Raw genomic sequence first — 65,804 nt, 5'->3', positions numbered from 1 at the left:
ATGGCTTGTGGATGGGTATTCCAGCATGACAATGACCCTAAACACAGGACTAAGGCAACAAAGCAGTGGCTCAAGAAGAAGCACATTTATGTTTTGGAGAGGCTTAGCCAGTCTCCAGACCTTAATCCCATAGAAAATCTGTGGAGGGAGCTGAATGTTCGAGTTTCCAGTCAGCTTCGAAACCTTAATGACTTGGAGAGGATCTGCAAGAAGGAGTGGGACAAAATCCATCCTAAGATGCATGCAAACCTGGTGGCCAACTACAAGAAACCTTTGTAATTGCCAAAAAGGGTTTTGCTACCAAGTACTAAGTCATGTTTTGTGATACTTATTTTACTCATTAAAATGCAAATCAATTTATAACTTTTTTGAAATACATTTTTCTGGGTTTTTTCTTATTCTGTCTCTCGTTGTTCAAATAAACCCGCCATTGAAATTTTATACTGATCATTTCTTTGTCAATGGGCAAACAAAAAAATCAGCAGGGATCAAATAATTGTTTCCCTCAGTATACAACTATATATTACTATACAGCTGTTATCCTCCAGAAATTATAGAGGTATACACATACAGTAGGTCCCCATAACCATACAAGTATTTAAATATATATACTTAGCAGTTAAAATTCTCCTTCTAAAAAAATAAACATATAATAGCAATTATTTTTCAAATTTTTGTCTCCCATTCTTCCAAAGGAAGCTAAATGAGACAGAAAAAAAAGTTCATCATCAGGGGGTGCAATTGCGATGAAGGAAAATAATTTGACACTGAATACAACTTTTGTGGAACACTATAAAAATAAAAGCCATATTCAACATAATTAAATAAGTCAAATAAAATAAAACCAGTAAAGAAATAAACTCATGAATAAAACTAATTGAGAATTGAGGCATGCCCTAATCCTTCGACTTTATTTCAATATTCAGCTATATTTATAAGGGCTTCATTATGAATATTGATCATATCAGGATTTCTGCAAGGCCTTTATCACTAGCTGTTAACAATGCTATCCCTCATGCACATGAAGCCATATCCATGTGGCACGCTTTGTGCCACTCTGTGGCACTTTTTCACCATAGGTCAAAGGGTTGCCTTTTAGGGGAACTAAACCTTAGAGTAGGGTCTAAACCAGCAAAATAGAAACTACCAGTGACATAAGTGTACTGTATGTTGATTTAGTGCTGCACAATTATTAGATACAAAATTGTGATTTGGCTTGGATGTGTGTTGGTTTTGAATATCTGTTGTGTCTCATTTTTAAAGCTGTGCCCTCTGGAGGTCAAAATTGTCAGCTGCATGCACTACGTCATTAAGGAAGTCTCATTTAATAAAAGTTATCGGTAACACTTTACAATACGTGTGCACAAATAAGCATTAATTCATGTTTAATTAATGCACAGATAATCACAAGTTAATGAAGAACTAAGCAATTTATTAATGATTACTACATCAGCAACTAATGAACATTCTATATGATTCATAGATTAAGTAATCAATACATTGTTATTAGTTAATTGTGCCATAATGTATTAATTCCCTAATAACTTATTTTATCAACTAATAGTGCAAATTCATGTGTTAGTTACTACAGTGGTCAAAGCTATGTACTTCAACTTCCAGTTGTCTGCTTTAATTACTCATTAGCTAATGATTTGCAGAGATATCATTATGTTATGACTTTACTTATTGAGGCACAAAACTATTAGCTAATTGTTAAGTAATATGTCATTGTGGTTATGATATAGAATTAGTCAGTTATGCGCCTTAATGTGTTGAAGCCATGCATTTAAACTTCCAGTTGTCTGCTTTAATTAATCATTAGCTAATGATTTGCAAAGATATCATTATGTTATGACTTTACTTACTGGGGCACAAAAATATTAACTAATTGTTAAGTAATATAGTTATAGCTAATGATTAATTAAAGCAGACAACTGGAAGTTTAAATGCATGACTTGAACCCATTTTGCTAATTAACACATGAATTTACACTATTAGTTAATAAAATTGGTTATTAGGGAATTAATACATTATGACACACTTAATTAATAACAATTTATTTATTACTTAATCTATGAATCATATAGAATGTTCATTAGTTGCTGATGTAGTAATCATTAATAAATTGTTTAGTTCTTCATTAACTTGTGATTATCAGTGCATTAATTAAACATAAATTAATGCACATGTGTGCACACGTATTGTAAAGTGTTACCAAGTTATCATTATAAAAATGACTGTTAATCCTTGTAAGGCCTAATTACTGCAATTTCTTTCTTATTTGAAATGGTTGCTTTTTTGAAATTAGACAACCTCTACTACTTATGTGGTCATTGCAGCCTGTTTGATATTGTAGTCCTACCAAACAGTGTTGCTGGTACTGACTGATTCTGTTCAGAACCATTTGGAATAAAATGGAAAAGCACTTAATTCACATTAGATGAGTGTGAGTGTCTTTCTTGGCTTAAATCAGGGGTCACCACACTCAGTCCTGGAGGGCCGGTGTCCTACAGAATTTAGCTCCAACCCTGATCAAACACACCTGAACCAGCTTATCAAGGTCTTGATAGGTATACTTGAAACTTCTAGGCAGGTGTGTTGAGGCAAGTTGGAGCTAAACTCTGCAGGACTCCGGCCCTCCAGGATCAAGTTTGATGACCCCTGGCTTAAATCATGCGTTACAAGCTGATGTAACCAGGTACATCATCATTTGATCAACAATGATCATATTTAAGAGACGTTTTTATCAAGACCAAGTCAGTCTGACCAAAGCAAAAACTACATATACATTGACACTGGATGTAGTAGGATGAAAAGTAAAGGTGTATTACACCTTGTTAGTCTATCATGAAGAACCTTTAGCATTTTTCTTTAATAATCTCTTCACAAAAACCATTAGGTTGTGCATAGAATTGTCATTGTGATATTTAATGATTTATATGTAAAAGCAGTTGTAATGCATTGTATTGAATATTGTGTGCAGGGATTTCATACTGTAGCTGTTTATCATATTTGTATACTGCATTAATTTTGTTAAATGAAGAAGGTATCATTTATAGACTACTTTTAATGAATTTACTTCAATGAACCACATGCTTATTTGGTCTGTGACACATATAATGTAACACCTATGTGACATTTAAAACAGAATGGTAAGAATTAGTGACTGCACAAAATAAAGATAATACATATACACAATTGACAATTCATATAGGAACAGGAAAGGTTAATAATTATTCAGCTAATCATAATTAAAAAAATATATGTTATGATGAAAACAAATGTAATTCGAAAGATATACTGTTAACCTACAATAATTAAATAGAAAGGTGAATACTGCATTCAAAAATGACTAGTTCACTGAAATTGTTGTTTAAAAAAAAAAGTAAGGAATCACAAATCAGCTTTACTATTTTTGGCCCAAAGATTTTAAACATATTTGGCCTGTTTACAACACAATTTTTGTTACAACTACAAATAAAATCAAACTTGCTCACAGCCTATAAGAACTAATTATTATTTTTAAATGCTCCTGCTGTTTTTCACTCTTCTTTCTGTGGTTGTGTTCACCTTGCGTCGTTTGTACAGTTCTTTTATAGATTGCATGACGTCCTCTGTCTTTAGAGTGTATATGATGGGATTCAGCATAGGTGGTATTGTCTGTGTCAGGGAATTGTTAATTATCCGAGCATTTGGATGCAAGGGTGTTATTATCGATGCAATATTATTGCTTAAAATTGGTATATAAAAAATTGCCACCAACATGAGATGTGAGGAGCAGGTTTTTATGGCTTTGATCCGGTCAATACCATGGGGAATCTTAAACAGAACCACAGAAATGCAGAAATATGAAATGAAGATCAATATCAGTGGTGCAAAAATCAGGAGACTATAGCAAATTTTACCCAACAAAATATTTACAGAATTATCATTACAAGCTATTCTATAGATAGGGCCATAATCACAAAAATAACTATCGAGCACATTAGATCCACAAAAAGAAAGTCTATTCACAGAACATACAAGTATAGAAAAAAATGTCACAGAAAAAATCCATATCACCCCCATGATCATAAACATGGCTGGTTTGGTTACAATGGCATGATACCGTAGAGGAAGACAAATAGCAACCAGTCTGTCATAAGCCAAGACAATTAGTGTCAAAGATTGCATGTTCATGAAATGATATACAAAAAACATATATGTCAAACATGCTTCATATGAAATGTCCTGATGCTCGAATAAAAATGTTTCCATGACTTTTGGAATCAAAGCTGTGCTTCCACACAGATCAGAAAGGGCCAGATGAAAAACAGCAATGTATTTGGCTGTGTGAAGCCTGCGGGCTGAATAAATGACACACATGATAAAAGAATTCCCTAAAACAGTCACAACATACACCAAAGACAAGAACACATAGTAATATTTTGCATGTGGGACATTAAAAAAACCATTGATGAAAAATGTTGCAGGACGAACAAAGGTTGCATTTGCAGAGGAGTTTGACTGCATGGAGCTCATGATACCTGTTGTCCGATATTTTGTGTCACCTGTGATTAAAAAAAGTTAGAAAAAAGCATCTAATAACACAGAATATTCAAATTATTATTAAATTTTCAGTCACAGTGTGTTTATGGACAAACATGTTTGAATGTTCTTATAATGTTCTTATAATCTAATCTTACTGAACTAATAGTCAAACGAAAATCTTTTGATTAAAATCTTTAGAGAGAAACAGAGGAAACACATGGATTATACTCTACCTTCTCCAAACTAGAACCATCTCATTAATTTACCAGCCATCAGACAAATATATAGTTAGATTATTCTCTTGAGTTTTATTCTCAAGCATGGAAAAATCAGCAGTGCTACTGTCCACAGAGAATCTCTGTTAGCCATCAAACTAATGGTACCATGTTAATTATGGGTGAATTAAAGTAAGCCCATTTTAAGTTGTCACAACATATAATGGCAAAGGATAAATATGGACCCTATTAATTCATAAACTATACTTCGAACAGTTGATTGTTTTCTGTTTTTGCTATAATTGACACAAAAACATAAAATTCTTTTGTTGTTGTGTCATGGCGACATTATGTGGACAACATGTAAACATGACGTGTGATTGTTTAGAAATCATTGAGGCTGGAAGTGGGACATTTCAACTCAAATGTTCTCACATCCAAACTCATCTCGAATGCAGCAAAAACTGGACTTGGGTCGCTCCTTTGAGCCAGATACCTAAGCCATTACACAAAGCTGTGGACTTCATAATATATATCACGTGCTTGTGCCAAAAACAAATTAAGATCCTGTACCTATCAAATATTCTTACACAAGCATCTTTGGTAAACTTTGTAGCTCTTTTCTACCATTAGTTCAAACACTCAGCTTACTTATGTAACCTTGGTTCCCTGAGATAAGGGAACAAGCGTTGCATTAAGAGATGTTATAGGAACAAACAAATGGCGCTCCAGGTCGCCAAAAGGAGTGGGCCAACTGCTATATGGTCGTTGGCTAACATGCAGCCATTTACAGTGAGGAAAAAAAAATATCTGATCCCCTGCTGATTTTGTATCCACTGACAAAGAAATGATCAGTCTATAATTTCAATGGTAGGTTTATTTGAACAATGAGAGAGAGAATAACAACTAAAAATCCAATTGATTGGCATTTTAATGAGTGAAATAAGTATTTGATCCCCTATCAGTCAGCAAGATTTCTGGCTCCCATGTGTCTTTTATACAGGTAACAAACTGAGATTAGGAGCACTCTCTTAAAGGAAGTGCTTCTAATCTCAATTTGTTACCTGTATAATAGACACCTGTTCACAAAAGCAATCAACCAGATTCCAAACTCTCCACCATGGCCAAGACCAAAGTGCTGTCCAGGGATGTCAGAGACAAGATTGTAGACCTGCACAAGGCTGGAATGGGCTACAAGATCATCGCCAAGCAGCTTGGTGAGAAGGTGACAACAGTTGGTGTGATTATTCGCAAATGGAAAAAACACAACATAACTGTCAATCCAACTCGGTCTGGAGCTCGATGCAAGATCTCACCCCATGGATTTTCAATGATAATGAGAATGCAGCGCCCGCAAGGTCCCCCTTCTCAAGAAAGCACATGTACAGGCCCATCTGAAATTTGCCAGTGAACATCTGAATGATTCAGAGGAGAACTGGGTAAAAGTGTTGTGGTCAGATGAGACCAAACTCAACTTGCTGTGTTTAGAGGAGAAGGAATGCTGCCTATGACCCCAAGAACACCATCCCCACCGTCAAGCATGGAGGTGGAAACATTATGCTTTGGGAATGACAGGACAACTGCACCGCATCAAAGGGACAATAGACAGGGCCATGTACAATGGGTCGTGAATGAGTATTCCAGCATAACCATGACCCAAAACACACGGCCGAGGCAACAAAGGAGTGGCTCAAAAAGAAGCTCATTAAGGTCCTAAAGTGGCCTAGCCAGACCTCTCTAGATCTTAATCCCATAGAAAATCTTTGGAGGAAGCTTAAGTTGCAAATTGTCCAAACATCAGCCTCAAAACCTTAATGACTTGGAGAGGATCTGCAAAGAGGAGTAGGACAAAATCCCTACTGAGATATGTGCAAACCTGGTGGCCAACTACAAGAAATGTCTGACCTCTGTGATTGCCAATAAGGGTTTTGCCACCAAGTACTAAGTCATGTTTTGGGAAGGGGTCAAATACTTATTTCACTCATTAAAATGCAAATCAATTTATAATTTTTTTTTTTTTTTTTTTTGATATCCTGTCTCTCACTGTTCAAATAAACCTACCATTAAAATTATAGACTAAACATTTCTTTGTCAGTGGGTAAACGTACAAAATCAGCAGAGGATCAAATAATTGTTTTCTTCACTGTAGCACGGCAGTGTGCACAACACATGTCCCCTTATCTCAGGGAACACGCGGTTCCCCGGAGAATACCTTTGTCTCTCCCATTGCATCAATGGATGCTATGCTTTAAGAAAGTGCAGAATGAGTGCAGGTCTGAACAACTTCAGTCTTGGAGGGCCACTGTCCTGCAGAGTTTAGCTCCAACCTACCTGTTTGATTAGGATTTGAGCTAAACTCTGCAGGACAGTGGCCTTCCAGAACCAAAGTTGCCCAGTCCTGCCCTAGTGGAATGGGCTCTCACTCCAATATGACACTGTAAGCCAGAGCTAGAGTGTCAACTATCCAGTGAGTCTCTTCTTCGTGACTGGCAGTCCTTTAGAACAGCCTCTGAAGCATACAAAGAGCTGCTCTGAGTGCCGAAAGTGGCTAGAGCGCTTAACATACACTCCAAGAGCCCGAACTGGGCAGAGTGAATTGGGATCCTGCTCATCCCTTGGGTTAGAAAGAGCTAAAAGGGCGAGGAGAGCATTTTAGGCACATAGCCATGTCTTGGTTTGAGGACTGACTGACAGTGCTTGTAGATCACCCACTTGTTTGACCAAAAGTAGGTGATCTTAATCGACGGGCTGAAAGTTGGCTGATTGGAGCAGCTCAAAGAGAGTGTTTCATAGGGCACTAAGGACTGTGGATAAGTCCCAAGTCCCACAGTATGAGGACAAGGCAGGAACTTAACAACAAGGTTGTTTCATGATTTGCCACAATGGCTGCCATGTATAGGGCATAGAGGCATCTCGTAGACAGGGCTCTAGCCTAAGATGATGTTAGTCACTCTCGTGGGGAGCTGTAAAGGCTCTTGCTGAGGGGCTAAACATGAAGGCTACACATCTCTGGCCAGGGATGCTAATTCATGCCTCTCGCTTGAGAGAAGAGGTTCGTCCTTAATGGGACTGGCCAAAGAGCTGAATTAACTTGGGGAACCACATATGATTCTTCCAAAATGAGGCCACTAGGAGGGCCGAGCACCTACCTTCCCTGACCAGTCTGATGTCCTGTGGAAGCAGGGCAATACAGGTGAGACAGGCAAAGGCATACAGGCAAGCACTGGGCCATTCGAGAAATTAATTGGGCAGTGAAAGTTGTCTTTTTAAGGCAAAGAGGTCCACCTCTGTCCTCCTGAAGTGAGACCAAATCATTGGAACTGTTTGGGGGTGTAGTCTCCTTTCCCCTGGAGCTAGATTGCACCCGGACAGCATGTCCACTCCTTGGATTTTTCTGCGCAGCACATAAACTGCCCTCAATGGAAGTAGGTTGGAATGTGCCCATTGGAGGAGGCGTCTTGCCATCTTGTAAAGAGAGCACAACCTGACACCACCTTGGTGATTTATAAAGGCTACCAACATCATTGTAGGATGTGTTGCCCTACTAAGCCTGTCAGGAAGGTTTCTGAAGTCCCGAATCTGAATGATGCTGCTAACCGCTGAATTGTCAGAGAGCGTTCCAGTGTATCCTGAATATTCCTTGGCCGAATTCATTACTGCATGCAGGCCATGCAGGCGACCTGGGTTCGAGTCCCACTTGGAACAAAAACGAGGTGGGGAGGTTAGAACCCAGGATGGGAGTGAGGTTTAGGAGGGTGAGTGTAACAGAGGCCAGCTGTAGGTGCTGCGCAGGTAAATCTCACTCCCCTGATCTCAACAGGCAATTATGTGGGGCCGTTAGGACCCGTGGGGTAAACTAACACAAGCCAATTGTTGAGATAATTCATAATGCAGAGTCCCATCACTTTGTAAAGTGCATGGGGCCAGAGACAGTCTGAATGGCAATACTGTATATGATATGATATGATATGATATGATATGATATATGATATGATAAGCCACCCCCCTGAATGCAACTCTCAAGAACGGTCTGTGATGAGGGGTTATCTAGATGTGAAAGTAAGCGTCTTTTAAATCCACAGATAAAAACAAGGCCCTGGGGCATATCTGCGTGAAGATGTGTCAAGGTCAGCATCCTGAACAGGCAATTCATCAGCGCTCAGCTCAGATGCTTGAGATCAAGGATGGGCCTGAGCCTGTCATCTTTCTTGGAAATGAGAAAATAGCAGCTGTAAAATCCGCATAACCACATACACTGTAAACCCTAATGTTGTCTTTACTTAAACAATCAAGTAATGTTGACTAAACATTACTTACAATTTTGCATTTTGGTCCTGTCACTTAAAAATGTGAGTTAATTTAACTTATTTACCATCAAAATGCATAAACTTAAGATTTCAAGTGTTGTGAGCTCAAAATCATGATTAATCCTTAGAAGAAAAAAAAAACATTTTCAAAAGGTCATTTTCACAAATGTAGTGTTTTTGATTGTAAAATTCTAATACCATGTGCAAGGTCTTTTCTCTTTTTTAAATCAGAAAACAAATGGCTTCAGTTACAATTATTCACCATAATGGGAACACATTTGGGCTACTTATTTTTATTTATTTATTTTATTTTTTGTGACACTGGGTTGCACAGTTTGATTTTAATGCTTTTAAGCAAAGCTGAGGAGCTTCTACTCCCTTCGGAGAGGCGTGCAAATCATACGATGCCCCACATCCACATTCAGCTGTGGTGCGTGCATTATGGTAAAAATAAGTGTTTGCAAGAATTTTCTTTTTACGCTTGAAACCAAATATTAACAGCACAAAGTACGCCAATCTTTCTGTAATCCGTATAGTAAACTAGTTAAACTCTACAGTGAACGCAAAATCACATTACAACAACTAATAGCGAAAGTGCTTTATCGGAAATCTGACACATTATTATAGTTTGAAAATGGCCCGCGCTTACATGCACACACATCGCAGTTCTTTATTTAATGTGATTGGCCATGCAAGGAGTTCCGCCTAGCAACAAGAGAACTGATTGGTCCTTGACTAATTTTGCCGTCGTCTGTTTTGTTGCTGACACCAAGTTTGAAGGATGCTTTTCTTCTATGTCCGGTAAGTAAATTATGTAAATGTAAATATAAAGTGATGATTTTGTGTGAAATATGCTTATTTAAATCCTTGTGGTACGTTTCTATAATAAAAGACAACACAGCCATGGTCAAACTTTGACAGCGTAACGTTATCCATCAAGTAACGTTAACTTACATGGATTTGAGATGGTGTGATAACTGAGATATCAAATTAACGTTAGTCTTTATTTGATTTGTAATACTGAAACATGTTAGTTAATTCACTTAATCGTAGTGTAATCGTATATTTCTGTGGGAAAGAACATGGCAGCCACTTCTGAGATCAATTAACGTTTCCCCCACACCTTACCTTGCCATTAAGCAACAATACTTTCTTAATGATTTTGGGATGGTATGATTAAGGAAATTACAACTTATTTCTTATTTTACTAGAAGGGTGTACATATTTTATGAAGTCGCCTAATCGTTTTTCTTTGAGAGAAAGAACATGGCAGAGAACAGTTACTGCTTAAAGTTAGACCATGTGAGTTAACGTTAGTTTTTTTCCGGCCAATTTTGTCAGTGTTGCCATTAATTAACAATATATATTGTGCATAATGTTATCAAGGCATGAATGAAAAGTCGACAGTTTTGACTTGTACAGAGCATTTGTAAAGTATGCACATTTAGGTTTATTTTTGGATAATGCTGTAAGACTACAATCTTAATTATAGAGTAATTTTTTTTACTGACTTTGTTAAATTTATTACTTTCAACTTTTCTGTTACAGGTTACATTAGACAATGACATGTGGAAATGTAAGTATTGTGTTTTTTTTTACTCTGCAAGCATTTTTGTTCAGCATGTGTTTTACAACAATTTTCTTTCTTTTTTTTAGTGGTCTATTCCTTTAACATGATAAAGAACACCAATTCTTACCCTCTTCATTATTTACTAATTATTTATTAGCCTGTAAAGCATTTCTGTGTGGAAGCTAATGTGATTAGTGACCTGACCTTGTTTCCCCCCAGGTTTGCATACGTGGAGTTCAACAGTATTATAGGCAAAAATCTAAAGCAGGACTTCTAGAAAAACCTGGACAGACACAGTTCAGAGTTCATGGACCTTTGTAAAACCAAAAGGGGGTCTCCTGGTCAGCACTCGTTGAACTCTTTGCAGCAAATAAAGGTCAGTAATTATTTGTCTTATTTAACATAACTTGAAGGATGGAAACCAAAAACGGAAATCCTCTCATCATTTCCTCACCCGCAGTTGTTCCAAACCTGTATCAATTTCTTTGTTTTGCTGAAACCAAAGGAAGATATTTTGAAGGAATATTTGTAATCAAACTATTTTGGTGCAGCACTGACTTCCTTAGTATTTATTTTTAGTATGTACATGTAAGTGGTGCATCAAAACAGCTTGGTTTGAAACAAATTTAGGTTGAGTAAATGACAGAATTAATTTTTGGGGGAACTATCCCTTTAGAAGTATTTACTTTAACAATGTAATTTATTTATTTTCTCATATCAGTAATCTGTTATGTATGATAATCTAATATTTAATTTAAATCACATATTCTCATAACAATGCTTAAAATAGATTGATAGTGAGTTTGTTGGCTTTAATAGAATTTCATGTTTTAAAGTCAGCCCAGCCAACTGAGGTCCGAACCCTTGTTCTTCGGGGACTGCCTATCATGCTCGGAGATGATGATTCTTCTTTCTTCCAGTCATGTTTAGTAAGTAAATCTGTTCTTAAAAGGGATAGTTCACCCAAAAATTATTACCCCATGGTTTACTGACCCTCAAGCCATCCAATCAGAGTTATAATAAAATTTATCCTGGTTCTTCCAAGCTTTTTAATGACAGTGAATGGGGGATGAAATTTTGAATCTCAAAAAATTCCATCCATCCATCCATCATTAAACTGCCAAACAAGGCTCCAGGGGGTTTGTATCAGTTTGTTTAAGAAAATATCCATGTTGGATTAGAATTAGTGTTTTTAAAATAAAATAAAAATTTAGCAGGCATTCTGTTAAACATGCATTGATGATAAACCTTGGATTTCTGATCACAATACTATATTTATACCTCTTTTTTTCACTAGGTATCTGATCATCACAACACTATCCTTGATGTGCCAGTGGGGATCCTATTGGAGGACACTGATCTTCAGTCTTCCAACTCCTTGCATTTGACTTCTTCAATTGGAATAATTCTTGAAGGCCAAGTGGTGATGGACAAAGTGCAGGACCTCCCACAGGCAATCTGACTTCTCTTCGGTCTGATATACCTACTACACCTGAATTAACCAAGATCATTCACCAACAAGTTTGATTTCATCTGGCGTGTACTAATGTCAATGGGACAGAATGCTCTCAAGCCAAGAGTGCAGTCTCTGGCAAACCAACTTTTTGCTTAAGAAACGTCACTGTGATACTTTAACATTCTTTGTTTTGAGTCCCCCCCCCCCTTAATTTACTCCATTATCCATTTTATAAAGAATGTTAATTGTTAAATGCAGAGTTCTACAACTGATGTGTCGTAGTTAATTTGGGATATTGTTACACCTCTGTAGTGTGGTTGTGACAGTAATATTTCCACTACAGTATTGTTTTTGATGTAATTTTGGTGAAATACACAATATGCTGAGTATGTTTTATTTTAGTTTGCTATGTTTACACAAAGCTTAAATAGTCAAATGCAATGTTAACATTAAAATAAATACTTGATACTTGAGTGAAATATATATGTGACCTGGACCACAAAACCGTCGCTGGGGTATATTTGTAACAATAGCCAAAAAACATTGTATGGGTCAAAATTGTTGTTTTTTCTTTTATGCCAAAAATCATTAGGAATTTAAGTAAAGATCAAGTTCCATGAAGATTTTTTGTAAAATTCCTACTGTAAATATATCAAAATGTAATTTTTGATTAGTAATATGCATTGTTAAGAGCTTAATTTGGACAACTTTAAAGGTGCTTTTCTCAGTATTTTGATTTTTTTTGTACCCTCAGATTCCTGATTTTCAAATAGATGTATCTCGGCCAAGTATTGTCCTATCATAACAAACCATACATACATTAAATAACTTATTTATTGAGCTTTCATATGATGTACACATTTCAGTTTTGTAAAATTTAACCTTATTACTGGTTTTGTGGTCCAGGGTCACATGTGCATAGAGTTGTACAATTGATGTACTGCACTAGTTAAACATTTTATACTGTATTTTCATTAATATTTTGACATCTTGTCAATAAAAAAAATCAAAGATTAATTATGCTGTTCATTGTTTTATTTCAGTTCGGTGTGTGCACTAAGAATGCAGTCAAAAATAAGAAAATTGTTACTTTCCATGTTGAGTTAACTTAAATATATAAGTACATTTGAACATAATTGTTTAAGTACATTGAATAAGTACTAAGTTTATTGAACTGAACGATTTAAGTGTAGTCTACAAAACCGTAAAGTTAAATAAACTTAAATATGCAAGTTTTGGGAGACTCCATTACTCAATTAAATTGAGGCAACGAGTTTACTCAATCACTTTAGTCCAGTCAACTTATTAGGGTTTTCAGTGTAGGTGAGATAGGGAAGTCGAGGGATGCAACTTTGTCTGCGTCCTTGATCTCCTTCAAATCCAGCCAAAGGTGGTAAAGTACCATCAATTGCCTGCGCAATAGCCTTAGTAGTGCCAAGAGGCAGGTCAGTTGCTGTGCTCTTTAAAAACATCAATCCATGGAGGAGTTTGGCTTGAAACACCTGAAGCACCACCATTGTGTGAAGCACTGAGCCAGCCTGGCCAGCCATTGAATAAGCCCTGCCTGAGCTGAAATATTCCTACTGGGCCTGGGCTCCTCCAGATGTCCCTTTTCTTCAGCGCCATCAAGGTGAAAGCAGCTGAATTAGAAGAGTGGACGAACACCATGAAGAAGAGGAGGCATTCCACACCTTGGTAAGTTCAATGTGAACTTCCAGGAAAAACAGGTCTCTGGCGGAAGGTTCTTCGATGACGGCCCAGTGGGTATCATTTGTCTAAGTTGCTGCAGGCAGCTACTCAACTAAGATTTAACTCATTGGGGAATAGGGTGCCAGGGTCCTCTCTGGAGCATGCCCAATCCTCTGAATCTGACACTGTATGGAGTCATCAGTGAAAACATTCTCCTCCAATTCACCTAAAAAGATAAAACTGCTCTTTGAAGAAGAGGTGCACTGATCCTCATGTTTATTAAACACTGGCAGATCAAAGTGCTGTGGGGAGAGTGAAGCATGCGGGACACCATTTCTTCTTCCGAGGCAGCTAGGAGAGGAGAAACAGTAGAGCAAGAAGCAAACTGATCTGCGAGCAAAGCAGGGCAAGACTCATGCTCTCGCAGTGCGAGCTGTCTGTCTGTTAGCTTAAACTAAATGGTGAGACGTGAATTCTTCCATTGGTTACCAGGCAAACACAGTAATGTGTAAAACTACACATAAATCCACACTGCATGTAATAGGTTAAAGTTAATCAAGTTAATATTTTTAACAGTGTGTGGAGAACTTTGTGTTTTTGTTTAAAATTTTAAATATGGTTGTGCGTTAAAAATGCATCCTGCATTTTTGTCATTTAAATAATGTCTGGTATGTCAGTGTTATTTAATAGGATGGTTTATATGCAGAAGCTGTTGTATGGCATTGTACTGAGTGCTGTGTGCTGGTTTTATATAGCTTTTTGTCATATTTATATATTGAATTCATTTTGTTAAATAATCAAGGTCAGGCTTCAAGTGGCAAACATAAAACTATACTATGGGTGGCACAGCTTCGAACAGCTATGTTTTACTTCTCCACAGACCACCCATCCTGGGTTGATATTGAAAAAGAAGAATTGCTACTCCACTTACAATCATATATATACTCTGCGAAAGTTAAAATACTTAAAAAGTCCACCCTTAATCAATTTCTTAGAAATACCAGTAATATCAGTTTGGCATGAGGCCCATTCCTTTTTGGAGGAGACAATATCCCTTCCCCTCTTCTAACCAATATGGGGCAATAACTATTTTAATCCTGGAAGAAATTACAAGGGGTTTAAAAACTGGCAGATGAAAGGATTATGTATGGTAAAAAAAACTTATATGAAGGAGGTACACTCATGACCTTCCAGCAGCTAGTTATAAAATATAATCTTCCACAAAAAAATTTTTTTAAAATACCTTCAAATTAGAAGTTATATATATTTCAGAATTAAAACCTATTTGGAACCACAACTCTCTATATTAGAAAAAAATTACTTTAAATCATGGATGGAAATCAGGAATGGTATCCTTGTTTTATAAGACATTACTGGCTGGACTAAAGGAAGGCTCCCAATCATATCTTTCAGTATGGAAAATGGAAAAAAGACTTTTTCTTTTGGTACATTGTTTCATTGTATGTGGAAGTTTAGAGAGCTGCATTGTTTTTATTATTAATTATTATTATTATTATGTTCTGGAAGGAGGTTCTCGGTGTGGTCTGTGAAATGACTGGAGAAAATATTCATATGGAATCAAAGCTGTGTTTATTGCATATATATCCTGAAAATGTGTCAGTAAATGCAAGCAAAATGAAGCTCATAGATTTTAGTTTAATACAAGCTAAACATATGATTGCTTTAGTACGGAGTAGGGCTGTGTGATTAATTGAAATCGTATCAAAATCGCGATGTGAACATGCAGTAGCAGTATGCTATTTGAACCAATCACTACGCAGGGTGCCTAAACAGAGTGCGAGAACAGGAGACTGAGTTTAACGACAAATAGGCTGCAGAAACAGGGATGATGAGTTCAGCACAGGAGGACTTGGTGCTTAAAAAAAAGTCAACATCTGTGGTGTGGGATTACTTTGGATACAGGAAAGCTGATGTATCACAGAGCCAGGTAATTTGTCAGACCTGTCAGTCTGTCGTTGCAGCGAAACAGGCTAACACAACAAACCTATTTCAACACCTGAGGTCTATGGCTTATGCATGGCAAAAAAATCTGTGGACACGGAGAAAAGTACACCCAAACACGTTCGGAACCAGGTGATCAAAAATCAGTATTACAGATATTTTTGCGAGCTGCTCACCATATGAAAAAAGTTCAAAAAGGCACAAACAAATTACCGACACAGTCACATATAATTTATGCAAAGATATGATGCCCACAAATGTCGTCAGTAAAGCTAGCTCCCCAAAAAATTATACAGACTCTTGATATACCAACTGCCATCACAAAGTTAATTTTCAAGAGTCACCATCTCTGAAATGTATTCCAAATGCAAAGCCAGTGTCGAGTTGGAGTTAAAAGACATGAAATACTAAGATATGTGGTCAAGCAGAACATCTGAGCCTTACTTGAGTTTGACGGTGCACTTTATTAATGATGAATTTGAAATCAAAAGCCGATGCCTGCAAACAGCATATTTTACTTTTTTTTTTTTTTTTGGCCATAGATCTGTTCTACAGACATTTTGTTATACCAGGTGATTTATTTTCATTTTTTTCACCTTATGTCTGTTTTAGAGACATGTTACAGGTCTTTGATAAAGATCTATTTTTTTTCCTTTGGAAAAATGTCTCAGATACACACTGTAAAACAAGTCTGTGTGTGTCAAAATCGTGATTAAAATTAAAATATTGTGATGGGTTTCTTTTGTCCATATCGCACAGCCCTAGTACGGAGACCTGTTCTTTCACAGTGGATTAAAGAAATGTCTGATAAAATTTGCTCTTGAAAAATTAACATCTGCAACAAGAGGTAAAGCAGAGGTCTTTAAAAAGGTGTGGACCCCTTTTATGCAATTTGTAAATACAAAAAGTGGAATAGTATGTAATGATGACTGTAATTTGAATTATATTATAATACTAATATACACTATACACACACACACACACACACACACACACACACACACACATATATATATATATATATATATATATTTTTTTTTTTTTTGTAGAGGTGGGAAAGTCTACTTTGTAATGATTTAAAATTTGATATTCTGTGATGTTCATGGGAGTTTTGTAACAAAATGAATAAAAACAAAGTTTAAAAAAATAAATATAAATAATCAAGGTCAACTTTAAAGATTACTTTTATTGAGTTTAGTTTACAGAAGCACATGCCTGCTTTATATAGCCTAGAATCATGATATGATCCCATCGTATTACACAAACAAATACTTACTAATGTGTCATATAGCACAGAATGGTGAGAATTAACTGCATGAAACAAAGATATTACACATACACAATCCATGTTAACTGTCCAAGAGCACTGCAGTACTGACAAATACAACTAAAATTATTCAGAAATATTTACATTTGTTAAATTTAAACAAGTGTAATGCTAAAGTCTTTTTCTTTTAACATACTGTTAATATAAAATGATTAAATGCAAAGATGAGTACAGCATTCAACTTTGTCCAAAAAAAAGAAGCTGTACTAGGTTTCAGCCCAGAGGTTTTTAAACATGTTTGGCCTGATTACAACACAATATCTTTTACAACTACAAACAAAATCAAACTTGATCACAGCTGATAAACAATGGCATTAAACCTGTAATTATTTTGCATTGCTCCTTCTGCATTTCATTTTTCTTTCTATTATAGTGTTCACCTTGTGTCGTTTGTACATTTCTTTTATGGATTGCATAACCTCCTCTGTCTTTAAAGTGTATATGATGGGATTCAGCATAGGTGGTATTGTCTGTGTCAGGGAAGTGTTAATTATTCCGGTGTTCGAATCAGAATATATTGTTATAGATGCAATATTATTGCTTATAATTGGGAGATAACTGATTGCCACCAACATTAGATGTGAGGTGCAGGTTTTTATGGCTTTGATCCGGTCACCACCATGAGCAATCTTAAGCAGAGCCAGAGCAATGCAGAAATATGAGATGATGATCATTATGAGTGGTGTGCAAATCAGGAGACCAAAGCTAATTTTTCCCATCAAAATATTCATAGAATTATCATTACATGCTAGCCTATAGACAGGGCGATGATCACAAAAATAACTATTAAGCACATTAGATCCACAAAAGGAAAGTCTATTCACCAAGCCTACAATTACAGATAAATATGTCACAGAAAAAATCCACATCACTCCTATGATCAGAAACATGGCTGGTTTGGTTACAATGACATGATACCGTAGAGGAGAAGAAATAGCAACCAGCCTGTCATAAGCCAAGACAAGTAGTGTCAAAGACTGCAGATTCATGAAATGATATACAAAAAACATACTTGCCAAACAAGCTTCATATGAAACAACCTGGTGGTCAAATAAAAATGTGTCCATGACTTTTGGAATCAAAGCTGAGCTTCCACACAGATCAGAAATGGCCAGATGGAAAACAGCAATGTATTTGGCTGTGTGAAGCCTGCGGGCTGAATAAATAATACACATGATAAATGAATTCCCCAAAACAGTAACAACATATACAAAAGACAAGAACACATAGTAGTATTTTACATGAGGGATATTAAAAAAACCATTGAGGAAAAATGTTGCAGGACGAACAAATGTCGCATTTGCAGAAGAGTTTGACTGCATGGAGCTCATGATACCTGTTGTCTGGCTTTTTGCCTCACCTGTGATGAAAACTGTTATAGACATACATTAAAAAATACAGAATATTCAAATTATTTCATTTCCATTCACAGTGCATTTATGGATGAAAATTGGATGTTCTTTGAAATTACCTTACTGAACATAATAATATCCTTTAATAATAATAATAGCTTTATAATATATTTTCAGTGAATTCATTAGAGAGAAACTGAGAAAACACAAGGTTTATACTCTACCTTTTCCAAACTGGAATCATCCCATTAATTTACCAGCCATCAGCATATATACAGTTAGATTATTCTCTTGAGTTTGAGACCCTTTTCTCTATAGAATTGAGGATAAAGGGGCAGGAGTATCTATTCAAGCATGGAAAAATCAGCAGTGCTACTGTCCACAGAGCATTACTGTCTTTGATAACTTTTTTGCCAGAATGCTCGAAGTTCGAAAAAGTAGATTTTTCTAGCCTGGCTAACGGCAAACCACGTCATGACAACATCATGATTCGTTGTCTGGGAACCACATGTTCATTTTCTCGTATTTGAGGCGTGGTTTACGAATACCGAGAGCCGTTTATTGGGTGCTACGAATGTCTATCAAATGCGCCTGTGCGTAGCTCATAGCCAATCGTTTCAAGTATACCGGACGACGTACGTAAAGCGACAGAAATTCGACAAGGAAGAAGACAAAGAGTTTTGACTGAGGACAAAGTTATGCTTCATAAATAATTTATCAATCGTAATTCAACGCTGACTTTTTAGCATGCATTTGACCGAATTGTCTGCTTTTGTCTTTATTTCCGATTACATAAGTCTCTTTTACTTTATACTTATACTTTTATAATGGCTAATATTGTTCATTAAAACTGACATTTAACAAAAAAGGCAGAGTTGTGCTTGTCATGTTTCATTTTATTATACATAGAGTAAAGATTAATTATACACAGTGCACATATAGCTTAAATCACATATTAATATGTTTTATTATTTTTAAAATGAGTATGAAAAGAGAGTTGTGGTTTATATTTTGAGGAAAACAAAGAGGCAGTGGTGTTTGATATCACTTCCTTTTATTGTAATTGTTGTTTTGTAACGCGTTGCATGAACCACATTTTTGTCGCTATTAATATGTTTAACGTTAAATGAAATGGAAAAGAGGCAATGCTGTTTGATATAAAATATTTTGTTTCACTGTAATGTTGTACATTCCCTGAACTACGTTTTTGCAGCTATTAATATGTTTAAATGAAAACGAAAAGAGGCAGAGGTGGTTGATATCATATTTCGTCTTATTGTAAATACATACAGTGAAGCAGTGAAGATAACCGGAGTAGAAAAGGTGAGCTGACTGAAGTTATCAAGTACACTGCTGTTCCATTTGCAGAATTGCAGGACTTGCATCCTCACGTCCTCGGGAGTTCATACTCCCAAGTCAAACTTCCAAGTCCGAACTTTGCGTACTTAGTATTGAGAAACGGCCTTGTGTGTAACTATCTAAGGCTGCATCGAAAGATAACTTTGCACCTGCTGCCATGCTGGATCCATATTTATAAACAAACTGCTTCGGTGAGTCGCATAGAAGGTGTCATCGTCTTGCTGCTCCCTCCCCGTTCTGTGATTGGTTCCCTATCTGAGGTGAAAATTTGGTCCATGGTTTCCAGGCTGCCAAGCAGCGTGAATAAAATCGCGCTGCACGCAAGGCAGCATGGGGAAGCCCAGGCTAAGATTTTTCACAAAATTGCGAAAGATCGTGATCTGTAGAAATTTAATTTTGGTATATATTCGATTTGGCAAATTGTGCTTCTAGACCTTACTATTCAAAAGTTATTTGCAGAAATATGAGTGCAAATTTGTCCTATTGGTGGCACGAGAGTTTAAGATAGAGACTCCAGATTTGCTACGGTTAGTATTAAGACTGTCCTCTATCTGTGTGCTAAATTTCATCTTTCCCGCAAGTGATTCTATAAGATTCATTACAATATGCTAAAGCATTTGAAAAATACAGCATTTTACTACTGAATTCGAAATGGTCCACACTCAAAATGGCTGACATAGGAAAATTTGGCATGGTTTGATTTGGAATGTCGCTTTGAATCTAACTAAATTACTCTCATGATTTTTGGTCAAACTGGTCAGAAATTGTAAACAAAAACTTTCCTGCAAGCAATTCTATAAGATTCACAAGATTCATTACAATAAACAATATTCCCTTCTCTGTTGTTCACTTCGACTTGGCATGAAGCAGCGGTCTCTCCCTCTCAAACACAGCTAAGAGTTGTGAGAGTACCTTTGGGTGCTTCAACAGTGATCTTTGAAGAGCAAATTTCCTCCTAAAAGAACAATTTCTGACATGGATGGATTGTGCGTTTGCGAAATGCCTTTCCTTCCATGTCCTTCTGGTTCCTACCTCAAAACTAACAGTCTTCGCGATCGGCTATTCTTATGCTAAAGCAGCGTTTGTTGATGGTTCATGTTTTGCTTGTTCATCCCTGCTGAAAAAACCAGCATATGCTGGTTAGGTATGTTTTGGTGCTGGGATGCTGGTTTTAGCTGGTATATGCTGGTCCTTTGCTGGTTTATGCTGGTCCCTTGCTGGTTTTTGCTGGTTTATGCTGGTCATGTTGCTGGTTAATGCTGGTCCTTTGCTGGTTTATGCTGGTCCTTGACCAGCAACATGACCAGCATAAACCAGCAAAGGACCAGCATTAACCAGCTAAGGACCAGCATAAACCAGCAAGGGACCAGCATAAACCAGCAAAGGACCAGCATATACCAGCTAAAACCAGCATCCCAGCACCAAAACATACCTAACCAGCATATGCTGGTTTTTTCAGCAGGGATGACTTTGGGTACGCTCTGCTCACGAGTCGTGTTCTTTATCGAAGAAGCAGCGGCTCACCTCGACTGTTTCCCATTCCGGTCCTTCTACTTCTGGGAATGAGGCTGCAGCAATGTGCATCAATGGTGAGCGAAATAAATGAGTTTAGTTCTGCTGGGTGCGGGCCGAATCTCAGTTGCAGGCAGTCACTAAAAATGACGGCTGCGCTTGAAAAAAAAAATGAGTGGAAATGCATGAAGTGCTCATGAAATCATGGTAGGTTTTTTTTCGGCTAAAACATGGTATACCAGTTCCTCCTCCCTCATCTTCCTCGATTGGGGTCCAGCAAGGTGGTTTTTGCGGATTGCCCAGGTGGGTTGGCGCTTCACGGTGCATTTTGCCTGCGGAGCACCACCTTCCGGCGGGATCACCCTAGACTCTTGTCCAGGGCTTCTAAGTTGTTGGTGCTCATAAGACAGGCTTAAAAGGCTTCTGGACAAGCTGAGTTCGCTCTGCACACCTTAGCCATCACACAGGCTGCCAGGCTAAGGATTTATGAGATCTGCACGAGGACAATCTCGACTCAGAGTTGTTGCGGGAACTGGGTTCAATGACCGACTATGCTCTCTGAGTGGCGAAGGCCATGATGCGGGCTCTGGGAAGAGGGTTGGGCAGCCCTGTTCTATAAGATTTGTAAGATTCATTATATATATGCTACAGCATTTGAAAAATACAGCATATTACTCAAAATTCAATATGGTTCATGTTCAAAATGGCTGTCAAACTGGTCAGAAATTATAAACAAAAATGTCAAAATCTTTTAGCTGAAACTATTTATGTGCCCTTAGGTCATGCTTAGCATAATATGTACTAAGTTTGGTCTGAATCCGCTAAAACATTGCAAAGATATAGCCTCATGTCCATTTTTGAGCGGATTTCATTAATGCACTTTACAAAAACAATCTGGTATATCAAAAAGCTTTTCATAACATTTGGCCAGCATTGTATGAAGATTTTTTTAGCCAATTTTGGTGAAAATTGGACAAACCATGTAGGACGAGTTCGAAAAATAGATTTTTCACAAAATTCAAAATTGCAAAAAATCTTGAGCCGTAGAATTTTGGTATGCATTCGACTCAGCATGAGCCAAGTAAATTGTGCTTCTACACCTTATTTAAAAGTTATTAGCGGAAATATGAGTGCAAATTTGGCCTATTAGTGGTGCTAGAGACTCCAAATTTGCTATGGTTAATATTGAGACTGTCCTCAATTGGGAGATAATTGATTGCTACCAACATGAGATGTGAGGTGCAGGTTTTTATGGCTTTAATCCGGTCAGCACCATGAGCAATCTTAAGCAGAGCCAGAGCAATGCAGAAATACGTGATGATGATCAGTATTAGTGGTATGCAAATCAGAAGACCAAAGCTAAGTTTTCCCATCAAAACATTCATAGAATTATCATTAGGGGTGAGCGGGGCACAACCTAACGCGGGGTTAATTGTAACACACGTGGTTTAAATATTTCCACACATGCTAGCATAACCAAATTTACGGTATTTACTAGTTGCCATAGCAACACTATGCAGAGAAAAAAGAGTGCCAAAATTCAAAAGCCTTTTGAAGATATCGCTGAATATTTATTTTAACATAGTAAAAGTACATTTCTGGCTGAAGTAAACTTTTAATTTCAGTTTTTAGTATTCATTTAAAATTAGACAGTCACAAATCTGCTATTATTTTAATCTCCAATTTGTTATTTATCAGTTTAGATAGTTTATTAATGCTACGCAAACCAGCAGAAGACACTAACCAGTTTTAAACTCCGGTGGCACAGATGGGGAATGATGTAACACTGTGTTAAAATATGCCCCGCTGTTATTAAACTATGCTATTCTCTGACATTAGCGGTGCAGTTTACACTATTTACTACTAAGGATTTTGATAAGAAATCACAAAAAACAGGTGAATAAAGGCTGACAATCAATGTTTAATGTTCAGAAGTTATTATTTCAAGAAATGTAAAGCATTTTGGCTTGTTTATGTGTGTCATGTTCCATGAGAGCTGTGTGTGGAGGGAGAGGGGTGTTTCTCTGAATGTCTAAATGTGTTTCATCTATTTGTCCACATTGTTTTGAACTACTGTACAGCTGCGTGTTGCGATCAGGGCCGTTCAAAGCATTGTTGCGATGTGTTCATTGTCAAACTCCAAAATTAGATCATTTTTATTTAAAAAAAAAACGTCATTACTTCATTTTAAAAAGTTAACATGTATTTTACTGACAAAATATTTTATTTTGTTGTGTATATTTTTTTTTCATTCGATCAGATTGACATTTTAATCTGTCAAATGGTCGTTGTTATAATTCACACAGAACAACAGGGGGAGACAATGGGAAAAACCAAATGAACAGACAGAAATGTGACATTACGCCCCCCTCCGAATAGGTGTGTCCTCGCACCGTAGAAAAACAAAAACAGAACAGAAAAGAGGGGCGGAAAACCAGGAAAACAGAGTCCATGAGGGAGGGGGCTTCGGCGGAGGACGCACCCCAAGGAGGGGGACCAGAACAAAAGTCCAAGTGGCAAAAATGACAGTCCAAGGGGGCGACGACGGTGGGAGGAGCCAGGGAGGAAACAGGAGGGACCCGAAGCAGGAGAAACTGAGCAGGACCCTGATAGCAGCCATGACGACGGCCCATGGTGGAGCCGACGGAGGGAGGAGCCATGGTGGAGGAAGGACCGCCGACTCCAGGGGTCCGACCGACAGAGGCAGAGCAGCTGGTGAAGGAACCCGAGGCGGAGATGGAGAGCCGAAGATCCAGGGCGACACCTTGGAACCAGAGGGCCAAGGCGGAACTGGAGGCTCTGGCGGCCAAAGCGGAGGCGGAGTTCCAGAGGTCCGTGGCGGAGCCGGAGCGACAGAGGATGGAGGCTGTGCCGGAGGGAGGGAGGAGTCCGTAGGAGCCGGTGGGACGGCGTGACGAGGCACAGCCGGAGGAGCAGAGTCCTTAGGTGACGGAGGGACGACGACTGAACAGGGTGGAGCCGGAGAGACGATGGAGCTGGTGGACCGACGGGCGACGGTGGAGATGAGGGCGTTGAGAGCCGTGGTGGAGCCGCAGGGTCGGAGGGCCGAGGTGGAGATCTGGGCTCTGAGGCTGGAGGCGGAGCTGAGGGATCCTCCAGCCATGACACCGATGGTAACTGGCAGCCCTGCGGCGAGCCCACTGCACTGATGGTATGCTGTGGGTGAGCAGAGGGGCTGTCAGCGGTGGCCAGGCAGACGGAGACATGAGTAGCATGGGGGGGGGGGGATTTGGGACAGACAGGTTGGACATGACAGACAGATATTTGAATATTGAAGTCTGTTAAGTCACAAGAGTTATCTTCCAAGAAATCCGAGAAAAAATCTATTAAATCCACAGAGTCTTGTTCAATCTCACCCCCAGCGGTGTTGCAGTGGGCAGGGCTCTCCATTTCCCTCATTTGCTCCACGTCGCAATCCACCGTCGCGGTTCTAGAAGCCGGCTCACGCACCTGATCAGCCGTGGAGGACTCTGGCTCTGTCGCTCGCGGCTCAGGCTCCGCGGTGCGCTCGGGTTCAAACTCCGCTTGTTGGGGGGATGGTTGGCTGCTCTCTGGGTCTGGAGTGGGGCTGACGTCCTCCTCGACGATACCGAAAGTCCAGGACGATCCACAGGACGCCAGCACCCACTCGATGTAATCGGCGAGGCTCTCTCGAGGACCCTCCCCGGACAGCTGCGATTTGGCGGTGATGTTGAGTTCAGCCCGGTAGAATGTGCACAGGCAGCTGTCCGGGTAATGTGTAAATGGCGCGAGGAACACAAAGTCTCTTGTGTGGTCCTCGAGAGAGCGGTTCCCCTGCTTCAGGAGGATGATGAGGACGGCGGGATTATCCATGACAAAAAAAACAAACACTGATACAAAAACGGAAAAGAAACGCAGGGGGGAAACTCCGTGACTGTTTCGGTCGGTCCTTCTGTTATAATTCGTGCTGAACGAGATGAGACGATAGACAATATATTAATCTATATTAATATATATATTAATCTTCAAGAGGAACAAGGCAGGAACAGGCAGGAACAGAGATCTTCACACACATAACACAACATTAAGGACCGGCAGTAAACTGAACTCAAAGACAAACTTATAAAGGGTGACTAATCATTGAACACAGGTGACGGGGATAACGTTAACAAGGACTAAACCAATTCACACAACAACAGGGGAAGACAATGGGAAAAACCAAATGAACAGACAGAAATGTGACAGTCGTGTTACAACGTGCCCCTCAGATGTTACAATGTACCCCACCTACGGGGCATGTTGTCACGTTTCACTTCCTTTCTTTTGAGGTAAATAACGAAAAACGTATACACTGTAAATATGAAACAAAGCGATATATTTGTACTAGACAAGTGTGAAAATAACGTGGATAAAAATTGTACTCTGAACCCCAAGTGGATTTACATAAACCACGAAATTCAAAAAGTGTTAGGTTGTGCCCCGCTCTCCCCTACATGCTAATCTATAGACAGGGCGATGATCACAAAAATAACTTTTAAGCACATTAGATCCACAAAAGGAGAGTCTATTCACCAAACCTACAAATACAGAAAAATATGTCACAGAAAAAATCCATATCACCCCTATTATCAGAAACGTGACTGTTTGGTCACGATGACATGATACTGTAAAGGGAAACAAATAGCAACCAGTCTGTCATAAGCCAAGACAAGCAGTGTCAAAGACTGCAGATTCATGAAATGAAATACAGAAAACATATTTGCCAAACACGCTTCATATGAAACACCTGGTGCTCAAATAAAAATGTGTCCATGACTTTTGGAATCAAAGCTGAGCTTCCACACAGATCAGAAAGGGCCAGATGAAAAACACCAATGTATTTGGCTGTGTGAAGCCTGCGGGCTGAATAAATGATACACATGATAAATAAATTCCCCAAAAAAGTCACAACATACACCAAAGACAAAAACACATAGTAGTATTTCACATATGGAATATTAGAAAAGCCAGTGAGGAAAAATGTTGCAGGACGAACAAATGTCACATTTGCAGAGGAGTTTGACTGCATGGAGCTCATGATACCTGTTGTCTGGCTTTTTGTGACACCTGTTAGGAAGAGCTTGTTACAGAAATACACTCATATCAATACAGAATATTAAAAAAATTCTTACATTTCCAGTCACGGTGCATTTATGGATAAAAATGTATGGATATTATTCAATATAACCTTATTGAACTAATAATACATATATAGATAGATAGACAGAAAGCACAGTGTATACTCTACCTCAGGGGCGGCTGGCCCATGGTGGGCGATAGTGCATCGCCCTCCTTGAGCCACACGAAAAAAGAGAGGAGAAAAAGACTCTTATTTTGCTAGTCCTAGTCTGCATATTACGGTACAATCAACAGCCTGAATGTCACTTTCCAACCTAAAACCCCGCCCCCTTGGGGCGATCTCAGTCAGATTGAAAATCGCCCCAGCCGGTCTCATAGAGTTATATTGTGAGATTTTTTTTTTCAAATTTTGAACCCTACAATGCATTTCAATGGGCACCGGGAGGGCTCGCCCCAACGTGATTTCGTAATACGCACTGATGCGTGCTCGAAGATGTACAGCACGCACGCGTAGCGAGACGTCTGAATGCATCGGCCATGCTTTCAATGGAGAGGGAACTTGTCAGGAACATGCCTGATTTTAATGAGAGGGTAATTGATCACTTTGCCTGCTTAAAAGAGAAGCGAGCAAAATTTCAATACAAGTGATGTGTGTTATTAAATGGTGAATTGTTTATGTTATCACGGCCGTAGCCAGCTATGAGGTCACCGAGGTCCGGACCTCGGTCATTTTTTATATTCAAAAATAAAATGTCAAGCTCTTCGAATGATTATTTAGCCGTTTAAACCACCTCATATCACATGAGTGTTTGCTGCGAGAAGCTAGCGCAGTGAAAGGGGCTTGAGAACGCGTTGAGTGAGAGCGCGGGTGCAGCAGCCTCCGTTTGTTGCCAGATCCACCTATTATACGTGTTTTTTGACTCGTTTGTCCAATTTAGTGTGACACTTTGGGACGTTTATAAAGTGGAAAGTTGAACATTAGTTTTATGTCAGTGTCATTATTCTAACGTTATTTTTATAACTTGTTATAAAATAAAAATTCCCTCAGCTAAAAAAAACGAACTTTCCATGTAAAACATTATACTGAATAAAAAATCTTTCACAATCATCTACATGTCTGTCTATTTTGAAGTTTAGGCTATATGTAGTGCATTTGTGGGTGTTATTATAGCACAATTCTTAACACCTCACTAATTTTCAAACCCTGGTTATGGCCTTGTATGTTATATGTTGTATTCTCCAAATGTTGAATTTTAAATAGTTGTATTGATTGCATATTGGCAGCCAAATTTATACTGAATATGTTCTGGAAAGATTTGATTAATTACAGTTTTAATATGAGAAATAAAAAGTCTTTAATTGTAAAGCAGTATGGCTTTTTTTTTTTTTTACTCTTAGAGGGCAAACTAGTTGATGACAATGTGTCTCTTGATGGCCATGGTGGAAGTGTTTCAGTGTATTTGAGACCATTGCGATAAATTTAATATAGCTATTCAAAATACTGTACAGTTTGTACAATTCATGCCTGATGTTGCCATCTAGGAACAGGGAAACCAAATCAAACAATGCAATGTAATGCTGTAAAGTTGGCTATCTGAATTTTATCATAATTTTACCCATTAAAGCGGTTATCTTTGCCAAAATCGGAACAGTTGCCCCCCCAGAGATATTTGTCAGGAGCCGCCACTGCTCTACCTTCTCCAAGCTGGAACCATCTCATTAACTTACCAACTACGAGCAAATATATAGTTAGATTATTCTCTTGAGATTGGGAGTATCTATTCAAACATGGAAAAATCAGCAGTGCTGCCTTCCGCAGAGCATTACCCTTACCCATCAAACTAATGGTATGCTCAACATGGGTGACATGGAGTAAGCCATACCATTGTACCATGACACAATATGCTTTGGTATAGAATAAATGTAGAAAGTGGCAAAACATAGCAAGAGCATCATTGCTCATCCATCCATTGCTCATCATTGCAGATCCAGATCCAGTCTGTATCCAGATCAGATGGTCACTGCAGTCCCCCGGATCCAGTCCGTACCAAGAGCAGATGGTGGATCAACACCTACATCCGAATGTCAGCGGATACCGTGTCAACTAGATGAGCCCCAGAGACAGATCATCAGGAAAGAACTCCTACCCTAAACGGCCACTGGCACAAGGCCATGGGAACCAGATGAGTCCTCTCCAATTTGTCTTTGATGCAACATGGAACTTTTGCATCATTTTTGACAATTTATTGTCTTGTTTTAATACTGTAAGGTTGCTTTGATACAACTTGTATTGTAAAAAGCGCTGTATAAATAATCTTGACTGACTTTATTCATACCCCTGGCAAATTCTGACTTAAAGTTAGTTGGGGTTTTTTGAGCAAAAATGACACAGGCTTCTCCCAAAAGATAAGACAATGTACAAGAGGCATCACAGTGGAAAAAATAGTTCTCAACTTTTATTTACATTTGAACAAAAAGTGGCATGTCCAAAATTATTTAAGAACATCATCCCCCACTGTTAAACATGGTGGTGGGAACCTAATGTTTTTTGTTTTTTTTTGTTTGTTTGTTTTTAGCTGGCGGACAAAGGAACCTAATCACAGTAAACGGCACCATGAAAAAGGAGCAATACATCAAAATTGCAAAAGAGGTGAAGAAATGGTTAGCAGACAAAAACATTAACGTTTTGCAGTGGCCCAGCCAGAGTCCTGACTTAAATCCAATTGAGAATCTGTGGAGGGAGCTAAAGATCAGGGTAATAGCAAGGAGACCCTCTAACCTGAAAGAGTTGGAGCTCATTGCTAAAGATGAATGGTTAAAAATACCAGTGGAGACTTGCAAAAAGCTGGTCAGAAATTATAGGAAGCATCTGATTTCTGTAATAGCCAATAAAGGCTTTTCTATTGATTTATTGGTATGAATAATTTTGGACATGCCACTTTTTGTTCAAATATAAATAAAAGATAAGTAACCTGTATAAGTTTTTATTCTGTTGAACATAAATGAAAATATTTTGAAGAATGTGGGTAACCAGACAGCTGCTGGTGACTGTAAATCATGGAAAACTGTGTATTTGTTTAAAATACCTTTTTAAAGGATACAAGCCTATGTGTTGAATCCTGCATTTTTGGAATGTCACTGCGTTCTTTATTAGGGTGGTTTATATGTAAATCTGTTGTATGGTATTGTACTGAGTACTCAGTGTAGCTGTTTATCACACATTCATTTTGTTAAATAAACAAGGCCTAATTTAAGGATTACTTTTAATGAGTTTATTTTACTGAAGCACATGCCTGCATTACATGGATCATGATATGATGCAGTCTGTGGTTAACAAATACCTACTAATGTGTTACAGAACAGAATAGTGAGAATTAGTAACTGCATGAAACAATAACCATATTATATATACACAATCCATATAGAAACAAAAATGTGTCAACTGACCAAGAGCACTGCAGTACTGAAACACAACAAAATGATTCAGAAACATTTACATTTGTTACATTTAAAGCAAGAATGATGCAAAGTTTTTTTTACTTACGGTTTATCTAAAATTTATTACATATGAAGGTGAGTATACTACATTTAAAAAAATGTAATATTTAGACTTTTTTGAACAAAGGAAGGAATCACAAAGAAGCTTCACTAGATTTTAGCTCAGAGGTTTTAGACATATTTAGCCTGTTAACAACATAATATATGTTCTGACTACAAACAAAATCAAACTTGCTCACAGCTGATAAGCAGTGCGATTAAACCAGTAATTATTATTTTTAAATTCTCCTGCTGCATTTCAATATTCTTTCTCTGGTTGTGTTCACTTTGCTGCTTTTGTAGAGTACTTTTATGGATTGCATGACCTCCTCTGTCTTTAGAGTGTATATGATGGGATTCAGCATAGGTGGTATTATCTGTGTCAGGGAATTGTTAATTATCCGAATATTTGAAGGCAAAGGTGTCATTGTAGATGCAATATTATTGCTTAAAATTGGGAGATAAAAAACTGCTACCAACATGAGATGTGAGGAGCAGGTTTTTATGGCTTTGATCCGGTCACCACGAGGAATCTTTAGCAAAACCAGAGCAATGCAGAAATATGAAATGAAGATCAATATTACTGGTGTAACAATCAGGAGACTAAAGCAAATTTTAAACAACAAAAAATTTAGAGAAGTATCATTACAGGCTAGTCTATAGATTGGGCCATAATCACAAAAATAATTATCAACTACATTAGATCTACAAAAAGAAAGTCTATTCAAAGAACTTACATGTACAGAAAAAAATGTCACAGAAAAACTCCACAACACCCCTAAGACCAGAAACATGGCTGGTTTGGTTACAATAGCATGATACTGGAGAGGAAAACAAATCGCAACCAATCTGTCATAAGCCAAGACAATTAATGTCAAAGACTGCAGATTCATGAAATGAAGTAAATTAAACATATATACCAAACATGCTTCATATGAAATGTCCTGGTGCTCAAATAAAAATGTGTCAATGATTTTTGGAATCAAAACCGAGCTTTCACACAGGTCACAAAGCGCCAGATGAAAAACAGCAATGTATTTGGCTGTGTGAAGCCTGCGGGCCAAATAAATGATACACATGATAAATGAATTCCCTAAAACAGTAACAACATACACTAAAGACAAAAACACATAGTAGTATTTCACATGTGGAACATTAGAAAAGCCATTGATGAAAAATGTAGCAGGACGAACAAAGGTCACATTTCCAGAAGAGCTTGACTGCATGGAGCTCATGCTTTTTGTCACCTGTGATAAAGAACTGTTATAAAAATACACTCAAAAATACAAAATATTCAAATAATTATTTCATTTCCAGTCAAAGTGCATTTATAGCTAAAAAATGTTTGGATATTTTTTTAATATAACCTTATTGAACTAATAATATATACAGAGAGATTTTTTTCAGTAAAATCATTATCAGAAATAAACAGAGAAAACATATGGTTTATACTCTACCTTCTCCAAGCTGAAACCATCTCATTGATTTGCCAGCCATCAGCAAATATATAGTTAGATTATTCTCTTGAGTTTTGGACCCTTTTCTCTATAGACTTGAGGATGAAGGGACAGGAGTATCTTTTCAAACATGAAAAATTAGCAGTGCTTATGTCCACAGAGCATTACTCTTAGCCATCAAACTAATGGTATGCTAATCATTGTGGATTCTTATTTTAAAAATAAGACACACAGTGGTGTTTTGCTACTGAATTAATCAAAGTTATTGAACAAACAGGTTAAGTGAAGATGACTCTCACTCATTAGGACAACCACAAGTGTCCAATAAAGTCCTGTAATGGGGACTTGACGACAGCGTTGAAAGATCGAGCTTTATTAAACAGATCTTGGTCAAGACAGGCAGGGTTGAAATACCAGCAAACATAATCCAAAAATACAGGTGAGGGTCAAAATCTAAGAGGCCAGTCAAATGTAACAAAATAAACAAGGTATTGAAACAAGGTAAAACTATGGCAATGAAACAAGACAATGGCAATGACAACAATAGAAACGAGGCAATGGAAAAATAAGGAAAACGCTTGGTAGAGTCCGCAACAACAAAACAATACTTCGCCAGGGCCTGTTTGGCGTGGCCCTCTTTAAATGGCTTCCAAACAGTAAGAAACCATAGAGGAAGCAGAAGGAGCGATAACAGAACAGTACTGGGCAAGGGCGCCCTCTGCTGGCATGGCGTTACAGACCTGGGAGCGAAGTTCTCACTGGGATGTCTGCAGCCCGCACTGACATCAGAGGAGGGTCCATCACACTAGCAATCAAGACATGGCGTGGCTCTGACAGATCAGACGAGACTTGGTGAGGCGCTGGCGTGGTGGCATCTTGGCTGGGAACTCTGGCGTGGTGGCCATCTTGTGAACAGGCTTAGGGATGGCGGCCATCTTGTGAGCTGACTCTGGGTTGGCGGCCATCTTGTGAGCTGACTCTAGGATGGCGGCCATCATGTTAGCTCACTCTGAAAGGGTGGCCATGACGGGTGCAGGCCCTGGAGCGGCAGGCATGGTGTGAGCAGGCCCTGGAGTGGCAGGCATGACGTGAGGAGGCCCTGGAGCAGGTCGTGGAGCAGCAGACATGATGTGAGCAGGCTTTCGAGCAGTAGACATGATGTGAGGAGGCTGTGACTTGGTAGACGTGACATGAACATTCTTTGGCTTGGCAGACATGACTTAAGAGGGCTCTGGCTTGGTGGACATAACTTGAGCAAGCTCTGGCTTGGCAGGCATGACGTGAACAATTCTAGATGTGACGGATGGGATATGTAAATGCTCTGGAGGTGTGGGTACTGTGGGATTGTGGAATCCCTCATCCACCACCCCGACAGTAAAAGCAGAGCCACTTAAACGGACTGCAAAGTCAATAAAATGTTCTAGTGAACAATGTAGGGTATTGATTCATTAGAGACAACAATGTATTCAGGATTGTGCCGATTTCAGTTCATGATGATAATAAAAATGATGAAGTATATCCAAAAAAACTGTATATTCAAAGCAAAGGCATACTATCGCCAGAACAGGAGAAAGGCAGAATGGATTTCAAAACAGTAAAACTCAACTTATTAACTCGGGGGGAGTTGGAGAATGAGTCTATTTCCCAAAAAAAGTTGAGTGTTCCTTTAATAAGCAAAAATAGATGGATGTTCATTAATATAATCATTGCAATAATAAAATAAGTTACTGTGGTAAAAGGATTGGTGAGAAAGATAAGAAAGAGGGTTTATTCTCCACCTTTTCCAAACAAGCTCATCTCATCATTCTACCAGCCATCCGACAAATTTATATGATTCTCTTGAGCTTGGTTAATGGATCGACTCTTTTCCCTATAGACTTGAGGATAAAGGGGCAGTTTATTATTATTTATTTTTTTTATTTTTAACAACACTCACAAACAAACTCACTTTTATATATCTATACTATACATTTATAACTTAAGTATTTGATCACTGGAGTCAAATTTTTTTTTTATATTTGGCAGAAGCCTTTGTTAACAATTACAGAGGTCAAACGGTTCCTGTAGTTCTTCACCAGGTTTGCACACACTGCAGGAGGGATTTTGGCCCACTCCTCCTTACAGATCTTCTCTAGATCTGTCAGGTTTCGGGGCTGTCACTGCGCAACACGGAGTTTCAGCTCCCTCCAAAGATTTTCTATTGGATTTAGGTCTAAAGACTGGCTAGGCCACTCCACTCCAGAACCTTGATATGCTTCTTACGGAGCCACTCCTTGGTTTTCCTGGCTGTGTGCTTTGGGTCATTGTCATGTTGGAAGACCCAGCCACGACCAATCTTTAACCCTCTGGGGTCTGAGGGTGTTTTGGGGCCCTGAAGAAGTTTTGACATGCCTTGACATTTGTGCTTTTTTCAGTATCTTAAAAACATATTAATGGCTAAAGTCTGATTACATTGTAATCAGCACATATTGGGCTACAATAATATGCAAGCAACATGTGTTTTTGAGTAAACGCTTTGTGAAAACAGCTAAAATAATAGATAAATGCATACTCCGAAAGCGCTCCACAGCACGTGAGTATACCATCTTTATGTTTAAACTGAACAGGAGAATGCACGTTTTAAACAGCTTGTTGTAATTGTCATTCTAATCTAATGCACTGCTGCGTTGTAACGCACACACATAGGCTACATACAGTAGCTCGCTCGTACATCACGTGCAGATCGTGCGCACACAATCATTCAAAAGCGTGGTGGGGAAATGAATTGTCAACACTGTTCCATGATTTCTGGCTAATATAGCTTAGAAACTGAAAAATTCTAGCATATATTTCTTAGTAATTTAAACCCACAGCTTTATTATTAGGCTAGTAGAGAGACGCTGCCAGGTCTGCTGGGTTCCGCCTTTGCCTGTCACCAAGGGCAGATTTGTCATCAGGGTTTACTCCTCTAGCCACTGTACCCCTCCGGGTTTACCCATGTGGCGGTGGGGCTGCCTTCTTCAGACTTTGCCGCCATTATGGTGGTTCTCTCACACCCACCATTTTCCAGCGACTCCATCGTTGAGGCATTTGGGATCACTCTTGATCTGGCCTCTACCCTTTGACCTGTTCGGCATGGGTGGCCCTACCAGGAGTACAAGACTCCCGCCGACATAGCTCTAGGGGTCACGGAGACACACAAAGTGCCCCACCACGATAAGGTGGGGATCCTGTCGAGGCACATAAGAGAGCTCGCTCAAGTACTGAGGAGCTAAACCATTGAGGGCTTTATAAGTAATTAGCAAGATTTAAAATCTATACAATGCTTTATAGGGAGCCAATGCAGTGTTGACAGAACCGGGCTAATATGGTCATACTTTCTGGTTCTAGTAAGAACTCTTGCTGCTGCATTTTGGACCAGCTGGAGTTTGTTTATTAAGCGTGCAGAACAACCACCCAGTAAAGCATTATAATAATCTATCCTTGAGGTCATGAACGCATGAATTAACGTTTCGCCATTTGACATTGACAGCATAGGTCGTAATTTCGATATATTTTTAAGATGGAAAAGTTGCAGTTTTGCAAATGCTAGAAATGTGGCTTTCAAAGGAGAGATTGATATCGAATAGCACACCTAGGTTCCTAACTGATGACGACGAATTTACAGAGCAGCCATCTAGTATTAGACTGTGTTTTAGGTTATTACTTGTAGAGGTTTTAGGTCCAATAATTAACACCTCTGTTTTTTTCAGAATTGAACAGTAAGAAGTTACTCGCCATCCAGTTTTTAATATCAGCTATGCATTCTGTTAGTTTTTCAAATTGGTATGTTTCACCGGGCCGCAAAGAAATATAGAGCTGAGTATCATCAGCGTAACAATGAAAGCTAACACCATGTTTCCAGATGATATCTCCCTAGGGTAACATGTAAAGCGTAAAAAGTAATGGCCCTAGTACTGAGCCTTGAGATACTCCATACTGCTGTCACAGTTCTGTCTGTCTTGTCATTTGGTTTAGCCCTTCGTCATTGTGATTCCCTGCACCTGTCCTTGTAATTATTAGTCATCTGTGTCACCTGTGTTTGTTGATTAGTCTGTCTTTAAAAGTCTGTCTGTGAGTTCAGTTCCCTGTCGGTCCTTTTGTTGAATAGATGTGTGTGAATGTTCCTGCCTTGTTCCTGCCTTGTTCCACTTGGAGATTTATATTAAATATATTGTATTTTGTCTATATCGTCTATCGTCTCGTCTACTCCTGCACGCACCCCTGACATAAGGACCGACCTAAAACAGTTTACCCGGCACCTCTCCCTGCGTTTATTTTCCGTTTTTTGTATCAGTGTTTTATTTTTATTTTTTCCTCATGGATGACCCCAACGTCTTCATCATCCTCCTGAAGCAGGGGAACCGCTCTCTCGAGGACCACACCAGAGACTTCATGATCCTCGCTCCATCTACGCACTACCCGGACAGCTGCTTGTGCACGTTCTTCCGTAATGGACTTAATAACACCATCAAGGAGCAGCTGTCCGGGGAGGGTCCTCGAGAGAGCCTTGCCGGATACATCGAGTGGGTGCTGGCGTCCAGTGGATCTTCCTGGACTGTCGGCTTCGTCGAGGAGGACGTCAGCCCCACTCACGACCCAGAGAGCAGCCAATCATCGCCCCGACATGCAGAGCGGGAACCCGAGCGCACCGCGGATGAGGGACTAGAGCCGCGAGCGACAGTGCCAGAGCCCTCTCCGGCTGACCAGGTGCGTGAGCCGGATTCTACATCTGTGACGGTGGATTGCGACGTGGAGCAAGTGAGGGAAATGGAGAGCCCTGCCCACTGCAACACCGCTGGGGGTGAGCTGGACAACTCTGGGGACCTTATTGACTTTTCCGAAGTTTTGGATTATATATCGTTTGACTTAATAGACTTTGTCACTGAGCCACTGACTGGCATGAACTTCCCTCCCACCCGCCCTCTTCTATCTGAATCTGCCTGGTCCCCGCTGGTTCCGCCCAGCCGTCCTGAGTCCTCGCTGGTTCCGCCCAGCCGTCCTGAGTCCCCGCTGGTTCCGCCCAGCCGTCCTGAGTCCCCGCTGGTTCCGCCCAGCCGTCCTGAGTCCCCGCTGGTTCCGCCCAGCCGTCCTGAGTCCCCACTGGTTCCGCCCAGCCGTCCTGAGTCCCCGCTGGTTCCGCCCAGCTGTCCAGAGAACCGGAGTTCATCAGTCAGTCCCCTTGCTCACCCTCAGCCCACCATCTCTGCAGTGGGCTCGCCGCAGGGATGCCAGCTAACATCGGTGGCATGGCTGGAGGATCCCTCAGCTCCGCCTCCAGCCTACGAGTCCAGATCTCCACCTCGGCCCTCCGACCCTGCGGCTCCACCACGGCTCTCGACGCCCTCCTCTCCACCGTCGCCCGTCGGCCCACCAGCTCCACCGGGCTCCATCGTCCCTCCGGCTCCGCCTTGGTCAGTCGTCGACCATCCGCCGCCTTGGGACTCCACTCCTCTGGCTTCGCCTCGTCCCTCTGTCCCTCCGGCTCTGTCAGGCTCCTCCTTCCCGTCAGCATCGCCTTCGTCCTCTGTCGCTCCGGCTCCGCCGCGGACCTCCGGATCTCCGCCTCCGCCTCAGCCGCCAGAGCCTCCTGTTCCGCCTTGGCCCTCCGGATCCGCGGTGTCGCCCTGGATCTTCGGCTCTCCATCTCCGCTTCGGGTTCCTCTGCCAGCTGCTCTGCCTCTGTCGGTCGGCCCCACGGAGTCGGCGGTCCTTCCTCCACCATGGCTCCTCCCTCCGTCGGCTCCTCCGTGGGCCGTCATCCTGGCTGCGATCTGGGTCCTGCTCTCCTGCTTCAGGTCCCTCCTATGTCTTCCCTGGCTCCTCCCTCCGTCGTCGCCTCCATGGACTGTCTTTTGTGTCACCTGGACTTTTGTTCTGGTCCTCCTCCGGGGGTTGCGTCCTCCGCCGGAACCCCCTCCTTCATTGACTCTGGTTTCCTGGTTTTTCCGCCCCTCTCGTTTTTTTCTTTTTTCCACGGCGCGAGGACGCGCCTTTCCGGAGGGGGGCGTAATGTCACAGTTCTGTCTGTCTTGTCATTGGTTTTGCCCATTTGTCTTCCCCCCCCCCCCCCCGTTGATCTGTCATTTGGTTTAGCCCTTCGTCATTGTGATTCCCTGCACCTGTCCTTGTAATTATTAGTCATCTGTGTCACCTGTGTTTGTTGATTAGTCTGTCTTTAAAAGTCTGTCTGTGAGTTCAGTTCCCTGTCGGTCCTTTTGTTGAATAGATGTGTGTGAATGTTCCTGCCTTGTTCCTGCCTTGTTCCACTTGGAGATTTATATTAAATATATTGTATTTTGTCTATATCGTCTATCGTCTCGTCTACTCCTGCACGCACCCCTGACAACTGCACTTGCGATTTAAATGATACTTCATTTATTGCCACAAACTGATGACGGTCAGATAAGTATGATTTGAACCATGCCAGTGCACTACCATTAATGCCTACATAATTTTCAAGTCTATTTAAAAGAATGTTGTTGTCAATAGTATCAAATGCAGCGCTAAGATCCAGTAGCACTAATAGAGAGATGCAACCACAATCAGTTGACAAGAGCAGGTCATTTGTAACTCTAATAAGAGCAGTATCAGTACTATGATATGGTCTAAAACCTGACTGGAAATCCTCACAGATACCATTTTTCTCTAAGAAGGAGCATAATTGTGAGGATACCACCTTTTCTAGTATCTTTGACAGAAAAGGAAGATTCGAAATTGGTCTGTAATTAATTAATTCATTGGGGTCAAGTTGTGGGTTTTTAATGAGTGGCTTAATAGCCAGTTTGAAGGTTTCGGGGACATATCCTAATGATAATGATGAATTAATAATATTTATAAGAGGATCTATGTCTTCTGGAAGTACCTCTTTTAGTAGATTAGATGGAATAGGGTCTAACATGCATGTTGTAGGTTTAGATGATTTAACAAGTTTATACAGTTCTTCCTCTCCTATAATAGAGAATGAGTGGAATTATATCTCAGGAGATCTACAACGCATTATCTGATGCGATACTGTAGCGGGCGGCTTGGAAGTAAAATAGTTCATAAAGTCATTACTGCTGTGCTGTTGGGAAATGTTTGCACCTGTTGATGCTATATTTTTCGTTAATTTAACCACGGTATTGAACAAATACCTAGGGTTATGTTTGTTTTCTTCTAAGAGAGATGAAAAGTAATCCGATCTGGCAGTTTTTAATGCTTTTCTATACGAAAAACCTCTAGTTTTTCTCCAGCTGCGTTCCATTTTCCGTGCTTTTCTCTTTAGGGCGCGAGTGTGATCGTTATACCACGGTGTTACATTGTTTTTCTTAATCTTTTTTAAGCACACTGGAGCAACTGTATCTAAAGTGCTAGAAAAGAGAAAGTCCATAGTTTCTATTACATCAAGTTTTTCTGAGCTATTGGATATGCTGAGAAATTCAGATAAGTCAGGAAGATTTTTTACAAAGCAGTCTTTTGTAGTAGAAGTGATGGTTCTACCGTACTTGTAGCAAGGAGTTGAATTTACAGTTTTAGCTATCTGGAGTATACAAGAGACTAGATAATGATCTGAGATATCATCGCTTTGCTGCAGAATTTCAACACCATTAACATCAATTCCGTGTGACAGTATTAAATCTAGAGTATGATTTCGGCAATGAGTAGGTCCTGACACATGTTGTTTAACCCCAATAGAGTTCAGAATGTCTATAAATGCTGATCCCAATGCATCTTTTTCATTATCAACATGGATGTTAAAATCACCCACAATTAAGACTTTATCTGCGGCCAACACTAACTCAGATAGAAAATCAGCAAATTCTTTAATAAAGTCTGTATGGTGCCGTGCCCTGGTGGCCTGTATACAGTAGCTAGTACAAACGTCACTGGGGATTTATCATTAACACTTGTTTCTCTGGATAATGCTATATGAAGCACCATTACTTCAAACAAGTTATATTTGAAGCCCGTTCTCTGAGAAACATTAAGAATATTGCTATAAATAGTAGAAACACCTCCCCCTTTACCTTTTAGACGCGGCTCATGTTTATAACAGTAATCTTGGGGGGTTGACTCATTTAAAATAATGAGAGGTGATAGATGAGAGGTGATAGATCTCCTTACAACTTAGAGTCTGTTTTTCTTGTCATCGTTTATGCTCCAATCCAGCCTCAGCCTGCCTCCACCATACTCTTCCACTCTTCTGACTGTGCCTTGTCGCTCTATCTCTCTGGCTTCGTTGGGCTCCTCCTTTCCTCTGGCTTCACCTTGGTCCTCGGTTGCACTGACTCTGTCCAGGCCAGCTAAGCCTCTATTTCCACCTCAGTCCCACGTGCCTGCAGCTCCGCCTTCGCCCTCCAGGCCTTCAGTGTCACCCCAGGTCTTTATCTTCTCAGCTCTGCCTGGGTTTCCACTTCCTCTGGCACTGTGTCAGTCTGTCATCTCCCTGGTTTTGCCTGGTTGGGCTCCTGGTTGGCATCTCCCTCCCTCGACTCCTTCCGCTGTCACTCTAGCTTCTCCAGTCATCGTCTCCTCCTTGGCATCTCCTTCTATCATCTCCTCTTTGGTGGTTCCCTCTCAACCTTGGCCATGCCTTTCTCCAGCTCCACATCCACCTTCTAAGCCCTCCCTCCTCTGTTGGACTTTATCGACTGAATCGTTAAAGCCATGCAACTGGCTTATGCCTCCCAGGAAGTGGACTACCCTATTGGTATTCATGACTGAACTAGATGGTTGGCTTCAACGGGTATGACCAAAAGACATTCTGGACATTTGTCTGGCAATGGATTGATATTTGCAGAATACCTTTCCAGTTTTTAAATGCTTGTAATTTCTTATTTTGCACCTCATATCTTGTCTGTGTGAAGGAAGAAAGATAAGCTGTCACTGGATACTAAGACACATTGTGGCCTCAATGTTTCTAAGTATTATTATTTTGCTTTTAAAAGAATCAATGTTATTTAGTGAATCTTTTAAATAATGATTAAATGACTCAGACACATAGCGCCACCTACTGGTGCAACTGTGTAACCTGCAGAAAGTGTCACTGAAAAATGTTCAGTATGTCAGTTTGTGTATTACTGACTGCTACAGTAATACACACACTGACAACATCTGAATTCTGAAATAATAGCATACATCACTACACTTTCTATGTGAAAAATATCAACAATGTATCCAGTAGGTCATAAACATTTATTATAATGGGCGGAAGTGCTCGTAGTCGAGACCGTAAACAAAGACGGGGAAGCGCGGAGGACTAAGCGCTAAGCTAAAGCTAACACCACACCAGCTCTCTTTACCCAGCATTTTCCTCGCCAATGTATGGTCGCTGGTGAACAAAATGGACGAGATTCATCTCCGCATCAACCACAGCAAGAAACTTTTGAACTGCAATGTCATGATCTTCACTGAAACATGGCTAAACAGTGGTATACCAGACAGTGCTATTGCTCTAGCTGAGCATCAAACATTCCGGGCAGACAGAACGGCAGATGACTCCGGTAAGACCAGAGGCGGAGGATTGTGCATTTATGTTAACAAAGCTTGGTGCACGAACTCTGTTATTTTTGGGAGACACTGCTCAGCTAACCTAGAGTTTCTCATGGTTAAGTGTAGACCATTTTATCTGCCGTGGGAATTCACCTCCACCATAATAACTGCAGCTAAATTCCTCTTGACGCTGATGCCAAGCTTGCTATGAACGAACTTCATGCGGCCATCAGCAAACAACAAACTGCTCACCCAGAGACTGCATTTATTGTTGCGGGGGATTTTAATCACTCAAACTTAAAGGCAGTGCTCCCCAAATTTAATCAAAACGTTTTCTGCCACACCAGAGGAAACAAAACTTTAGACCATGTATACACAAACATGGCTGAAGCATATACTGTGACCCTCCTCCCCCACTTGGGACAATCAGACCACCTTTCTTTGTTCCTCAGCTCCAAATACTCACCCCTCATCAACCATGTGAAGCCATCAGTGAAGACCATCAAAGTGTGGCCAGCGGGGGCAGACTTAACACTCCAGGACAGGTTTCTCTCACACGGACATTGACAGCTACACTTCCTCCGTCCTGTATTACATTAACACTACCATAGACAGTGTTACAACCCAGAAACAGATCACCACATACCCAAATCAGAAACCATGGATGAACAAGGAGGTGCGTCTCCTGCTGAAAGCACGCAACACTGCCTTCAGATCAGGTGATGCACAGGCCTACAGCACTTCCAGGGCTAATCTGAAGAGGGGCATCAAAAAGGCCAAGCACTGCTACAAACTAGTGTTGTCAAAAATATCAATATTTCGATAAATATCGATACTGCAATATCTGAACGGTACCAATTTTAATTTCCTGAAGTATCGAAACTAGCCGAGCTGTCACTTTCACTTCTCCACAAAGGCGCGTTGACAAACACCACACGTGACCGCAGTGCCTGTCTCGTCTCATTCGAATGAAGCGAATAGAAAGGTGAGTGCGGCGCCCCCGCGACCGGCTTTGTTTGATAAAGAAAACACAGCAGGAGTGCTATCTGGAAATATTTCAGATATAATACAAATGAACATGGAAAGCCGAAGTACACAAGCAAGCCAATATGTAAGAGTTGCTACAGAGCAGTGCTAACAAAAGGTGCTAACACCACTAATTTCGCAAAGCACCTGAAAGACAGACACCCGGATCTATATAAAGAATTTCGAGAGGTTGGTAACTGTTCTCATTTTAACATTACTGATTCATTAAATAAGATTGCCTAGTATTGTTGCTGATATGAGTGTTGTCCAGTTTTTTACCGTAGTTCTTTAATATAATCTGATTGAGGAATCTTAGACGTGTAAATACTTTAACTGCGGTCAAATGTAAATTAACTGTGCTTATTTAACTTTATTTAAAAAAAATATCATTACTTAAATTCTGCAATTTGTCTTAATGTCTATCCAGAGCATTGTTTTTGCGTGTGATGCATGCATGTTTGCTTGCATGGATCGGTGATTATGAATCCAGCATTAAAATCTGTTCATCAAATAATGTTAATCTATTAACCAGCATTTATGAACGATGAGCAATGCATTTGTTACAGTATATTTTAATCTTTGATAATGGTAGGTAATAAAAATACAACGGATCATGTTAGCTCTGGTCCAATAAAAAATATCAATATCAAGATAGAATTGTGGATTTTAATTAGCTCATGTATTAGTAAATTATAGTTTAAATTAACTTTTAACTAAGATTAATAAATGTTTTGGAAGTATTTTTCATTGTTTATTCATGTTAACTAATGTTAACAAATATATTTTACCATTAACTTAAGTTCTAAGATTAGTTAGATAGTTCAGTTAATTTTAAAAGTGTGATCTAAAAAGAAAAAAGTTTACGACCAACATTACCAGTTGTATTTGAACAGCAAAGAAAGTATGAAGCAAACTCAAATGAAGCTAAGAAGCTGAACAGGGCTGTAGCAGTGTACATATGCATATACCTCATTGTCATGTTCTAGACTTGTTATATTTATCTTTAAATTAAAAAAGAAATTTACCCCCTTAATATTGTGGCAGTTTTTTTCTCTGTGGTATCGAAAATAGTATCGAATGTCGATATTTTTCAAGGTATCGTATCGAAGTTAGAAATTCCAGTATCGTGACAACACTACTACAAACTAAAGCTTGAGGAGCACTTTTCTAATTCTGACCCTCAACGCATGTTGCAGGGCATTCAGGCTATCACCAACTACAAACCCAGCCATTCCACCCCCACAGCCACCAATGTCTTCTTCCTGAACGAGCTTAATGACTTTTATGCTAGCTTTGAAAGAAACAATATAGACACTGCCACCAAAATCACTCCCTCAACCAACCACTCACCCATCACACTTGCCTCTTCAGACGTTTACACCGCACCAAGCGGTGTTTTAAATCCACCTCCATTGTGCCAGTGCCAAAACACTCCAACCCAACGTGTCTGAATGACTACCGCCCTGTAGCACTCACACCCATCATTATGAAGTGCTTCGAGCGGCTGGTCCTCTCACACCTCAAGGACTCTTTCTAATCCTCACTGGACCCACACCAGTTTGCCTACCATGGCATTAGGAGCACAGATGATGCAGTCTCCAGAGCGCTGCACTCTGTACTCACACACCTGGACAATACAAACACTTATGCACGAATGCTGTTTGTTGATTTCAGCTCAGCATTCAACACTGTCAGACCCTCTAAGTTAATCACCAAACTTAGAGACCTGGACGTTAACACCTCACTTTGCAACTGGGTTATGGATTTTCTGACTAACAGACCTCAGCATGTTAGATCAGGTCACATCTGTTCCACTACCATCACGCTCAACACTGGTGTACCACAGGGCTGCGTGCTGAGCCCCTTCCTCTACTTCCTCTTCACCCATGACTGCAGGCCTGTGTATGGAGCAACAACGATGAGACTGCCTACAGGGAGGAGATTCAGCACCTGGCCATGTGGTGCACAGACAATAATCTGCTCCTTAACACCACCAAGACCAAGGAGCTCATTGTGGACTTTAGGAAGGGAAGAAGAGGCTCACATGATCCCATCCACATCAACTGAATGGCTGTTGAGTCAGTTTCATCCTTCAAGTTCCTGGGGACCCACATTTCAGAGGACCTATCCTGGACTACCAACACCTCCAGCCTGGTCAAGAAGGCTCACCAGCGCCTGTTTTTCTTGAGAACACTTAAGAAGAACCAGCTGTCCTCAGCCATCCTGGTGAACTTCTATCGCTGCACAATAGAAAGCATTCTAACAAACTGTGTCACAGTCTGGTACGGAAGCTGCTCTGTTGCGGAGTGTAAGGCACTGCAGCGGGTGGTGAAAACTGCCCAGCGCGTCATAGGGACTCCACTTCCAACCATTGAGGACATTCAGAAGAAGCACTGTCTGCATCGGGCACGCAGTATTCTAAAGGATTCCTCTCACCCCACCCACAAACTGTTTTCTCTCCTGCCTTCTGGCAGGCGCTTCAGAAGCCCAAAGACTAGAACCAGCAGACTGAGGAACAGCTTCTTTCCCAGAGCTGTCTCCTTATTGAACTCTGCCCCCCACTGACACTTTTGCCCCCACCCCACACACCCCTACACTCTCCCCATTACCATTGCACATCTTAATCTGTTGCACTACACTGTACATATCCATTTGTAAATGCACATTTCCATTACACACATACATTTTGTAAATTTTTGATAAATGTATATATACATTTGTAAATTATTATTTGTTAATTCCTGCTTTAGTAATCAGCTACCTGTATATTATGTTCATATCAATCTGCAATTCCTGATTATATTTAATAGCAACCTGTATACTATGTCCCTCTATTTGTACATTCTAATTGTTAATAGCACCTGTAAATTATGTCCACAATACTTTCATCTGTAAATAATTTCCATAGTTTCTCCCTGTACATATCTCCTATAAGTGCACTTATAACTTAAATTAACTAATAAATTATAATAAATTATACCTATAACTATAAATAATAACTAATAAATTATACCTATATCCTGCACTTGCTGCTTATTGCACTCCTGGTTAGACCTAAACTGCATTTCGTTGCCTTGTACTTGTACATGTGTAATGACAATAAAGTTGAATCTAACCTAATCTAATCTAATCTAAAGTTTCTTTTTGGCTGTTTTTATTTACTAGGTGGGTTTATAGATGCATGTACTGAGTATTGTGTACATTGTGCTGTTTTTTTATGTAATCATTTGTCCTAATTATTGTTAGATTAACAGGGCCAAATAACAAATAAATTGATTTAGTTCAATGAAGGATAAGAAATCATATGGTCTGGGATCACTCTCAAGAAAAAATTATCAATCACCTAAAAGTCACTGTTTCATTTGCAAACTGTCTGAGGGTCACAGCCAGCAAAACTCAAATAAATGCCAGCTAATGATTCATTTAAGAATCTACATACAGTAGTCAACATTTGAAGTGGATCAAAAACTTTCAAAATTGTCCTAAAACCAAAATAATACCCGTTCTTGTTCCACTTCAAACGTTGACTACTGTATATATGGATTGTAAAGTTTTCAGTTCATGATAACAAAAAAAAAAAAAACTTATGACTAAACTAAACTTGACTACCTAAACTTGACTAACTAAAATTCATTACATTCTAAGGTGAATTATGTGCTGAAACATTTTTAAAGAATCTTTACTGAAATTATTAGTATAATGCTTTGAGCAAAGGAAGAAAAAACAAAGCAGCTTTACAAGATTTCAGTCCAGAGGTTTAAACACATTTGGCCTGTTTACAACACAGTATCTATTACAACAAACATGCAATATCAGTGACGTTTGTTAGATACTTGTTCAATGATTACAGCTGACAAGCAGTAAGATTATCTTTGTCATTGTTTTTTTATTATTATTATCATTTTTTCCAACTATATTTCATTCTTATTTCTTGAGCTGTGTTTACCTTACTGTGTCTGTACAGTTCTTTTATGGATTGCATGACCTCCTCTGTCTTTAGAGTGTATATTATGGGATTCAGCATAGATGGTATTACCTGTCTCAAGGAATTGTTAATTATCCGGGTGTTTGGATCAATAGATGTTGTTAAGGCTACAATATTATTGCTTATAAGTGGGAGATAACCAATTGCCACCAACATTAGATGCGAGGTGCAGGTTTTCATGGCCTTAATCCGGTCACCACCATGAGCAATCTTAAGCAGAGCCAGAGCAATACAGAAATATGAGATGATTATCAGTATGAGTGGTGTGCACATGAGGAGCCCAAAGCTAATTTTTCCCATCATAATATTTATAGAATTATCATTACAAGCTAGTTTATAGATAAGGCCTTGATCACAAAAATGACTATCAATCACATTAGATCTACAAAACGAGAGTCTATTCACCAAACTTACAAGTACAGAAAAATATGTCACAGAAAAAATCCATATCACACCAATGATCAGAAATATTGCTGGTTTAGTTACAATGGCATGATAGCGTAGAGGAAAGCAAATAGCAACCAGTCTGTCGTAAGCCAAGACAAGCAGTGTCAAAGACTGCAGATTCATGAAATGATACACAAAAAACATATTTGCCAAACATCCTTCATATGAAACATCCTGGTGCTCAAATAAAAATGTGTCCATGACTTTGGGAATCAAAGCTGAGCTTCCACACAGATCAGAAAGCGCCAGATGGAAAACAGCAATGTATTTGGCTGTGTGAAGTTTGCGGGCCAAATAAATGGTACACATAATAAATGAATTACCCAAAACAGTCACAACATACACTAAAGCCAAGAACATGTAGTAGTATTTCACATGTGGAACATTAGAAAAGCCTTTTATGAAAAATGTTGCAGGACGAACAAAGGTAACATTTCCAGTGGAGTTTGACTGCATGGAGGTCATGATGCCTGTTGTCTGGATTTTGTCACCTGTGACAAAAAACTGTTATAGAAATACACTCAAAAACAGTGAGTAATCATTTAATTTTCAGTAACAGTGCTTTATAGACAAAATACTTGAAATATCTTTGATACAATCATTTTGAACAAATAATAAAACTGTCATTGCAGTAAAAGCATTAGAGAGAAACAAAGGGAACACATGGTTTATACTCTACCTTCTCCAAAGCTGCCAGAATGACATTACTACACAAGCCATCAGACAGATTTATAACAAATCATAGCTTGGGACTTTAGCTGAACGAGTAACGCATCTCCCGACAGATTTTTGCAATTAGGGGCAGGACTAATCAATGCACACATGTGCCATTATCTACAAGACATGGTTCTTTAAATTAAATAAATATCAGTTGTATACAAAGTGACCAACATTCGGTTTTCGACCACTGAAAATGGGTAACATTCAACAATCTGGACATTAAGCCTCATTGAAATCCTCATATTTCAGGGACTGAATGATGTAGGGCCTTGAAAATTAAGATTCCAAAAGAAAAGTTGATTATCAACTAGAATATAAAATCATATTGCAATATCTATTACTCCTTGAGTTACAGGCACGCAAACTTTGGAAAATGAACATTTATGGCACTCAGACTGGTATGTTTAATCCAGTTGTTATGACAAAGAAATTAGATACATCTCTAATTATAACATTATTTGTTCTTTAGACATTCCTCTTTAAAAGAAAAGTAGTATCATATTTTTTCAAACTGACCCATATTTGGTTTTTGACCACTGAAAATGTGTACATTTTAACGATTTACTCCTGAAGCCATATTTAAATTTCAGTATCTCTGGAACTGAATTGCATAGGAGTTAAAAATAAAGATGCCAAAAGGAAAGTTTGTTATGACCAAAAATCAAAAAGGTCATTAAGATATCTTTAATACTACTTGAGGTACAGGCATGCAAACTTTGGAGAAAAACTTGAAAAGTGTTGTTTCCCCAATTTTGAATGGTCACAATTAGCACATAATGCAACAAAGATTGCTAAAGTTAACAGATTTTGCTAATAGAACTACCAATCTCTGTGTAAAAATAACATAATGATTCTGCCATCTTTCTGAAGTCATTTTACCCATTAACTTGACTCTGAATCTAAGGTGAAAATTGCCTTTTTGACCCCCCCCCCCCCTCCCCCCCTCCCCCCCTCCCCCCTCTACAAAATAGTGGATTACTCAGTAAATATTCAATGACATTTAATATTTTGGGTAATATTTTTTTATCACTATACATGTCTATATTTCTTCAGAATAAATATTAGCAAAATCAAAATTTGAGCTGAGGTTGAGTTGACATGGCATGACCTAATAATGATTTCACAGTCAAATGTAAGTAATGGGCTCAGGAAAAGCAGGTTAACTCATATAAAACTATGTGATGTTAAATAGGCTTCTCTCATTTTTTTGACCACTTGGGCCACATACTTTTTAAGCAGTGCTGTCACCAGCTGACTTTTTCCATGGTGCACAGACCTGGGTAATTGAAAATTCATTTTAGAGTATTTACATGACCGTTTTTGAATCTGTTTTATGAGTTAGTTGTGGTACAAAAATTTTGTCTTGCCGTTTTGTGTTGTTTACATTGTGGGTTTATAGATTTATAGAATTATGTTGGCTTTATACTGTCTATGTATGATGGGGTTGTGTTAACTGCTTCTTGTAGTTATTGACTGTTTTACTTTAGTTAAACACAGATTAATATTGTATAATGATTTAGTTTACTGAAGCACGTCGGCATTACATGATCTGGTCTCAAAAAAAGAAAATTTGGTCTGAGGGTCAAATGGCAACTAATGATTCAATCAAGATGTCTGTTCATAAGGATAACAAACATGACAAATGAAGCATTTTTAAAACCATTTGTTATACTGAAAGCAAAAGTAATGCAAATCTACTTTCATTTGACCTGGTAAACTTAAATCACTTAATAAAAATGAGAATATAAAGCTTTATTTTTTAAACTCTTGATTAAAACTATTTGTACATGGTTTTGAATAAAAGAAGCAATAACAAACTTAACTATATTTAATTTTTCAACATATTTAATATATTCAACATATATTTTGTCTATTTATAACACCATTGCTGTTACAACATCTATGCAGTACAGAATCAATCAACTCTGTTAAAACAAGAAATTTGTTGAATGACCACAGCTGATGAAACAGCTAATCAAATATCTGTAGTCAGAGTTATTTTAAGACAGGTAATGAAACCAACACCAAAACTGTTTCCCATATTGATCAAAAACATGAGAATAAACCTGTAATTATTTTAAATTTATCCTACTGCATTTCAGTTTTCTTTCTCTAGTTGTATTTACTTTGCTGCGTTTGTACAGGTCTTTTATGGATTGCATGACTTCCTCTGTCTTTAGAGTGTATATGATGGGATTCAGCATCAGTGGTATTGTCTGTGCTAGAGAGTTGTTAATTATCTGGACATTTGGATGCAAAGGTGTTGTTACAGATGCAAGGACATTGCATAAAATTGGGAGATAAAACATTGCCACCAATATGAGATGTGAGGAGCAGGTTTTTATGGCCTTGATCCGATCAGCACCATGGGCAATTTTAAGCAGAGCCACAGAAATGCAGAAATATGAGATGATGATCAATATGAGAGGTGTGCAAATCAGGAGACCATAGGAAATTTTACCCATCATAATATTTATAGAAATATCATTACAAGCTAGTTTACAGATTGGGGCATAATCACAAAAATAACTGTTAAGTACATTAGACCTACAAAAAGAGATTCTATTCACCAAACCTACAAGTGCAGAAAAAACTGTCACAGATACAATCCACATCACCCCTATGATTAGAAACATGGCTGGTTTGGTTACAATGGCATGATAATGTAAAGGAAAACAAATAGCAACCAGTCTGTCATAAGCCAAAGCGAGCAGTGTCAAAGACTGCAAATTCATGAAATGATAGACAAAAAACATATTCGTTAAACACGCTTCATATGAAATGTCTTGGTGATCAAATAAAAACATGTCTATGATTTTTGGAATCAAAGCTGAGCTTCCACACAGATCAGAAAGTGCCAGATGAAAAACAGCAATGTATTTGGCTGTGTGAAGTCTGCGAGTCAAATATATGATACACATGATAAATGAATTCCCTAAAACAGTCACAACATATACTAAAGACAAGAACACATAGTAGTATTTTGCATGTGGAATATTAGAAAAGTCACTGATAAAAAATTTAGCAGGACGAACAAAGGTCACATTTCTAGAGGAGTCTGACTGCGCAGAGCTCATGATGCCAGGTGTCTGGCTTTTGTTTCACCTGTGATAAAGACCTGTTACAGAAATACACAAAATATACCCATTATAATTTTATTTCCAGTCGCAATGATTAATAAAAAGTCTTAGATGTTCTTAACATTAATTTTAAACTAATATTTACAGTCATTGCAGAAAAATCATTAGAAAGAAACACATGGTTTATACATTACCTTCTCCAAAGCTGCCAGAATGACATTATGCTACCAATCATCAGACATATTTATATTAGATCATGAGCTTGGGGCTTTAGTTAATGGATCAACCCATCTCCCTACAGACTTTAAAAAAGAAAGGAACTGCATATGAAAATGTAGCAATATCTGCAATTATAAAATAGAAAAATTAAGCTTAGAAAGTTTTTATGCAATACATTGATACAAACACGGAAACTCATTTTAGTAAGTTGGTTTAAGGCCTGGTTTCACAGACAGGGCTTAGACTAAGCCAGGATTAGGCCATAGTTCAATTAGGACATTTAAGTAATTTTTATAAACATGCTTAGAAAAAAAACATTACTGGTGTGCATCTTGAGACAAAACAAAGGCACTGATGTATTTTAAGATCAATCAGTGCAATTTTATTTCAGTTGAAACAGCTCAGACTTACATTTTAGTCTAGGACTAGGCTTAAGGCTTGTCTGTGAAACCGGGGGTATAAGTATTGCCTCAGCAATTAGCAAAAGTGCCCGTTTCCACAAATCACCAGTCTTACCAAGCATTAATGTATTGTGCAATTCACTCACTAAGGCAACCAATACTGTCGAAATCCCAAGATCCGCATCAAGCCAAAAGCACATTTTATTATCTTCAGTGGTGGACGAAGTACACAAATCAAGTACTTGAGTAAAAGTACAGATATGTATAATACAATATTACTCCAGTAAAAGTAAAAGTACACCTTTTTCAATTTTACTCGAGTGAAAGTACAAAAGTACTACATTTTTTATGTACTTAAGTAAAAAAGTACTTAACTATTTAGCAATTTTATATAGGCTACTTAATTTAATTTAACATTAGCATTTTTTATATATATATAATCCTACTGTTCAAAAAGCCTTGGATTTTCCCAAAATATCCACTAGCCTATATGGAGTCAAGATATACTTTTGTTGTTGATATGGACTACATCGATGAGAGAGATGTAGTAATGTTCACTGTGAAGCTTACATTGCGGTGTACCCGAGAGAAAATAGATTTTACCATCTCATTTTCACCAGTAAGAAAAAAGTGTTTTAAAGCTTGTTGTTTTGCAGAACGTCACAGTTATAAATAATAAGAGAATAAGGCCTGAAGTTAGGAAGAACATTTTAAGAAAAGTATAATTACATTTTCATAATATTTTTCTTATTTCTCAAACATTGTCTGTGGTGTAAAAACACCCCTGGCCAAATGCCCCCAAAGGGCATCACTTCTGACTTTGACAATTACTGTAGTCACCATCTTCTGAACATCACGTCCTTTCTTTTTCCCTCAGATGTAATCTGTCTAGGTGGTTGATTATAAATATTTGGACTTCATATCTGAAAATTATCTCAACTTAGCACCAGCAAGCTTGTTAGCTAGACAGTTAGCATCAGCTAACAATATTTACTTATTTTTAGTATGGTTATGAATAAACATTTATATCTGTCTACTAGGCTAGTTGATCCAAACAATATAAAAATTGATACCGTTAATAAACAACATAAAAACAGACGTCACATAGAGCTAATTGCGTAGCATTTTAATAAAACTGTTAATGGCAGCGAGGAACATGAACGTGCAAGAGTTATTTTATTTAATCTGTGTTATTTTAATGTTTCATCTTTTGACCTAAAATGTTGAGACAACGATTGAGGTTTCTGCATTCAATTATTTCAGTGGGCTTAAATATATCACCCTTTACAGCAGATTTAGTTTGCAAACAACTGACAGTTACAATAATTAATCCTAAAATTCGACATTATAACTTACTTTTCGCAGCATCAGTCGCGCACTTTCACAAGATCTCCCGGTTCTTATTTGTGAATTCAGTTGACTGGAGACTCGCTCTAAACGGCTCATTTGAATCAATGAGTTGTCGACTCGAGAACCGCTGCAATTGGATCAGTCCAGCTAACGATTAAATTTAAGACGTTAATATATTCAAGAATGTGAAGAAGTCTGTTAATAAGGATAACAAACAAAATGCAGACTCATTTGAAAATATTTGTTATACTGAGAGCAAATTAAATGTAAATGTTCTGTCAATTTGACTTATTAAATCAATGTGAATGAAAATGTCAATAGTTTTAAAGCTTTATTATTTAGACTCTTGATTGAAATAATTTGTACATTTTTAATAAAGGAAGGAATCACATAGCAGCTTTACTAGGTTTAAGCCCAGAGGTTTTAAACATATTTGGCCTATTTACAATACAATTTCTGTCACAGACAAAACCGATCAACTATATTTACTGAAGGATCTGTAGTAAACATACAAGTAAGAATTTCATTTAGACAGGTAATGATGGTCAACTAACAGCAATATTGTGGAAGGCGAAATGCACCTCTTGTTGTTTCTTCTTCACACATTGATTAGAAGATATGAGATTTGCAATTATTTTAAATTCTCCTATTGCATTTCATTTTCTTTTCTCTAATTGTATTTACCTTGTTGCATATATACAGTTCTTTTATGGACTGCATGACCTCCTCTGTCTTCAGAGTGTATATGATGGGATTCAGCAGGTGGTATTATCTGTGTTACTGAATTGTTAATTATCCGGGCATTTGTATGCAAAGGTGTTATTGTAGATGCAATATTATTGCTTGTTTTAAAGCAACATCAAATTATGATATGCATGCCTGAGAGGTAGTTCGTCTTTTTCTTTTTCTAATATATACAATTTTAGATACACTGACAATTAATTTGAGTAGAGAGGAGAAATATAAACTATAGTTTTTATAGAGTTAAAAATTATTTTATTTATTTATTTATTTATTTTATTATATTATTATTATTATTATTATTTGTTTTTGTTTTTTTTGCGATTTTGGTGCTGTACATTATGATGGTGAGCTGCCCATGCCCTTTTTTCTCTAAAAAAAATAATTGAAGGAAAAGGAACTGTTTACAGTTAGTCTATTTTGAGAATAAAGGCATAACAAATTAAATTAAATTAAAAACTGCAGAGCATTGTATTTTGTAATTGCATGTGATTCATAAAATATTACTACGCAACAAACGAGTAGATATTTCTTGCGTTTTGGACTTTGAACCCTGGCAATACTTTATGGCTTTCACAACCCTTCAGATTACAAGATCTAAACTCACAATTGTTAATGAGAGGGGCTCGTTCGTGTCACTTTTAAACTTGCCATTTCACCTTTCACATTCCCCCATGAATATGAATAAAGGTGAGAAGAGCAGTCTTGGCTCCACAGGGGTTTAAAACAGGATGCATTTAAAAATAAAATGCTTCAGCAGTGATCAGTTATTATTACACATATAAATAGGCTAGCCTACATACTAAGCATGATTTCTAGCGATAAAAGGCCTCACAAGATGATAGGTTAATAGGTTAATAATGTTATTACTATTTTACTTTTTGACAACAACAATAATAATAATAACAACAGTAGCTACAGCGTTTTTAAAAAAACGAAGAGTTAGTTTGAAATATATATATATAAAACAATTAAAACAATTACAATTTACTTTTGAGACCGGCCCGGACAGCGTTTATTGTCCTTAGCGCAGCTGTGAGTGATCTGCGTTCAATCCCACACTGTAGGCTGAAACTTGCCAAAAAGGACCGGCAAAAATAAATAATGAATGTGTCGGGGAAAGAGTAATGACATGTCTGAATTATTTATTAATGAGTCAATGTCGCAAAGATCCTCACTTGCAATCTCCTTTTTGGACATGCCTTGAGAGAGAAATTTATCTTTACGGATTACACAATGAAGAGTTTTTGTTTTCGATTTAATTTATTAAATTTATTTCATTAAGTAATAATTTAAAGCTTCCTATAGATATGTTTAGCATGTCTGTGAGGCATGCATTTGCTTTATTTTTGTTAAGCAGGCCTGTTCAAGAACGAGATGGCAGAAAGCGCATAATTTTTGTGTTTTCTTCATTTTATAAAAACCCAGTAACGTTTTTTGATGTATTACTCGTTCCTTTGTGAGCAAAAATGACGGATATTTTTAAACTGCTTCCACTGTAAAAATGCAAGTGATTGCGCTGGCGCCTCGATGTCCAGCAAAGCGGCTTTAGCTTCCACTTTCTGCACAAACTATGCGCCTAATAGCGCACATTTATCTTTAAAGTTTAAACTAACATTGTTCTAAACTTGAACTCTTTTATGCAGGTCGTGATGATTTGAGAAGGCAAACTGATCAATCAGTCTTCCGCTGGGCGCTGTTTCACATGGCTTTCACAACCCTTCAAATTACAATTGATCTAACCTTACAATTGTTAATGAGAGGGGGTCGTTCGTGTCACTTTTAAACTTGCCAATTCACCTTTCACCTTCCCCCACCCTATGAATGAAGGTGAGAAGAGCAGGCTTGGCTCTGGGGGGTTAAAATGTAATTCAAGATATTTTAAATTACAGCTGGTTAAAATATGGACTATATAAATTTAGCAGTGCAACGTTTTATACGTTCCTTTAACTATATTTTATTTTGATAATGAACAGGTTGTCAAGTTAGCAAAATATATTGCGTGTGCTTGAGGCGCCTGCGTGATCACTGCGTTTTTTACCTTCTATGAGAGGAAACGGTTACTCTGTAATTTATGGTCATTCAGACAGATATGGAGTTAGAATTGTTGCTTAATTGCTTAATAAAAATAAATACATTATGATCCACAAATAAATGTAAAGCAATTGACAAAAACCAAGCATATTCACAAAATAAATCAAATGAGATCCACAAATAAATCGTAGAGTTCCACAAACATGAATTATATTCACAAGTAAAAAAATTTGAATTGCAAATGAAAAACATACAAATATTTTTTTTTATTCTACAAACACAACTTTGCCCAGCATTTATGTGAATCGCGTACTGTGCATTTGTAGATCGCTGCGCGTATTTGTGAATTTTGAAACATTTCAAGCGTCAAGATGCAAACTAATCCACAAATGGATGGACTCCACCCACCTTCTACTTAAGCCAATCAGATAACGGCCACGTGGGGCTGACCAATCGTTGCACGTTCTCGCTCCAACCAATCACGTTTTTATCTGATCTGGTCACCACTATGAGCAATTTTAAGTAGAGCCAGGGAAATGCAGAAATATGTGATGATGATCAGTATTAGTGGTGTGCAAATCAGGAGACCATAGGATATGTTAGCTATTAAAACATTTATAGAAATATCATTACAAGCTAGTTTACAGATTTGGGCGTAATCACAAAAATAACTATTGAGTACATTAGATCTACAAAATGAGATTCTATTCACCAAACCTACAAGTACAGAAAAAAATGTCACAGACAAAATCCACATCACCCCTATGATCAGAAGCATTGCTGGTTTGGTTACAATGGCATGATACCGTAAAGGAAAACAAATAGCAACCAGTCTGTCATAAGCCAAAGCAAGTAGTGTTAACGACTGCAGATTCATGAAATGATATACAAAAAAAATATTAGCCATGCACGTATCATACGAAATGTCCTGGTGCTCAAATAAAAACATGTCTATGATTTTTGGAATCAAAGCCGAGCTTCCACACAGGTCAGAAAGTGCCAGATGAAAAACTGCAATGTATTTGGCTGTGTGAAGTCTGCGGGCCAAATAAATGATACACATGATAAATGATTTCCCTAAAACAGTCACAACATACACTATAGACAGGAAGACATAATAGTATTTTGCATGTGGAATATTAGAAAATATTAGTTACTGATGAAAAATGTTGCAGGACGAACAAAGGTCACATTTTCAGAGGAGTCTGACTGCATGGAGCTAATGTTACCTGTTGTCTGGCTGTGATAAAAAAAAAAATTGTTATAAAATAAAATAACAGAATATTCAAATAATGGTATCATTTCCATTTATATTGATTAATAAAAAAAATAAAAAATAAAAATAAAAACATGTTGTTGACATAAAATAAAAAAAAAATAAAGGAAACTATTGTTTATACTCGACCTTATCCAAAGCTGCCAGAATGACATTATTCTACCAATCATCAGATATATTTATATTATATCATTCTCTTGATCTTGGGACTTTAATTCGTGGATCAACCCTTCTCTCTTAAAGAAGAGGGGGCAAGAGTAAATTTACACATATGAAAATGTAGTAAAATCTCTGGGCTCTGCAGTTATACAACAGAAAACCTATTAAGTTCATAAAGTTATTTTACATAGGTTATAAACTAATACAGATAAATAACTGCAGAAACTAATTTTGATGAGTTGAAATTCCAGATAGACCTGGTTTTGTCCCAAGTCTTCGGTAATAACAGGTAAAACTTGGGTAACATAGCACTTGCTCTTACCACCTTTCTGCTCCCTGAGGCGATAATGTGCGTTCTTTCACCCAGTTTAGTTCCCCAAAGTCGCAGAGGCTTCCTTTGCCGCTCTAAGGAAAGTGGGCATTCACATGTTTAACTACTTCAACAACTAGCTTATTCTAGCTCACTCACGAGAATTGGTCTGCGTACACAGGGACATGGTCCTTGACCACCTAGCCCAGGGGTCACCAAACTTGATCCTGGAGGGCCAGTGTCCTGCAGAGTTTAGCTCCAACCCTAATCAAACACACCTGAAGTAGCTAATCAAGGTCTTGTTAGGTATACCTGAAACTTTCAGGCAGGTGTGTTAAGGCAAGTTGGAGCTAAACTCTACAGGACACCGGCCCTCCAGGACTGAGTCTGGTGACCCCTGACCTAGCCCAATTGGGAATAGCTCTTTTGCAGAATATCTCTTTTCTCAGTGTACAGCTGGACTTGGTCACTATAAACAGCAGCCTCTCAAATACTTTTTAGAGGCTCCTGGGGCATGGCATTCTCAGCCGCGGTTACGCAGTTGGGACTGATGCATATGAGACTGCTTCAGGACTGGCGGTATACCAGAGTCTCGACACAGTGACCATCAGGGTGATATTCACTCCCGTTGCATGTCACAACTCACCTGCTATCTCTTACTGTGGAGCCAGCAGAGTCAGGTCAGGCAGGTCAGGCTCTGAGGCTTCAACCCCAGACGGACCAGCTGATTTGGAGTTGATTCAGTCAGATGCAGATAAATCTGTTTGTATCACGACAATCCACTCATTGCCCATGTCCGAGGCCCTCCTTTGCATGTACGCCCTGGCGTACAGCTGGCCCAGAGGGCTGCGCAAATATGCATTCTCCCCAGTGAGCCTCATTGCATAGTCAAGGACAGGGAACGAATCTTGTTGGTGGATTGTAGTGGCCCAACAAAACTTGGTTCCCAGAGTTCGTGCTGCTGGGATCAGCTCCTCCCTGGCAGACCTTCTATCCCAGGGCATAATCTGGCACTCACACCCAGATCTCTGGAAGCTCCATGCCTGGTCCCTGGACGCAACTAGGAAGAATTCAGAAATCTTTCACCCGCTGTGGTGAAAACCATTATGCAGGCTAGAGTCCCCTCTACAAGGTGATTACATGACCTGAAGAGGTGCAATAATTTGTCAATAATGTAAAGGACAGCAGAAAACACTCAATTTTCAGTTAAAAGTAGTCCATCATTGAATTCAAGCAAGCTAGAAATGACAACGGCAAGGAATCAAAACTCCATCTCTGACAGAAATATAGAAAAAAACCTTGGGAGAAACTAGTCAGGGGGCCAGTTCTCAACCAGCCAGACAAACCAGCAATTTGTTCCATGTTGCAGCAAAGTCAGATTGTGCAGAGAACTCATTAGGTTCCTGTGGTCTTGTGCTGAAGGCCATCTAGGTGACAAGGTCTTCATTGGGGATCTGTCTCTGGGGCTAATCTAGTTGATGTGGTCTCCACTGACATTTAGGGCTATAAAGGTCATCTCTAGGTAGAGCTCTTCACAGAGGACTCGAGACCCGAGGACCCGGGACCCGACCCGGGACCCGTACGGGTTCGGGTCTATATTTTAAATGGTTAGCCGGGTCCGGGTCGGGTCCAAATCTATTACTTCGGGTCCCGGGTATGTTTAACTTGTGTGTAATACCCGAGTCGATCGGAGAACATCGCACCTGACAGTGTCAGTCACCACTTTGCACGTGTTTTGTAACTTGCAACTTGTAAAATTATGATAAGAAAAGTGTGAGAGGGAAATAAAAAAAAAGAAGATTAAATAAATACCGTAAAAACGCGTGTCGCGTGACCGCAGCAGCGAGAAGCAGAGCGCGGGAGGAGTTAACGTAAACGGACGGTCGGTGATCATGGATTCCTTCATGAGTGATGTGAAATAAAAAGCCTTGCACATTTATTTATTTCACATCAGCAACAAAATATGAGATCGAAAATGAACAGTCACATGTTGTCTGTGATGTTTGCACTGCATTAAAATAACGCGCATGAAATGTTTCTATGGCAACCAGAGCTGGCGACTTTTACCAAAGACCAGAGCCATAGAGAAACTCTGCTAAAGACTATAGAATACCCTTAAGGCCTTAAAGGGACGTTGCTTTTACTCTGCCATAGTACACATAGCATTCTTTCTTGCGTTTATAATAATACGGAAGAACCATCTTGTTATATTTTAATTTTTTGGTCAGGCTCGGCTCAGAGAGCACAGTGATAATAGAAAATATGGTGGAAAAAATACACTCTTTTCAGAATAAGCTATTTACGCTATCAAGCTGTCTCGTGCTATATGTGCGAATTCCTCCTTTAAGTTCCATAAGATGACCACTAGGTGGAGCTCTAAACATTTGTTTTGTATTGCTTTATCTTACTGAAGAAGATACTGTTATTGAAGATGCACGCAGTAAAGTTTACCGCATTCATTGTTCTGTGCCTTTTTGGGAAAAAAAAAAGTTTAATAATAAATTAATAATATTAATTAATAATAAATAAAACAATTGCGCCGAGTCTTTATTACAATCTGCAAAAGTATCGTTATTGTGGTTCAAAAGGGTAAACACAACGGTCGAAGTTGACTTAGAGAGAAAAAAGTATTGCATAGTCATTCGTCACCGACCGTGACCGCGAGTAGCCTGCCCTAAAGTAACTATTAAAGCTGGAATAGTGGATTAAAAAGGGTCTTTCTGTCGGCAAGAGAGAAGAACAGCCTAACATGTAAATGTACTGAAGGAGGTCTGTATGCAACGCTACTAACAGTAGTTTACGCCAAAACGTTTTTTTTTCCTTCGCAACTTATTTGTAGTTAATAGCAGTTTGCTGTGCAATATGTGCCGATCGGGTACAGTCGGGTCTGTGTCTTCCCAACCGGGTTCGGGTCCAACTAGTACATTTAAGGTATATTTCGGGTCTTCACGGGTTCGGGTCCCACTTTAAAATAAAATACGGGTCCGGGTCGGTTCCGTCCAGGACATTTACGGGTCTCTTCGGGTTCGGGTACGAATTTTTGGACCCGTGAAGACCTCTATCTCTAGGTGCTGATCCATGTGGTATCAGACCTGTGCTATCTTTCCTCCATTAGGGCCTCTTTCTGCATCTACTCCCAAAGTGTATGTGACTGCTATTGCGGCAAACCATAACACTGTAGATTCCTAAGTTGCGCCCAGAGGTTGAATCCACCAAGGCTGCACCTCATCCTCTCTTGGGATCTTTCAGTGGTCCTTCAGGCCTTACAGAAAGATCTATTTGAGCCCCTTCAGTCAGTTGGACTTAGTGCCAACTTTATGAAGACACCCTCTTTACATCTATCAAGAGGGTGGGGGATCTCCAAGCCCTCGTCATTAATAAATCATGCCTAGAATTTGGGCCGGCAGACTCTTGCATTGTCCTGAGACCCCAGTCTGGATATGGGCCCAAGGTTCCTAACACTCCAGGATCAGGTGGTAAACCTGCAAGCTTTCTCTGACCTGTCTCTGTTGTGTCTAATGCGAGCCCTGCACATCTACTTGGAACACAGAGTTTCAGATTGTCTGAACAGCTCTTTGTCTGCTTTGGAAATCAACAGAAGAGGAATGCTGTGTCCAAGCAAAGGATCTCCCACTGGATTGTGGATCCGATCCTTATAACCTACCAGGCCAGAGGCTTACCATGCTGACTGAAAGTGAAGGCACACTCAACCAGGGGCATTGTTGCTTCATCGGTTTAGCAATAAATAGCAGACATTTGTAGAGCTGCAGGTTGGGATACACATAATAAATTTGCCAGATGGAACCAGTTTCATCCAGAGATTTAACACTATTTCTTGAACTTCAGGTAGCTGGTAGGTCTGTAGAGCTTGCTTTTAGCGCCTTGCCCCTCTTTAAGGTGGTAATATTTAACAAACACTCATTGAGTCCGGTTCAGTTCCTTCTTATGAACCCTGGGCCTTCCATCACTCAAGCAGTCCTTACATGGTTTGCAGAGAAACTCGCTACAATAATACATTATAGGGTACTATCCCTAAAGTGAACTCTCATAATGGATTAGTACTCCATATGTTGTAGCTCTCACTGGCAGCCCTATATGTGTATTAGTCCACTACCCCGTTCCTTTTTAGGATTCAGTGTTTCTCCTAGACAGACAGTTGGATCTGTCACATGCTTATGTGTTTGGTATTTCTCCATTCATGCAGGGCCCACCACAGGAAACATTGGGAAAATGATGATTTCCCAATGTTAACAACTAGGACTTTTCAACCATTACTTCTTTCTTTTTTGGAAGAAAAAAGGCTCTGAGTGAGGTGACCTCTGCCTTATATGGTGTCTCTCCCGGATGTTAGAGAGGTCATAAGTAAGGTTGCAAGTCTTAGGCGTTTGAAGGTTACACTGGGGTTGTCAACATATGCGCCCCCATTGACTCTTAATGCAGTTCAGCAGCTGTGGCTTTTAGTATAAGGACCCCTAGTTTCAACTTTGACACAATATCAAAGTGACCAAATGAAAGGGAACATGTCGTTTTTGCCCCAACTCTGAACTGCATCTGAGTGCGTTGAGACGCTTCTCGACTCTTAAGAACAAAACAAGTGAGCAAATGCCACACTGGATGACATACCCAGATGTCCGGGGCATGGCCAGGTATTTGCTTGCCAATTTTATTGGTCTTTTCTCAATGATGTCAGAGGTGTCTGGGCTCCCAAGTGCAACCCCTAGTGACACTAGTTTTGTCTCCGAGAATTTTCATTTCCGTTCCCTCCATCAGGGAACGAGGGTTACGATACGTAACTGAGACAATCAGGGGGTCAGCAAAAACGCCTTGGGTTTCGTATGAAACCCTAGTTCCTCGAGGGAACGAGACGCTGCGTCGTAACGCTTTGGGAACACCTTCAGTGTTTCCACGCTCTGAACATGTGTGTAATCTGTCCAATAGAGAAGCGCGTATGACGTCACGGGCGGGGTGACGTAGAGAACCAGGAAGCTATAAAGCACGTACGGTGAACGCGGCCGGCAGCTTCTGCCACCAGGAGCGCTGCAGGGATGTTGGAATTGTGGCTTAACGACGCAGCGTCTCGTTCCGTCGAGGAACTACGGTTTCATACGAAACACGAGGCGTTCCCCTTCGGGAACGTTGAGCTGCGTCGTAATGCTTTGGGAACGATATGCCCACGCCGCCAGAATTACAAAGCCCTGCTTATGTGGGTCAGAAGGAAAGGGCGAAAGAAGCCCTGGTAATAATCCTGCTGAAAGTAGGCAGGCAAAAAGATAAAGCAAGAATGCCCAGGTAACAATGGCCTGCTAAAACCAGGCGAGAGAGAGGAGGGGAACAAGGATCCCTGAGATTAAGATAACCTACTGTGTGGAGGTTAGATCAGAGGAGAGGGCACAGGTGCCCGGAGTAGAGGGGAGGTCTAACTCGTAGAACCTCACAAAGGTAAGAGGCGTGGACCATCCCACCGCGTTGCAGATGTCTTGAAGAGACACACCTGACAAAAAGGCCTTAGAGGCCGCCACTTTGCAGGTAGAGTGAGCCTTGACCCCCAAAGGCAAGGGGAGACCAGAGGACTCGTATGAAATAGAGATGGCATCCGTGATCCACCGACTTAACGTTTGCTTGGTAGTAGGAAGACCTCTATTATGGGGACCAAAGCAGACAAACAATTGGTCCGTCTTCCTCCACAGGGCAGCTCTGTGGACGTATGTGTCCAGTGCTCTCTGAAAGGGGGAGGGCAGAAGACCTGGAGCTCAACGGGCCGTGGCACAGAGGAGGGAACCTTGGGGACCAGGGTTCGAAATTAACACCCGCCAACCCGCCAAATGCGGGTTAAAAATCATTTTGGCGGGTATTGATGAAAACTTACCAGCCAGTTTGGCCGGTGATGCTTGAGCCAATCATGCAAATCATGTCAGAGACGCTCTGGGTCGTTTGTCCCCTGGACAAACCATTATTGTTCAGTGCGAGTGCCGCATGCTGTAATATGAGCAGTCATTATTCCGTCGTCTCCCGGGTGCTGATAGCGCTCGTGTGCAGGTGATACCTGAACTGCACACATTGCTATCTGGATTTAAACTAAACTCATTTAAGCTTTGCCAGTTTCACCATTTAAGAGCCATAAGACGCAAACCCGCGCGCGCAGTGAGAAGTGAGAAGATCTGTGTGTGCGCTCATCCGAAGCGCGCAAACCCGCGCCTCAGAACGCGCGCAAATATTACTCCCGCAGAAATGTTATTTCGTCCTGCTCCCGCCCGCGACATTTATGTTTTGCCCCACTCCCGCCCGCAAAAACCTGCATAAAAGTTACCTATACCCCCGCGGGAAAACAGGTCTCTACTTCATCTCTTGGCTGCATGAAACAAACCCTTGACCGCGCTAATGTAAAGGTACGATCAGAGTAATTGTACTAACGAACTCGTGCGTAATGTATGACACTCTTGTATATCGTAGTCTAGGCACGCATAAGTTCGCTATTGATTCACAAACTATTCATGCTTTCGGGGCTCTGATCCATAGTAGGCCTACTTTTGCGTGAAATTTTAAAGTATTTTCGTAGTTGTCAAAATGATTGTCCTGTGAGTGTTTTATAATGAATGCTTAAATGCTTAAAAAAATACTCTGAAGTTGTAAAGAATCTCTGAATTAAAGAATATATATGTATATATGTTAAAAAGTTAGAACTGAGCAGAGGGTTTTCTTTTAAATTCAAAAGTATAGTTTTAATTTAAAGTTTGTTTGTTTGAGGTTTTTTATAACATGCATTAGAAGAATAAAAAGGCAAAACAAATGTTTTGGTTAATAAAAAAAGTTTAAAAATAAACACCTTTAGAGGAAATGTCAGGCATAGGGGGGCCTTTGAATAATTGACCCGAGAAGGAGGTGGGCCCCGGCATAGTTTCTGTACCTAAAAACTAATGTTAGACCTACTTAAAAAAAAACCCCGAAAAATCAGTTTATTTTATTGCATCTTTACTCTATTGTATTTATTTGTGCTGTTGCTTCTAGTTAGATAGATTATTCGTATTTCTTTACTTTTAATTTTTTTAAACCGTTGCACCCCTAATTTTCACCACGTAAAAATTTGTCTGATGGAAATTCTGATTGGCTGGTAACTTCAGAAAGTTACCAGCCACTTTGGCTGGTGATGAAAAAAGTTAATTTCGAACCCTGTTGGGGACGTACCCCGTTTTAGGATACAAAAACGCTTTGACCATACCAGGTGCAAAGTCTAAATAAGCAGGGGCCACAGAAAGGGCCTGTAGGTCACCAACTCTCTTTAGAGAGGAAATGGCCAGAAGGAAGGCAGTCTTAAAGGACAAGAGTTTGTCTGAAATCTCCTCGATAGGCTCGAAAGGGGGTTTTACACAGAGCCTCTAAAACCACAGCCAAGTCACAAGAAGGGACGCGAGAGCGTACTGGAGGCCTCAGCCTCAGCGCACCGCGGAGGAAACGTGACACCAAAGGATTCCTACCGAGAGAGGTAGGCCCGAAGGGAACGTGAAAAGCAGCTATGGCTGCCAGGTAGACCTTCAAAGTCGAGTGAGTAACGCCCGCCGAGAAACGAGCTTGTAGAAAGTCCAGCACTGAACCTACTGGGCAGTGGAATGGGTCAACTTGGTGTTCATTACACCAAAGAACAAAAATTTTCCATTTTCCGGTGTATAGTTTCCTCGTAGAGGGAGCTCTGGATTGGAGAATGGTCTCAACAACCTCAGTTGAGAGACCAGAAGCTAGGAGCTGTGCCCCCTCAGGGGCCACACGCATAACTTCCATAGCTCCGGGCGAGGGTGCAGGAGTGTGCCCCCCATTTGTGAGAGGAGATCCCTCCTGATGGGGAGTTCCCATGGAGGGCCGTCGAGGAGGGAAACCAGGTCCGAGAACCATACTCAGGCCGGCCAGAACGGGGCTACTAGTAAGAGGCAGACCCCGTCCTGGCGTACTGTACCTGCCGGCCAGTTCTGTACCATGGCATCCAGTCCCAGGGGAGCTGGATGACTCAGAGAGAATCAAAGGGGACATTGCGTCGTCTCCTGCGTTGCAAAAAGATCCACTTGGGCTTGTCCAAACTTGGTCCAAATCGGGGTGAAGTCTCCATTCCCTGGGCCTCAGCCACTGTTTCGACAGGACGTCTGCTCCCACATTGAGATGTCCAGGGATGTAAACTGCTCTCAGAGAGAGGAGTTTCCCCTGGGACTACACAAGGATCTGGTGTGCCAGCTTGTTCAAGGAGCGCGACCGCAGACCTCCCGGGTGGTTGATGTAGGCGACCACCGCTGTGTTGTCGGTGCGGACCAACACACGGCGATCTCTCAGGTCTGGGAGAAAATGTTTCAAAGCTAGAAACCCAGCCTGCATTTCCAGGCAATTGACATGCCACGTAAGATGGCGACCACTCCACAGACCATGGGCCGAGCGGCCACTCATGACCACTCCCCAACCGGTGAGGGATGCATCCATTGTTAGAGTTACTCGACTACATGGAGCTCCCAACACCGGGCCCTGAGATAGGAACCAAGGTTTCCTCCACATGTCTAAGGCACGAAAGCAGCGCCACGTGACCTTGATCATGCAAAGCGGGTTGCCCCTCGGGGAAAACCCTTTGGTCCTGAGCCACCACTGTAGGGGTCTCATGTACAGCAGGCCAAAGGGTATTACGTTGGATGCAGCTGCCATCAGACCCAGCAGAACTTGAAACTGCTTGACAGTGAGTGACTGGCCTATTCTGACTCTGCTGATTAACGTGAAGATCGGCTCGATCCGAGCAGGAGACAGACGTGCCTGCATCGTGGTCGAATCCCACACTACTCCGAGATAGGTGGTCCTCTGAGATGGAGAAAGCACACTTTTCTTGGAGTTTAACCCTCTGGGGCCTGAGGGTGTTTTGAGGCCCTGAAGAAGTTTGACATGCCCTGACATTTGTTGATTTTTCAGTATCTTAAAAACATTTTAATGGCTAAAGTCTGATTACATTGTAATCAGCACATATTGGGCTACAATAATATGTAAGCAACATTAATGTACATGGTTGTGTTTTTGAGAAAACTACGTTTATGCGTGGTTAGTGAAAAACTAAAGTTTTGAAGTCACTGAAATAAGGCCATGAAGCACATATAGGACATTTCTTTACAAGACTTTTGATAATTGGATGTCGTAGGCTAGAATTTTATCAACCAAATGATGTGAAAATCATC

The 65,804-nt window shown here is 39.6% G+C and overlaps 5 protein-coding genes and 1 pseudogene across 5 annotated transcripts; all 6 read right to left on the bottom strand.

Moving 5' to 3' along the window:
* Positions 1–3,522: 3,522 nt before the first annotated feature.
* On the bottom strand, positions 3,523–4,521 carry LOC141298932 (olfactory receptor 1M1-like). The gene has a single exon (XM_073829229.1). It carries the CDS (start codon positions 4,519–4,521, stop codon positions 3,523–3,525), a length of 999 nt encoding a protein of 332 aa, XP_073685330.1.
* A 12,861-nt stretch (positions 4,522–17,382) lies between these two features.
* On the bottom strand, positions 17,383–18,387 carry LOC141298931 (olfactory receptor 1M1-like). Its single transcript, XM_073829228.1, has one exon. It carries the CDS (start codon positions 18,385–18,387, stop codon positions 17,383–17,385), a length of 1,005 nt encoding a protein of 334 aa, XP_073685329.1.
* Positions 18,388–22,394: 4,007 nt separating this feature from the next.
* On the bottom strand, positions 22,395–26,338 carry LOC141298930 (olfactory receptor 5K4-like; annotated as a pseudogene).
* Positions 26,339–30,155: 3,817 nt separating this feature from the next.
* On the bottom strand, positions 30,156–31,157 carry LOC141298929 (olfactory receptor-like protein COR2). The gene has a single exon (XM_073829227.1). The coding sequence runs from the start codon at positions 31,149–31,151 to the stop codon at positions 30,156–30,158; it is 996 nt and encodes a 331-aa protein (XP_073685328.1). The 5' UTR covers positions 31,152–31,157.
* Positions 31,158–43,760: 12,603 nt separating this feature from the next.
* LOC141298928 (olfactory receptor 1500-like) lies at positions 43,761–46,788 on the bottom strand. The gene is made up of 2 exons (XM_073829226.1): positions 45,838–46,788; positions 43,761–43,871 (listed from the first exon to the last, which is right to left on the bottom strand). The coding sequence occupies exons 1-2, from the start codon at positions 46,786–46,788 to the stop codon at positions 43,761–43,763; spliced, it is 1,062 nt and encodes a 353-aa protein (XP_073685327.1).
* A 2,327-nt stretch (positions 46,789–49,115) lies between these two features.
* Positions 49,116–50,120, bottom strand: LOC141299526 (olfactory receptor 1468-like). Its single transcript, XM_073829893.1, has one exon. The coding sequence runs from the start codon at positions 50,118–50,120 to the stop codon at positions 49,116–49,118; it is 1,005 nt and encodes a 334-aa protein (XP_073685994.1).
* Between the last annotated feature and the right edge of the window lie 15,684 nt (positions 50,121–65,804).

This window comes from Garra rufa, chromosome 23 (genome assembly GCF_049309525.1).
Source record: "Garra rufa chromosome 23, GarRuf1.0, whole genome shotgun sequence".
NCBI classification, from domain to species: domain Eukaryota; kingdom Metazoa; phylum Chordata; class Actinopteri; order Cypriniformes; family Cyprinidae; genus Garra; species Garra rufa.
This window is presented reverse-complemented; position numbering and strand designations above follow the sequence as displayed.

Excerpts from the sequence above, each read along its gene's own strand:
- LOC141298932 (XM_073829229.1), bottom strand. The coding sequence starts at position 4,521 with ATGAGCTCCATGCAGTCAAACTCCTCTGCAAATGCAACCTTTGTTCGT.
- LOC141298931 (XM_073829228.1), bottom strand. The coding sequence starts at position 18,387 with ATGAGCTCCATGCAGTCAAACTCTTCTGCAAATGCGACATTTGTTCGT.
- LOC141298929 (XM_073829227.1), bottom strand. The coding sequence starts at position 31,151 with ATGAGCTCCATGCAGTCAAGCTCTTCTGGAAATGTGACCTTTGTTCGT.
- LOC141298928 (XM_073829226.1), bottom strand. The coding sequence starts at position 46,788 with ATGACCTCCATGCAGTCAAACTCCACTGGAAATGTTACCTTTGTTCGT. Across the intron at positions 43,872-45,837 it reads AACTGTACAGACACAGTAAG|CAGATTATTGTCTGTGCACC; the intron begins GTAAACACAGCT and ends GGTGTTAAGGAG.
- LOC141299526 (XM_073829893.1), bottom strand. The coding sequence starts at position 50,120 with ATGAGCTCTGCGCAGTCAGACTCCTCTAGAAATGTGACCTTTGTTCGT.